We start from the raw sequence: 72,089 nt of genomic DNA on the forward strand, positions 1-72,089 counted from the left end.
GAGAAGTAAACAGAGATGAAGGGGGAATCTGGGAAAATGTGGAAAGTGCCTGGAGAGCCTTGGGATGTCCCAGCACTGGCTTTAGTTGCAGTCTCAAAGACAAACAGTCCCAGTTGTCCTCCTCCCATCTCCTCATCTGGTCTGTCTCTCTCCAGCATCCTGGCCTCCTGTACCAATCTAACTCCCCAGGCTCCTCATCCATTCGCAATCTCCAGCCCCAGGTCCTGCTTTCAATCTCTTTGCCCAGCCAGTCCCAGTTCTCCAGAATCCCAGCTCTTCATCAGATCCATCTGCCATTCCCCCTCACCTTCTTTCTGCTCATGGTATATGGAGGTACGAATGACATAGGGAAGGATAGGAGAGAGGTCTTGGAGGCCAAAGTTAGGTTGCTGGGGAAGAGATTGAAGTCCAGGACCTCCATGATAGCTTTCTCTGAAATGCTATCAGTTCCACACGCAGGGCCAGCTAGACAGGCAGAACTGCAGGTTCTCAATGCATGGGTGAGACAATGATGTAGGGAGGAGAAGTTTAGATTTATTAGGAACTGAGGAATCTTTTGGGAAAGGGGGAGCCTAAACAGGAAGGATGGGCTCCGCCTAAACCAAAGTGGAACCACATTGCTGGCACTTAAAATTAAAAACGTTGTAGAGTAGTTTTTAAACTAAGGGCTGGGGGAAAGCTGACATATGTGGAGGAGCATGTGGTTAGAACAGAGACATCTCTTAGGGGAGGATCTATTAATGGAGATTCTTTGTGTTCTAGTAAGGAGGAGAGGATGGACGATAAAATACTGCTAGGATTGGATGAGAAACAATCAAATGAAAAAGAGTCCCATTCATTTACATCACAAAATGGCAGACAGCTGAAAAGTAACAATTTTAAGTGCTTATATACAAATGGTAGAAGTCTAAATAATAAGACTGCTGAACTAGGGTGCCTCATCTTAAATGAGGATATTGATACAGTAGACATCACAGAAACTTGGTGGAATGAGGATAATCAATGGGACACAGTAATACCAGGCTACAAAATATATCGGAAGGACAGAACAGGCCGTGCTGGTGGGGGAGTGGCACTATATGTGAAAGAAAAAATAGAATCAAATGAAGTAAAAAGCTTAAATGAACCAAACTATACCATACAATCTCTATGGATAGTTATTCTATGCTTGAACAATAAGAATATAGCGGTGGGGATATACTACAGACCACCTAACCGGGATGGTGATAGTGACCGTGAAATGCTCAGGGAGATTAGAAAGGCTACAAAAATAAAAAACTCAATAATAATGGGGCATTTCAACTATACTGACGGGATACATGTCACCTCAGGACTGGATGCAGAGAGAGTTTCTTGACACCTTAAATGACTGCTTCTTGGAGCAGCTGGTCTTGGAACCCACAAAAAGAGAGGCAATTCTTGATTTAGTCCTAAGTGGAGCACAGGATCTGGTCCAAGAGGTGAATATAGCTGAACCGCTTGGTAATAGTGACCATAATATAATTAGATTTAACATCCTCGTTGCAGGGAAAACACCACAGCAGCCCAACAGAATAGCACTTAATTTTGGAAAGAGGAACTTCACAAAAATGAGGAAGTTAGTTGAACAGAAATTAAAAGGTACAGTGCCAAAAGTGAAATCCCTGCAAGCTGCATGGAAACTTTTTAAAACCCCATAATAGAGGCTCAACTTAAATGTATACCCCAAATTAAAAAACATAGTAAGAGAACCAAAAACATGCCACCGTGGCTAAACAACAAAGTAAAAGAAGCAGCGAGAGGCAAAAAGGCACCCTTTAAAAAGTGGAAGTTAAATCCTAGGGAGGAAAATAGAAAGGAGCATAAACTCTGGCAAATGAAGTGTAACACTATAATGAGGAAGGCCAAGAAAGAATTTGAAGAACAGCTAGCCAAAGACTCAAAAAGTAACAGCAATTTTTTTTTAAAGTACATCAGAAGCAGGAAGTCTGCTAAACCACTAATGGGGCCATGGACAATCGAGATGCAAAAGGAGCACTCAAGGACCATAAGGCCATTGCAGAGAAATGAAATTAATTCTTTGTATCGGTCTTCATGGCTAAGGATGTGCGGGAGATTCCCAAACCTGAGCCATTCTTTTTAGGTGACATATCTGAGGAACTCTCCCAGATTGAGATGTCATTAGAGGAGGTTTTGGAACAAATTGATAAATTATACTGTAATAAGTCACCAGGACCAGATGTTATTCACCCAAGAGTTCTGAAGGAACTCAAATGTGAAATTACAGAACTGCTAACTGTGGGAGATTAAATCAGCTTCTGTACCAGATGACTGGAGGATAGCTAATGTGATGCCAATTTTTAAAAAAGCTCCAGAGGTGATCCTGGCAATTACAGGTTGGGAAGCCAAACTTCAGTACCAGGCAAACTGGTTGAAACTATAGTAAAGAACAGAATTATCAGATACATAGATGAACATGATTTGTTGGGGAAGAGTCAACATGTTTTTTGTAAAGGGAAATCATGCCTCACCAATTTACTTGTATTCTCTGAGAGGGTCAACAAGCATGTGGACCATGATCCAGTGGATATAGCGTACTTAGATTTTCAGAAAGTCTTTGACAAGGACCCTCACCAAAGGCTCTTAAGCAAAGTTAGCTGTTATGGGATAAGAGGGAAGGTCCTTTCATGGATCGGTAATTGGTAAAAAGATAGGAAACAAAGGATAGGAATAAATGGTCAGTTTTCAGAATGGAGAGAGGTAAATAGCGGTGTCCCCCGGGGGTCTGTTCTGGGACCAGTCCTATTCAACATATTCATAAATGATCTGGAAAAAAAGGGTAAACAGTGAGGTGGCAAAATTCGCAGATAATACAAAACTACTCAAGAAAGTTAAGTCCAAAGCAGACTGTGAAGAGCAAGAAAACGATCTCACAAAACTGGGTGACTGGGCTACAAAAATGGCAGATGAAATTCAGTGTTGATAAATGCAAAGTAATGCACTTTAGAAAACATAATCCCAACTGTACATATAAAATAATGGGGTCTGAATTAGCTGTTACCACTCAAGAGAGAGATCTTGGAGTCATTGTGGATAGTTCTCTGAAAACATCCACTCAATGTTCAGCGGCAGTCAAAAAAGAGAACAGAATGTTGGGAACCATTAAGAAGTGGCAAGATAATAAGACAGAAAATAACATATTGCCTCTATATAAATCTATGTTACACTCACATCTTGAATACTGCGTGCAGATGTGGTTACCCCATCTCAAAAAATATATATTGGAATTGGAAAAGGCACAGAAAAGGGCAATAAAAATAATTAAGGGTATGCAAGAGCTTCCATATGAGGAGCAATTAATAAGACTGGGACTTTTCAGCTGTGAAAATAGACAACTAAGGGGGGCTATGATAGAGGTCTATAAAATCATGACTGGTGTGGAGCAAGAAAATAAGGAAGTGTAATTTACTCTCTCATATAACACGAGAACTAGGGGTCACCACCTGAAATTAAAAGGCAGCAGGTTTAAAACAAACAAAAGGAAGTATTTCTTCACACCATGCACAGTCAACCTGTGGAACTCTTTGCCAGAGGATGTTATGAAGGTCAAGACGATAACAGGGTTCAAAAAAGGACTAGATAAATTCATGGAGGATAGATCTACCGATGGCTATTAGCCAGGATTGGCAGGGATGGTGTCCCTAGTCTCTGTTTGCCAGAAGCTGGAAATGGGCAGCGGAGGATGGATCACTTGATGATTACCTGCTCTGTTCATTCCCTCTGAAGCACTTGGCACTGGCCATTGTCCAGAGATAGGCTACTGGGCTAGATCAACCTTTGGTCTGACCCACTATTGTCGTTCTTATGTTCTTCCACCCACCCCACTGGTTCTCACTCCTCTCTGCTCTCTGGCTGCAAGTCTCCTTGCTCACTCAGGTCTACTCTCCGCCCTCCCCTCAACTCCAAATGCCAGTTTCTTTCACCTCCTGCCAGCTTCCAGCATCCCTTAGGCTTTTTCTCCCTACCTACTCACCCCTGTCCCCTAGTCTCTGCATTTGAATCTAGTACTTCCTCGTCCGGGCCCAGTGGGATGGGGGAGGTGGGTAATTGAGAGCACAGGAGAGACAGGCTCTCTGCTCTCAGTTCAGGTATCTGGACCCAGCACAGACCGCAGCAGCTGAGAGCTGCAATTGTAGAGAAAGTCCTGCTCAGCCCCAGGCTGGAGCATGCCAGTGCAGACACAATTGCCAGGGAGAATGGAGCTGCTAACCTCAAAGAAGTCTCTACTGGGTCTGTGTGAACTCTGACTTTTCAAAGACTTCTCATTTGGTCAATTTAGGCAGATTGTCGGAGACAGCAAAAGCCGCATCCCTGGCACAAAGGCCACCTCCTTGGGAAATTTCAAGTCCCTGCTCCAAAGCCTGGGGGCACGAGAGCTTTTCAAAGGAAATGTCGTCAGAAGTGTTTAGCATTGGTAAGCACTGTCTACATAGACTAAGGCCAGAAGGGACCACTGTGGTCATCTCGTCCCCGCCTATAACAGACCCATAACATCTGGCCTAGCCTCATTCTCACTAACAGCTGAATGACTTTGACTGAATGTTTCAGGAAATATTCAGCCTCAAGGCAGACACCCAGCATGGGAAATTTCAGCCCAGCCAGTTACAGTTTGACAATGTTATAAGCAACTGAAAACAAAGGCGTATCGTGGGAAGCACTGGGCAACCTTCATAACAGGCAGTGCTGGCAGCGACCCCTGTAATGTGAGGCACTCACAGCTGGGCTGGAGCGATGGGATGTCAGTCAGAGCCTGCAAAGGTCAGGATGTCAGAAATCCTCCTGATTTGAATTCACACGCCAGAAATCTTCTTTGCAGCGCTCTACAGCTCCTCCCCAACTTCAAAAACAACTTTTGACACCTAGCTCCAGGGTCTGACCCCTCCAGGTGCTTGGCTCAAAGGGCTGAGCAAGCCAATCCCCATGGGGTGCAATGGAAGTCGGGGCGCTGAACACCTGCCATGACTCGGCCTTTGGTATGTCATACAGCCAGTCGGTGGAAACCCTACCACACTCTGCCAGTTCAGCCTGGCCACAAGCAGGGGTGACCCCTGTTAACTGCTAGTAGATTGGCCACTGCTTACACCTGGGTTGAAGTTGGTCTTTTATGTTAGCTCTGTTTTCTTTGTACCATCTTGTGCCATCAGATTTTTTGCTGCCTGCCCAAGGTAAATAAGATGCAAGAGCAGAATCATGTCCAGAGTCCAAAAAACAGCAATTAATCCAGAAACAATAAATTAATTATAAAATGCTGTTAATACCTGGAGTGACCCCACCAGGAAGCCAAATAGCCTGAAGACAAACCACGGAGCAGGTACTTTAGGAATGATTCTTTAGAGTTGGTATTCTAAAGGCTGGTGCCGGTGTCAGGAAGGGCAGGGCGGGTCACTTCTCTCCACAACCTGCCTAAACACCCACTGTAACCCCTTTGGGGTTTAGAGAGCATGGCCCCTTTAAATCTTTTCCCAGGGGATGGGGAGTTGATTGTTCTATGAGGAGAAAGTCCTGTTGGGAGGGCAGGGGAGCGGGGTGGGGGGAAGAGCAGGACAGAGTATTTAAGCCCTCCTGCTGGTGTCGCAACTTTTTGTTAAAAACGGGCAAATATTCACGTATTTTCTGTCTCCCCCGAGTCGGTTCTGGTGGGTCTCGCTGCTGGCTGGATCCCTGCTTGCCAGCCGCCTGCCCACCAGCATTGAGTGGGGGGACCCAGTGGCTGACAGTGGGGGTGGGTGTGCAAAGCTGGTGGCAGGGTGTTCCCCCTCTCGCTGTCCTCTCCCTGCTTTGCCCCTTCACCTTGAGCCCAGCCCCGCTGCTCCTCCATATCTGCACCAGCGCGGAGTGTCCCGCTCCCAGCACTGTACGGAGAACCAGCCCCTGGTCGGAGTGCTCAGCTCACCAACAGCCGGGCCAGCAAACTACTTCTTTCCCCCACTGCCTCTGGCTGGGCTGGCCCCACAGGAAAGCTCAAGACCCTCGGCTTGGGGTGTTGGCCAGGAGGAGCCAAGCCCTGCATGTGCCAAAGCCCCAGGCAGCCGTGGCACAGGGAAGCCTTTCTGCCCCTCAGCTAAGCTCTGGAGCGGCGGCAGGAGGTGTGGGGGGAAGCGATTTCCAGCCTGTTTGCATCCCGACCCTGCAGACTCCACAGCAGTCCCCCGGACAGAGGCCTAGCACCCTCTGCACTCACCCCCACCGCGGAGCACAGGGTTTGGTCCGTCCCCTAGGCACCCTCCCCTGCTGAGCCACCTCACTGGCCACGTTCACTCAAGCCCCTGCAGTCAGGTTCCCTGGGCACAATGCATCCGTAGGGCTTAACCCCTTCCTGCTTGCGCTGTAGCCAGGGGTCAGGAGGCAGCTGGGTTATATCGGTGGCCACCAGCACCCTGGAGGTGTTAGCTGCCTTTCGACACCGTGTGGGCAGGAAGGAGCAAGGTGCTTCCAGCCACAGTCAGGGGGAGAGGGGGAAGAGATGAGCTCTGCAAAGACATGGGCCAGGTCATCCCTCCCCACCCCCCCCCACCTCCGCTGTGGCTGGAAGCAGCTCCCATCCCTTCCCTCCTGCACAGTGCGAAAGGCTGTTGCTGGCCACATTTTGGTGTGAACCCTGGCAGAAATCTGGGGTGGGGGGGCATGTGAACTTGATTGCCACCCCCCCACACACACACACAGGTTGCCTTTGGAAGATGTGGTACCAGGTACAAGGAGAGGCAGGTCCGGCCCAGGGGCCCAGCCAGGCATGGAGGGCGGAGAGCGCCAGGCAGGGAGGGTCGAGCCTGTTGGTCACCCTGTCACCCCCCTGCATCAGGGAGATGAACGGGAGTGTGTGTGTGTCACCTCTCTCCATGTGAGCCCTAAAGCCTAAAAGATAAGAAGGGAAATAAAAGGAATCCAACTACTCAGTGTTTCTTTTTAACAGGGGCTCAGTCAACTTGATGTTAATTTTAACATTTGTACTGTATCGTTCTGATTGATTGCAGCTGAACTTGCTTGAATACGAGTAATTTTACCAGGTGTCCCGTATTCAGCATAGGGAAATATGGTCACCCTGAATAAGAGGGAGGCTGTTAGCTTGTTAGGTGGGGAGGCTGTCACTCTGTGTGGCTTTGCAGAGAGTGACAGAAGAGGGCACCAGAGAGGTTCGTTGAGGAAACTTTACTGGCACTGAACACAACCTGGAGCACCCAAGACTCACCACTGGACTGGAACTTTGCTCAAGACTCCTGAACTCTGTGTGTAGACACATTACTCGGTGTCAGCCCTTTCAGACTGTGCTACCACTGGGCCTGTGGGGCCTGGTGTTGAATGTAATCCTGTTTTTGACCGTTTCTCCTAGCTTTCCCCCTGTTGTTTTTCTCCTTTCATCCCTCTCTAAATAAATATTTCTCTTTCCTGTATTCATTGTACTCTTCTGGTTCACACTGGGGACAGGTGTCTCTGGGGGGGAAGGGGCTTTCCCTGATGCATTCCTGCACGTGCCTTTTCTTGGCCAGAGCTACCTGCAGAGCAGACTCTATGTTGGCCACGAGGGCGCTAAAGTTACACAACAAAAAAACAGGAGAAAAATTTCTCTCTAAAGATAAAAAAATAACAAAGAAGGAAGAACCCAGAACCACTGGAACTACAACCAAAAGGCTAGAAATCCCCTTGAAAAGGAACTAACGATGAGTTTATATAAAGCAGGAGGGGCAGGGTAATTGGTGGTTGAAGGCAGGAGGGCACTGTCTGTCCCTTATTTCTCTGATGCTCCCACCTGAGAACTGTTCTTAAACATTTACAAATATTCCTTTTCTCTCTCTTGGTGCTTCTGAGTGCACGCCAGAAGCACTTCAACTGAGAAATGGGATTCTGGCTGAAACACCTTTTAGGTGGCGGCCATTAGATCAATAAATCAGACATTGTTCTTCAATGGAGGGAAGGGATCTTCTTATGGAGCATGAGAGACTATTACTGGTATTGAAAAGGCTGCACATATATGCATCTGCATATAGTGCAGCTATATATGGGCACTATATGCAGCTGCATATAGCCATATATATGGCTGCATATAGTGCCCTATATCTGGCCACTACACTACATTTAGCTATATGCAGGACTGAGCTCTTATAATGACAAGCACGGGGTGACTGGCCCCTTTAAAAGGAAGCTGTGCCCAGTGCCACTGTGACTGAACCTGCTGCCCAACTGGGCTTAAAGAAAGGCACCTGAGGAAGTGGTGGCAGAGAGTTAGAGGCTCCTACAGATGAGTTTGATACGCCAGGGGAACAAAACTTCAGCCAGGTACGGCTGGAAATGGCCTCCTAAAAAGAACAAGGGGCCAGGAAGAAGAGAAACTTTGGCTTTCTTCCTTGATGGCCGCTAGCCTGTGTAGGTTTTTATACCATGCTAATCACCACAGTGTCTGAGCACCTTCCAGTAGTGCATTAAGGACCGTAACCACACGTGTGTCGAGTTGGGGTAGTGCCTTGTTTAAAAATAGAAAATACTTGTAGCTATCCATTGATATGAGAAAAGGTTGCTTTCTTCAGTGTTGATTGGACGATTGCGGGTTTGAAGAAGGAAGGGCAGACTCGGCTCTCAGACCCAGCAGGGTTGAACACTCAGCATATAGGGACAGTTGATATAAGCAGTGCTTGTAGCACAGCCAGCAATCCAGAATCTTGCTAAAGTTCTAAGTTCTGCATATTGATCACCCACACAGAGAGAAGCAACACGAAAATCATTCCGGTTGCAAAGTCAAGCACTCAAAAGTTGGGAAATGCCAGACACAAGGCGGCCACTGCAGCAGGTGACTTTAACAGTCCATTCATGCAAGTCATGCCCCCAGGTTTCAATAATACCAACTCTATCAAATGTAGTTATCAATGAGAACGTTTAGTTCCTCCTGCTTCTTACCCAGTCTCCTAGCAATGGTGCATAAACAATTCAGTTTCTTCTCTTCACATTTCTTTACCACCTCTAGTCAATATCTTCCCAATACCCTGAGTTAGAACCCCATTTGACAGCTTAGTACCCTCCCTTTGTACTGTTAGAGGAATGTCCTCCTAGCTGCGTCACTCGTCTCCAAACCGTGAGATTATCCCCCACTTCTGAGATGCAGCCTGCCCCATTGGTACAGCCCCTCTCTCACTGGAAGGTGCCACCACAGCCCTGAGGCTGCAGTACAATCCTGGAGCAGCTTAGCTCCACTCCCCGGCTTGTGGTGGAGGAACCCATTCCCTGAGAGTTTCTGTGAGCCAAGCCCTGCGGGGATGGGGGAGGGGAGGTTGGCTCATCACAGGCTCAATACACTCTGAAAGGGGCATAAGAGAGCAATGCTGATGAAGGATATTTGGCCATCACCCCTGTCATAAATATAAAGGGAAGGGTAAACCCCTTTAAAATCCCTCCTGGCCAGAGGAAAAATCCTCTCACCTGTAAAGGGTTAAGAAGCTAAAGGTAACCTCGCTGGCACCTGACCAAAATGACCAATGAGGAGACAAGATACTTTCAAAAGCTGGGAGGAGGGAGAGAAACAAAGGTATGTGTCTGTCGGTATGCTGCTTTTGCCGGGGATAGAACAGGAATGGAGTCTTAGAACTCTTAGTAAGTAATCTAGCTAGGTATGTGTTAGATTATGATTTCTTTAAATGGCTGAGAAAAGAACTGGGCTGAATAGAATGACTATTCCTGTCTGTGTGTCTTTTTTGTAACTTTAGGTTTTGCCTAGGGGGATTCTCTATGTTTTGAATCTAATTACCCTGTAAGGTATCTACCATCCTGATTTTACAGAGGTGATTCCTTTACTTCTATTTACTTCTATTTCTATTAAAAGTCTTCTTGTAAGAAAACTGAATGCTTTTTCATTGTTCTCAGATCCAAGGGTTTGGGTCTGTGGTCACTTATGCAAATTGGTGAGGATTTTTACCAAACATTTCCCAGGAAGCGGGGTGCAAGGGTTGGGAGGATTTGGGGAGGAAAGACGTGACTAAACTATGTTTCCCAGTAAACCCAGTTAGAGTTTGGTGGTGGCAGTGGATATTCCAAGGGCAAAGGATAAAATTAATTTGTACCTTGGGGAAGTTTTAACTTAAGCTGGTAAAAGTAAGCTTAGGAGGTTTTCATGCAGGTCCCCACATCTGTACCCTAGAGTTCAGAGTGGAGGAGGAACCTTGACAACCTCACAACAGTGCTAACAGCATTCTGAGGTTGAGTGTCATGCATGCTGTGTACAGTACACCATAGCATTTCACTGAGAGTAAGGATGGGTTATCTGTAGCCAGGGAGAAATTCACAGGCTCAGACGCTTCCCTCCATTGGCAGTGTAGGGGGAGAAAGACAACGACTCTGCATCTGCAGTAGCACGGGATTTCTGGCTTTGCAGCATGCTCTGTAACGGGACTCTCCACTCACCGCTCGTCAGGCACCTCGCCCTGGCCGTTCCGGTGAATCATGTTCTGGTGAATTTACCTCCCACCTGCCAGCCATCCAAACTGAAGCTGCTGAGATGATCTTCCTCTTCTGGTGCTGTCTTTCCCACTTTCCCAAGTCTGGCTCTGGCTGCCCTTTTTCCATGTCCAGTTTGGACTTCTCCTTCTTACCTCCAAACCTCCCTATGCAAACATCTCCCTGTGTAAAAATATCTCCACCTCAGTCATCTGCTCCTCCCCTCCCACTCCCACCTTACAGACCCTTCTTCCTGCAGCATCCTGCTGCTACTGGGAAGGACCCAGCAACCTCCGCTCAGGCTCCCCTTTCTATTCATTCCATCAGACTCACCCGGTATCTCTCCTACACTCCTAGAGTGACCCCTTTAGCCTGAGTGAGAGGGGCTTGTGCTGATGGACCCTGGTTCAATCCACACCAATGCCTGTGGTGTCTGTATGTGGCCAGGGTTTTACTTACCTATCATTGTAGGTTGTTCAGCCCATTCCCAGCCATCTGTGGTACATCTTTTGCTTCTTGCCATCTCTGTGATGTCGGTCCTTCATTTGTACAAGGACACGGCATATCAAGGCCAATCCAGCAGCTCCCATACGGTCTTCACCTCCATGATAGACAGCGCATCCCAGCCTGACCACAGAAAGACAGGGTGATGTTCTTCAGGGGAACCTGCTGGAGCTCCAGTCTCCCCTGATGCACCTCACCCCCACACACTTAGGGTTTTCAGAAGATACTGCTAATCTCAGCTAAACAAAGCAGCTAAAATGAGGTCAGTGTGGGTGGATTTACTGAATAGACTGGTTCTAAGAGAAGAGGAGATTCCTTCTCTGCTCTCATGAGATTCCCATAGGAAAAGTATCTGATGACCGGGTGGGAAAATACAAGCCCTCAGCCCCTGGAAAGGCAGGAAATCAGGACTCTGGGACTTAAGGCTTGTCTCTGTCCTGCCGGAGCGAAGAGTTGGAGACCATAAAGGGCCCTGGTGTAATTGTATGAAAGACAATGACCTCTACCTGTGAAGTTGGCTGAAGCTTCTTGCAAGCAATAGAGTCCAGGATCCTTACACCTCCTTTGGCAATGCTTTTCCTAGGAATAAAATCAACACAGTACAATGAGAACAATGTCTAAGTTCCAGGGCTGGGATCCAGGGATAAGGGCTGCTCTCAGCCAGGCTGCGTACCAGGAACTGGATCTTTGTCCCAAGAGCTGCAGTCACCCAGATGAGTGAGTAGTTCCTACCTCTGTGAGGGGGGTGTGGTTTTCCGGCTAAGCATCACTGAGAGCCAGCTCCTCTCAGTTTGACAGGATGAGGTCATTGCTCCCCAAGCAGGGCCAGCTGCAGGCTGCGTTGATGTAGGAGGCATGGACAGATCCCAAAGCCTGGAAGACAGAGAAGGGAGGAAGCCCCTGCTCATTTACCGTTCAGGGAAGGGAGGGGAGAATGAAGGGCAGAAAGTGAAGCTGCCCTGTGGGGAGGGCACTAGAGTAGAACCCAGTCCCGTTCCCAGATCCACCCCATGTTTGTAGGTGTGACCTTAGAGAGGTCCATCACCTTCATTCCCTGTCTGTAAAATAGAGATAATAGTTTCTTCCACAAACACACAGGAGGTAAGGGGAGGACAGTCCCATAATCTGCATGGGGCTCAGGCAGTCTGTGCACAGATTGTGCCAGAGTGAGGGGAGAAACCCAGAGTTTGCTCCCTACAAGCAGAAGAGGAGATGGGATCAGAAGACCAAGGAAGGGGGATAGGGTAGGAACTGCTGCCACAGATGGGGCTTATGGATTTGGTCAGTGCCAGACCCTTGGTACCTCCTTTCAGTAAATGGTTTCCCGACTGAGAAGACTGGCCCCTCCTGTCATCGGCAGTCCACATACTATTTGAAGACCTTCCTAGTGTCCTCGAATGCCCCCTTAGTTCTTCTTGAATGTGATAGATTCATTGAACCAGATTGCTAGCCAGGAATTTCGGAGAGGCCATTGCTGTGTACGATGAAATCAGGGGGAAATCTATAGTTAGCCAAAAAAAAAAAAAGGTGTCTTTGGCAAATTTGGAGCTGATCTGTCCTTTCAGCTGAAGGTACACAGTCACAGGGGGATGAAGCGTGCCATCTTGGTTAGTTGTTGTATGATAGTCAGTTCCACCACGTGGCCATTTGATTCAGGGAGTTCTACAATGAAATCCCTGGCAATGGCTGCCCATGGCCGGGGCAGGGTCTCCAGAGGCATGAGGCGCCAAGAATTTTGGTGTGTGGTGCCTTGGTAAGAGCTCAGAAGTCACTAGTCAACATGTCTGAATTTCAGCCCACATTCGGCACCACCACCAAACGAAGCAGGAGGTTAGGCAGGAGATTTTGAAGCACCCAAAGTGCCCTGTTGGGAGGTGTCCTGTTTCAGATGTAGTACCTTCAACGGGGGACATCCTGGCAGAACATACAGGCAGTCCTCAGTAAATGTTATTGGAGCCCACATGGAATGTTGTTTCTCATTCCCTGGGCAGCACGTCATCCTAGGAGGCTGATTTAATAAGCATGATTAGAGCTTGAGGTATGGCAACATTAAGCACGTTGCGGGGCTTGAGGAGGAAGGGCTGTTCCTGACTAGCTTTCTCCCTTCTTAGAATCATAGAATATCAGGGTTGGAAGGGACCCCAGAAGGTCATCTAGTCCAACCCCCTGCTCAAAGCAGGACCAATTCCCAGTTAAATCATCCCAGCCAGGGCTTTGTCAAGCCTGACCTTAAAAACCTCTAAGGAAGGAGATTCTACCACCTCCCTAGGTAACGCATTCCAGTGTTTCACCACCCTCCTAGTGAAAAAGTTTTTCCTAATATCCAATCTAAACCTCCCCCACTGCAACTTGAGACTATTACTCCTCGTTCTGTCATCTGCTACCATTGAGAACAGTCTAGAGCCATCCTCTTTGGAACCCCCTTTCAGGTAGTTGAAAGCAGCTATCAAATCCCCCCTCATTCTTCTCTTCTGCAGGCTAAACAATCCCAGCTCCCTCAGCCTCTCCTCATAACTCATGTGTTCCAGTCCCCTAATCATTTTTGTTGCCCTTCGCTGGACTCTCTCCAATTTATCCACATCCTTCTTGAAGTGTGGGGCCCAAAACTGGACACAGTACTCCAGATGAGGCCTCACCAATGTCGAATAGAGGGGAATGATCACGTCCCTCGATCTGCTCGCTATGCCCCTACTTATACATCCCAAAATGCCATTGGCCTTCTTGGCAACAAGGGCACACTGCTGACTCATATCCAGCTTCTCGTCCACTGTCACCCCTAGGTCCTTTTCCGCAGAACTGCTGCCTAGCCATTCGGTCCCTAGTCTGTAGCTGTGCATTGGGTTCTTCCGTCCTAAGGGCAGGACCCTGCACTTATCCTTATTGAACCTCATCAGATTTCTTTTGGCCCAATCCTCCAATTTGTCTAGGTCTTTCTGTATCCTATCCCTCCCCTCCAGCGTATCTACCACTCCTCCCAGTTTAGTATCATCCGCAAATTTGCTGAGAGTGCAATCCACACCATCCTCCAGATCATTTATGAAGATATTGAACAAAACCGGCCCCAGGACCGACCCTTGGGGTACTCCACTTGATACCGGCTGCCAACTAGACATGGAGCCATTGATCACTACCCGTTGAGCCTGACAATCTAGCCAACTTTCTACCCACCTTATAGTGCATTCATCCAGCCCATACTTCCTTAACTTGCTGACAAGAATACTGTGGGAGACCGTGTCAAAAGCTTTGCTAAAGTCAAGAAACAATACATCCACTGCTTTCCCTTCATCCACAGAACCAGTAATCTCATCATAAAAGGCGATTAGATTAGTCAGGCATGACCTTCCCTTGGTGAATCCATGCTGGCTGTTCCTGATCACTTTCCTCTCATGAAAGTGCTTCAGGATTGATTCTTTGAGGACCTGCTCCATGATTTTTCCAGGGACTGAAGTGAGGCTGACTGGTCTGTAGTTCCCAGGATCCTCCTTCTTCCCTTTTTTAAAGATTGGAACTACATTATCCTTTTTCCAGTCATCCGGGACTTCCCCGGTTCGCCACGAGTTTTCAAAGATAATGGCCAATGGCTCTGCAATCACAGCCGCCAATTCCTTCAGCACTCTCGGATGCAACTCGTCCGGCCCCATGGACTTGTGCACGTCCAGCTTTTCTAAATAGTCCCTAACCACCTCTATCTCCACAGAGGGTTGGCCATCTCTTCCCCATTTTGTGATGCCCAGCGCAGCAGTCTGGGAGCTGACCTTGTTAGTGAAAACAGAGGCAAAAAAAGCATTGAGTACGTAAGCTTTTTCCACATCCTCTGTCACTAGGTTGCCTCCCTCATTCAGTAAGGGGCCCACACATTCCTTGGCTTTCTTCTTGTTGCCAACATACCTGAAGAAACCCTTCTTGTTACTCTTGACATCTCTGGCTAGCTGCAGCTCCAGGTGCGATTTGGCCCTCCTGATAACATTCCTACATGCCCGAGCAATATTTTTATACTCTTCCCTGGTCATATGTCCAACCTTCCACTTCTTGTAAGCTTCTTTTTTATGTTTAAGATCCGCTAGGATTTCACCATTAAGCCAAGCTGGTCGCCTGCCATATTTACTATTCTTTCGACTCATTGGGATGGTTTGTCCCTGTAACCTCAACAGGGATTCCTTGAAATACAGCCAGCTCTCCTGGACTCCTTTCCCCTTCAAGTTAGTCCCCCAGGGGATCCTGGCCATCCGTTCCCTGAGGGAGTCGAAGTCTGCTTTCCTGAAGTCCTGAAGTTCTTGGTTATATTCTCCATTTGGGGATAAGATCATTCTTAGTTCCAGTTGGGCAGTTAAGTAATCTTGAAATTGAAGCAGGAAAAGAATATGGTCTAGCTGAATTGTCCCGGATTCAGTGCTTTGGCTTTGCGCAGATACTGGAGGCTTTTGTGTACAACCTTGTGCTGGGTATCGAGGCCCCTTCAGCTACTCACACCAATCTTCAAATAAGGATTTAATCAGAACCTACTAATTATCAAGGGACTCCTATAGTTTTTGTCTGTGGGGTGAGCCTCCAGGAGCGGTATGCACAGGGGTGCAGCAGGTGCTGGGAGCCATGCCCCAGAGAGCATGGCCCCGATTGATATATTAGATGTGTCAACTTCTATGATGAATGCTCCAGTTGGATTGGGGTGCGCCAGAACAGGTGCAGCGGTGAAATCAATTTTGAGCTGTTTGAGGGCTTGTTGGGCCTTGGGTGACCAAACAAATTGGACAGTCTTGTGGAGGAGAGCTATCATGGGAGTTATTTCTTCTGAGAACCCTGGGCCGAAGCAGCAGTAAAATTGGTGAAGCCTAGGAAGCACTGCTCTTTTTGAGTACTTCAAGCTTCCTCCCAGTTGTGGATGGCTTTCACCTTATTTGCATCAATCTTAATGCCTTCTGGGGAGAGGATGTACCCCAAAAACTCCATGGAGAGTTGGCTAGAGGTACACTTTTCCAGTTTTGTATAGAGACAATGCTGCCGCAACCTCTCTGGGGTCTGTTGTGGGGCACATGCTGCTCTGGGTTCTCCAAAAAGAGAAGTATGTCATCTAAATAGATGACAATGTATTGATCCAGAATGTCCCCAAATACATCACTGAAGAAGTGTTGCAAGGTCAATCCAAATGGCATCACCAGACAATTAAAGTGTCTATAAAATGTATTGAAATCTCTCTTCCATTTGTCCACCGCCCAAATGAGTGTTAGAGTGTAAGTCCTTGGAAGTCTACTCTGATGAATGCCCGTACAGGTTTCATGTGATCCAAAAATTCTGGGATTAATGATAGGGGATACTTTCACTTTGTTCAGGGGCTGGTATTCTACAGAGAGGCATAGAGTCCCTCCTTTCTTCTTTCCAAAGAGGGCCAGGGCCTCTGTGGGAAATGCTTAATAGAAAATAAACCCTTTGGATCCGTTTTCATGATTTTACGCAGGGAGAGCCACTCGTTCTGGTTCGGACATTGCATAAATACAGCCAAAGGCAACTTTCGGGCAAGGTTTAGGTCAATAGGGCAGTCATAGTCTTGGTGCAGAGGTAATGTGTCCTCCTTTCTTTCAAAGATGTCCACATAATCCTGGTATTTATCAGGAATGTCAGGTGTCAGAGCCAAGAATGGTGGAGTAGGTCCAGGGGCAGAGGCTGGTTAAGGAAACCCCTACATTTTCAGTCACCTCCATTGAGCCATTCCGGCAGGGGCAGCACAGGGCCAGGCTCAGGTAGCAAGGCCTTGAGTCACACCTGGTATCCCCATTTACGTACAGGCCACTTACTTCTGGAAAGCCTCCTTTTCTGCAAACAGTCGCACCACCTGATGTCACATGTTGCATCTGATAATTAGGTCTAGTGGTTGGAGCTGAGGTCACAGCTAGACATAGGATTGCACCTAGGCTAAGAGTGGTGCTAGAATCAAGAACCAGGAAGACGCCGGAGATGATGATGTGATCAGAGTCTGTAGACAAACCAGAATCAGAACTGGAGCCAGAGTCCAAGTGCAGGCCAAGGGTCGAAGCCGGGTGATCAGAGTCCAAAGTTAAGCCAAGTCGATATCAAGCCAGAGTCCAGATTCAGGCGGAAGGTTGAAGCCGGGTAGTCAGAGTCCGAGGGCTTGGGGAGGATCAAGAGGAGGAGGCAAGGCTGGAGCGGGTCAGTTGTGGGGCTGGAGCAAGGCTAGAATATGACAAGGATAATGCTGAGCCAGAGTTGGTAGCCAACGTCGAGAGCCAAGGGTCACGCCGAAGTCAGCAGCATGAGACCGGAGTCGAGGGTCAAGACAGTCAATAGCCGGGAACTGGAGGGTAGGGCAGGGCGGTGCATGCAGGCAGAAACCAGGAATAACATGGGGACTGTCTCAGCAGCAGGGCAAGCTCTGCCTTGTTGTCCAGATGACTTGAGGGTACTCCCAGGCACTGCCCACCCGGAGCCCTAGACACCTGGGTTCAAGTCCCACGCATCCTCATCTAGGGACTCTCTTCCGAGGAATAAAAGAAGGACAGCAGGATGACAAAGATGTCTCTGTCCTTGGGCTGGGATCCAGGCCAAGGGGAGCTCCCACCAAGGCTAGGTGTCATGGCCTCCTCACCATCCCTTGCTCCTGTTCATTTCACACTCAGACACGCCCGAGCAGGAGGGAAGAATAAAGGGCAGAAAGTGAAGCTGCCCCTGGGGGGAAGGCACTAGCCTGGGACCCAGTCCAGTTCCCAGAGCTACACCCAGGATTGTGAGACCAGGCACCACAGCCCTTCCTCTGTGTTTTTGTCCCCACCTGTCAGATGGGGAGGATCCTTCACTTCCCAGGGTGCTTGGGGGGAGTTTCATTCCTGGCTGGGAAGAGTTCAGATACAATGTGGGTGGACTGGGCCCCCGGTGCAGGGTTCATCGGACATTCACTAGCTCAAAGGTGACACGGGCCAGGGGAACCTCTGAGCAGTGAGCACAGGGGAGGGGTTCCACATCAGGCCACCACTCCCAGACTGCAGTGGTTATTGAAGATAAACCATGGTTCTACCGATGTTCTCATTTGTAGTTGTCCTGGGCTGGGCCAGCCCCATGGTGCTGAAAGCCTGATGCTTCATAAAGGCCTCTGGGCATGGGGCAGGAGGGTCGGGGAGGGCGTGTGGTGAGAGGGAGGTGGCGTTCTAGGTTTGGCTACCTGAGGGCAGATTCCTCCTGTGGCCCCTTGGTATGGAGGAGGGACTGAGGGGCCCTGCCACAGCAGCCCCGGGTCAGGAATTGTTTCAGATGTGACACTAGGCCATTCCCCCTGCTCTAATGCAGAGCTTTCAGAGCTCCACTGGGGGACATGGGCCTAACATGCAGGCCCTTCTGCATCAGGCTGGGCAGGGAGAAGGGGCGATGGCAGAGAGGCCAAGGCCAAGAAAAAGAGGGTGGGGAGAACCTCATGCCCCAGACAAAGGGGATTTGGCAGCAGAGGGAAGGCCCCCCATCCAGAAGGGAGAGGGTTTCACTCAGTGCTGTCACCTCTATCTCCACTCCCACTAGCCCCTCTCCCCCATGTATAGTGAGACAGAGCAGTACCTGCAGCAGGGAGTGTGAGCTGCTGGGCATGTGAGGTGGGGGCCCTTTAAGGGTGTCCCATGGGGCAAAGCGCATGCAGTGCCTTGGGCACCTGGCACAAACACAGGATGGAAAATAGGTGGGCCATCACTTTGTCTGTAATATCCTCCTCCTGCAAGGGAACAAGGATTAGTCAGAGATTCAGACACTCCCGGCAACAAAGGGTAATAACGGCACCTGGAGACAGCTAAATTTCCACCCAGCTCCTCGCCACATCTGAGGGATGGATTCTCCCACCCAACCCCCGAGATGAAGTCTTGTCTCCTCTCTAGTGACCTCCAATCCCACTCCCCCAATTGCAGAATGAACTCCTTCCCCGTTCCTCTCAGTCCCCGCATTAGAGCTGTTCTACCTCCAAACCCATCTGGGGAACGAGCTCAGCTCCCCAGTATCCTCTCAACCAGCCCCTACCCCTGCAGCTATGGGTTTGGAAGGCTTCTGGCAGCAGGGAAGTTGGGTGAGAGGAAGTTGACATCTTTCCCCAAGTGACCCCTGGTCCTTACGGTGAAGCCGTGGACGGTAGCTCTGGTGAATGGGCCACATGGGTGGCTTCTGATGACTGAATCCTCCAGGTCTCCCAGAGGAGGTCCAGCCTGGCCAGCAGCAGGGCAAACTTTCCCCGGCCCATGTGCTCCAGCCCAGCCTGGTTAGGAAGGTCATGCCTGACTAATCTAATCGCCTTCTATGATGAGATTACTGGTTCTGTGGATGAAGGGAAAGCAGTGGATGTATTGTATCTTGACTTTAGCAAAGCTTTTGACACGGTCTCCCACAGTATTCTTGTCAGCAAGTTAAGGAAGTATGGGCTGGATGAATGCACTATAAGGTGGGTAGAAAGTTGGCTAGATTGTCAGGCTCAACGGGTAGTGATCAATGGCTCCATGTCTAGTTGGCAGCCGGTGTCGAGTGGAGTGCCCCAGGGGTCGGTTCTGGGGCCGGTTTTGTTCAATATCTTCATAAATGATCTGGAGGATGGTGTGGATTGCACTCTCAGCAAATTTGCGGATGGTACTAAACTGGGAGGAGTGGTTGATATGCTGGAGGGCAGGGATAGGATACAGAGGGACCTAGACAAATTGGAGGATTGGGCCAAAAGAAATCTGATGAGGTTCAATAAGGATAAGTGCAGGGTCCTGCCCTTAGGACGGAAGAACCCAATGCACAGCTACAGACTAGGGACCGAATGGCTAGGCAGCAGTTCTGCGGAAAAGGACCGAGGGGTGACAGTGGACGAGAAGCTGGATATGAGCCAGCAGTGTGCCCTGGTTGCCAAGAAGGCCAATGGCATTTTGGGATGTATAAGTAGGGGCATAGCGAGCTGATCGAGGGACGTAATCGTCCCCCTCTATTCGACATTGGTGAGGCCTCATCTGGAGTACAGTGTCCAGTTTTGGGCCCCACACTACAAGAAGGATGTGGATAAATTGGAGAGAGTCCAGCGAAGGGCAACAAAAATGATTAGGGGTCTGGAACGCATAAGTTATGAGGAGAAGCTGAGGGAACTGGGATTGTTAAGTCTGCAGAAGACAAGAATGAGGGGGGATTTGATAGCTGCTTTCAACTACCTGAGAGGTAGTTCCAGAGAGGATGGTTCTAGACTATTCTCAGTGGTGGAAGAGGACAGGAAAAGGAGTAATGGTCTCAAGTTTCAGTGGGGGAGGTTTAGGTTGGATATTAGGAAAAACTTTTTCACTAGGAGGGTGGTGAAACACTGGAATCCGTTGCTTAGGGAGGTGGTGGAATCTCCTTCCTTAGAAGTTTTTAAGGTCAGGCTTGACAAAGCCCTGGCTGGGATGATTTAATTGGGTATGGGTCCTGCTTTTGAGCAGGGGGTTGGACTAGATGACCTCCTGAGGTCCCTTCCAACCCTGATATTCTATGATTCTATGATTCATGGCACTTTCAATCCTGGGATCCAAGGCTGCCAGTGATGGGGCAGCTCTGGATGGTGGTTCAGATGACGTAGACACTAGACCACTAGGAACTGGCCTGAGACCCTGAGGGGAAGAAAGGCTCGTAGAGGTCATAAGGGGCACTAGCACGAGCAATGGCAGCTTGTCCTGTTGATGTGCTGCCTGTTATGAAATAGCCTTGCTGGAGAGCTGAGTCTGAACTGCTTTGATCTGCTGAGGGGACAAGCTGGTGCCTAACAATGGCACCTGCCGTGACTCATTCGTCTCCTTCCTCCCAGGTCAGCAAATGCGGATGGGATGGCAGTGACCTTCTGTGGACTGGATGCTGATGTCATCTGGTGGGTCAGTGATATACAGACCCAGCTGTGCCACAAGGTAGCCCACTTTGGGGAAGTCAGATGAGCTCTGATGGAAGGAGGAGGAGAGGGGAATCCATCAACATTCTACCTTCAGCTCTCCATCTGCCCTGGGCCAGGAGTCTCTCTCCTCCCACTCCATCTGTAGGAGGGGCTGGGGGAGAGGAGCTACAGCTAGAGATCTCATTCTCTCTGCCCCCAGGGGAGCTTGGAATAAAGGGACCAGGGAAAGGGCCCTCTATGAGGATTCACTCCTCAGCTGCTCCAGAATGACAAGGGCCCTGAGGCCAAGCATGAATCTGCCAGCCAGTGGGCTCTGGAGCACAGTCCCTTACAGACCCAGGGGGAAAAACTTAGCCAGGAGATGAGGGACGTGACTCAAGCATGGTTGAATCTCAGTTCTGACTCTGGCTCCACACAGGAGCCATCAAAATCTCGAACCCCTGCAGCTGCAAATCCCACAGCCTGTCAGAGCCAGCCCTGCCTCTGCAGGATGCCGGGGTCAAAGGTCACCTACCTCAAATCCAGGGAGGCAAGTAGTGAATTGCAGCAGGGCAGTGCTACTCCGTATGGCCCTGGCTCTCTCTTGCTTCTCTCTGGAGTGCATCCAGAAATAGACATGCTGTGGGAGAAGGAGGCAGGTGAGGGTCAGGAGGCAGGTGCACATGCTCTACAAATGAGCTTGTCGTCCTCCCCATGGGGCTGAGACATTGTGCTCTGGGTGGAAGAGCTGACTGGCTGATCGCAGAACTTTAAAAGGGACTTCTTGCAACCAGGACGCTGCCCAGGTCCTGCTGGGCACAGGCTGTCATTGTCTCTCTAGATGGGGAAAATGTTAGGCCTGGGGCTGGTCCATCCTCTCTGTACCTGATCCATGAACAGCACATCAGGATCAAGGCACATGCCCTGGCCCCTCCCCAGATTCAAAGGCCTTGGTGGGATGGAGGGAGTGGCCGTGAGCACAATCCCTTTGGGAACTGCAGCGTCCATATCAGAAGAGCTGATTCCCTGAGGATCCTCCTGTACTCAGGGTCTTCCTAGAAAGGAGCCAGTGACTTTTCTTAGAGGCCCATGTCCTGGATCTCACAGGACTTTCAGTCTCTCAGTCCCCAGCCAGGTCTGGTGCCCACTGTTAGTGCTTAACCGAACTATGCAGAGCTCTGGCTTACAGTCCCAGATCTTTCCCTTTATCCCCCGAAAGGCACAAGAGTCCCAACATTGCACTGCACAGACAGCTCTGGCAAAGTCTGGCCTCCTGGGTCCCAGCTGGGAGGACACAATGGAAATGTGACTCTTCCAGTCTCTCCTTTGCAGCCCTCCCACGGGGCTAAAGGGAAATTCCCCCCAGACCCTGCCATTGTGCTCACCTCCAAGAGGTGCTCCAGCTTGTCCATGGTGGGGGTTTCTGTCAGCAGGCTGCTCAGCATGACATCCATGCTGTCTGTATAGGCCTTGGGCAGAGCCTGCAAGAGGAGGGAGCACCCGTCCGTTATGGGATCTGGGGCTACGCTGGTCAGGGGATGATTAGAAGGGTTCTCTGAGGAACCCTGGCAAGACCCCAAAGACACATCCTGGCCTCTCCCATTCAAATCACCCCAGGGACACTAAGCAAGAGTTCATGGCCGGATGCCAGCTGGCTCTTCAATCCTTGCCCTTAGCAGTTCTCTGCAGAGGGCCAGGGACCTAGCAGGGTATGGAACAGCCAAACTGCAATGGATGGGAGCGAGGCGCCCGGACAGAGTCCAGGCAGCAAAGCACAGAATGAGGAAGGAGGGAGAGGATCTGCCAAGGGCGGGTAACACTATCCCCTCTGGAGGGAAGGGGCGCTCTCTGCCATTTTGTTAACCCCCGGGCCTGTTCCCAGCTCTGCTCACCCCTCCCCTATTTTCAGCAGCTCCACCAAACTAAGGGAGCAGGGACCACAGGACTGCTCCTACAACAGAGAAGTAGGATGGTGACCTACCCGGAAGTGAGCGGTGTCCTTCCCTGGGCGCATGGTAAAAACACTGAACAGGACAGCTCGCAGGAGGGCTGAGTCCAGCTCCAGGTCCAGTTTGCTGGCAGGAAAGAGGAGCCTCGATTCAACTTTGCAGCACCAGAGTGGCATCACCATGGACATGAAACATGAGGGAAATAGGCACCGGCCAGCAAAAACGGAAATGGAGGTGCCAAGGAGACTAGTGACCAGGCTGAAGTCACAGAGCCAGACACTGGCAGGGCTGAAACAGGGCCCGTTCCCCTGATCTCACCCTGGACCCTGCTGCCCCTATTATATGTCCCCCGCCCCGATGATCTTCTCCCTAAGGCCACTGTAACGTTACTGGAGTGAAATGAACCACCCAGCCTGGAAAGAGTGAACGTTCCCGCCTCCTTGGCCGGAGGATGTGAACAGCCACAACTGGAGGGGGAGTGGGAGGATCTGTGACTCCTGGGTTAGGGCAGCTGGACAGGAGGGTCCTGGTACCTGAGGTGGCAAACTGCAGCCATAGAGCTCGAGAGGATGGAGCTTCGCTCAGACTCCAGGGGTACGTCTTCAATCAGCTCTTGGGAGACCCAAAGAAGACAAAAGCAGCCAATCCAGCTGGGCCCCCACATTCCTTCCACCTTTCAAACTTACTCCCTCCCTCTCCAGCTGGGACCACCCAGTTCTTTCCTCCCCTCAGCCGCCCCTCCGGCCCTACAATTCCCCACTGCCAGCTCTGTGTCTGTGACAGAATTTCCCCTTCCCCTGCTCCCCAATCCTCAGCCCCAAGAATCCCTGTCCTCTGCTGCCCCCTCCAGCCCCACCATCTCCCAGAACTGGCCCAGGGGAGGCCTCTCTTGTCTCATGTCTAGCTCCCTCCCCATGGGGTCTCATTCACCGCAATGCTCTCCACAAGGGACGCTTTGAAGCAGTGCGGCTGCAGGGTGTCCTGCCCCTGCTTTTGTGCAGGGAAGCACAGAGTGGGGATAGCGTGCAGGAAGCGGAGCTGCTTGGCCCTCTCCTGCACAGATGAGGAGTGGCATTGGGGGAGAGAGAGAGCCTGTTAGGTAGGGACCTCCCCACTCCACTCAAACCGGCTCCAGGGCCCAGGTCCTCCTTTGGGTTGGACAGGAAAAGCCCAGAATCACAGTGTCCTCCTGCAAGGCAGGGCTTTTAACTGGGACAATGGCTGTGGGGAGAGGAGACCCTGGCCTGCGTGGGACAAACACCCTCTCTTCGGGGTCACAGATAATGGGGGTTATGGCTTCTCTGGGACAGGGCCCCCCCGGAAGGGCTGGCAGGGGCAGGATAGACTCGATTGTACCTCATCTCTGCCCTGGCGATGCTGCTGGATGACCCTGATGGCAGCTTCCTCTGGGGACACGTCCTCCTCTTCCTCCTCAACCTCCAGCCGGACACTGGGGCTCCCTGCACCAGGCAGAGGAGGACAGAGGGTGACTCCTGCTGCTGCCGAGGGGAAGGACGGGGTGCAGTGGAGAGAGAAAGCTTAATGTGCCCCCCTCCTCTGTAAGGAACCTGTTAGCCGACGGCCAAGGATGTTTGGTGAGGTGCCAGCTATGCCCGTTTATACCATCCGTGACTTTAACCGCTAGGACGCACTGTCCCTTCGCGGCGGGCAGCCCGGGCTAGGCTGACGGATGCCCCAAGGTCCTAACCACCCGTGACTTTAACTGCTAGAGCTCAGGGCTCCTTCGCAGCGGGCAGTCAATACTGACTGACAGGTGCCCCAATGGCAGCACTAAGAGCCTCTCCACACCCGTGACTTTAACTGCTAGAGCTCAGAGCTCCTTCGCAGCGGGCAGCCAGGATTGACTGACAGGTGTCCCAAGAGTTTGCCCCGTGGAGGCGGCACAACTCAACGCTAGGCTCTTAGTACTCTCACCTAATGGCCAGGCTTTAGAGCCAAAACGGCTGAGGTTCTTTAATTGTGTCGGCTGCTTTACAGTAAACCAGAGAAAACAAGTCAGGCTTATGCACAAATGGTTACCAAAATTTATTAAGCTAGATTCTAATCATGTGGTTACAAAATTGCTAGTGCCTACTTATTTAAATGTAGAGATGTTACACACACAAACAAGTTACAAAACTGAAGCCACAATCCCAAAGAAAGAAAACAAAGTATAGAGCTCTATTTCAAAATATGTGTACACTAAAGATAGGAGATCAGGTGTGGGTGCTTCTTACCCTCCTTGCATCTCTCGATTCCAGCGGTGCCAAGCCAGGATCGGTCACTCAATTCCGCGGAAAGACGAATAAGGGACAAGGCTTAGGGACCCTCTTAGCTGCAGAAGCCTTGGGAGGCTGTCACTTATCTGACCAGCAGATAGATAGTGAAAAGCACTCAAAAATCATGGTGCTGTAGGTCCCCTACTTATACCTCTGTACTCCTTTATTCTCTTTCTCCTTTCTTATGCCAAATTGAGGCTGGTCTGTCTGGGTGACGCCAGCTTTCGCAAGAGTAGTTTACACTTGCAAGGGAGAGAAACAATAACTTTCGACTACTGGACATTTCTTTTATCAGGGTAAATAATTTTCCCACCTAGGATGTTGGTGTGTGTGCATCACGCTATTTAGTAGGGGCTAAGAGCCATGTCTGTCACAGGGCCTCTGCCTGCTGTGAGCTTAATCCTTGTATCTGTTCCCAGAGGCACATTGTAGCAGCACACCTGTGCTTTCACAGCTTCAAAGGCTGTGCTGGAATATATGTTAAGTGCCCTGTTCCGGCTTCCTCCTGTGTTTCCAGCAATGCTGGTCTGAGGGGGGGGGGGGCTGGCTGTCTGGCTACAGAACCCCAGGGCAGAAAGGGCCTCACCCTGCCCCTCCCAGAGATGCCCTCAGCCCCATCAGCTTCAGGGCCCCATGGCAGTCAGGCCACCCCCGCAAAATCATCAGGGGTCCGGGAGGCTGGAGTGCCCCCGACTCCGCCAAGAATGCCCTGCACCGGGCATGGCTGTGCCACTCCCACTAGTCTCAGCAGGGCTCACATGCCTGAGACCTGACGCCTTTCTGAACCAATGGGCACACAGTGTTACTAGCCCCCCGGCCCCAGGAATTCTCCCTTTCCCTTGGGTCTCCCCTCACCAGTACTGTGGGAGCCTCCAGCCTCAAGGCTCTCACACTCCTCGGAGGTGCTGCTGGCCCCTTGGGAGTAGGTGGAGCTGCTGGTGCTAGAGCAGGGGTTGCCCCATCTCCTGTCCTAGGCAGGGTGGGGACTCTTTAGTGGCCAGGCAGGGGCATGGCTCCTGCTGGGCCCTGGCGCTGGGCTCCTGGCTCCTCTGCTTCCTGGACAGGAAGCCCCAGAGCTGCCTTGCCCGTCTCCCACCCTGTCCTGGCTCCCTCCTGCAGAGCTGCACCCTGGGCCACCTCCATTTTGACCCCGAAGGTGCCTCAGGGCCTGCTCTGGGAGCTGGTGTCTTCCTCCTCCAGAACGCCAGGCACGTCCACCACTTGGCCTGGCCACAAGCTGCTTCCCCGCCAGCGGGGACAGAGGGGCCGCTCTCCTCTTGGGGAAGCCGGTAGCTGCTTCCCACTGGATCTGGAGCCTTCTTCCCAGCATCTGCTTCAGCCTCTTCATCCTGGAACCGAGTGGGGAGCAGCCGTGAGTCAGGGATCAAAGCAGCAACTCACTAAAGGGCCTGTCTGCTCCACCCCCACCTCTCCTCCACTGGGGCAACTCCCCCTCACTGCCCGCCCCACCACGGGGCACAGGGACTGCAATCTACACACACTGGCAGCAGCTCACAGCACAGGCTGCTCCCAAAGCTCCCCCTCCCTACTGAAGCACTGTGACACAGGGGAAGTCTCATCCTTTCAGAGCAGTGGGGTTTTCAGACTGTTTCGACAAGCAGCTCCCTCCTCCCGCCCAGGCCACATGCCCTCCCTGGCTAGAGAAAGACCAGAACCCGGGAAGGGTCTGAGTTTGCCCTGGGAACTCGTCCCCAGTTAAACTTCACAAAGTTCCAATCATATGAGGCATGAGTCCCCCTCAGTTCCCACAGAGTTCAGTGGGAAAGTGGGTGTTCAGCAGCTGGCAGGGTCTGACCCTCCAGAGACTCCTACAAGGGAAGGGCTGGGAGCTCTATTGCTGGGCTATTTCCACCATGCTGGAGATGGCTCTGGAGAACACCCTGAAAGAAACACGCTGCCCAGGCCCAGAGCAAACGGCTGCAGGGGGCTGTGTTAGCAAATCTAGACTCACTGGGAGGAGATCCCCCCTCCTCCTCCCACCATTTCTGCCTCTCCCCAAGCAGAACAGGGAAGCCTCTGAGGAAATGCTACCTGCCACTCACTAGATCTAGATGGCGCAGTGCTGGGTGGCAGATGCTCAGACTTGGTCTGTTCCTGGCCCTCTTCCTCGCTCTCCCGCACCAAGGTGGGCTGAAAAGGGAGCTGCACAATGCCCTGCCAGCAGGGAGACCAACAGTGGCTGTGAAAACAAAATCATGTTTTATTGCCAAGGAATGGTTAAACTCAGGCTAGCAGCCAGGGTCCAGAACTCTGACATACTGCGGGCAGGACGCCTCCCATCTCAAGGTCTCCGAGCACCTCACACACATTCCTGAAGCCTGACAAGCCAAGGGCTGTAGGGGAGGGACTCCAACCCCACTGATAGAAAACTGTGGCCTGGGCAGGGCAAGCCACTGCCTCAGGGTCACACTGGGAGTCAGTGACAGAGCCAGGGATGGAGCCCAGGAGCCGTGTGTCAGGCCCCTACACTAACCACTAGAGGAACGTTCTTTTCCAGAGCTGGCAATTGCAAGCAGGACCCTGTTCCCAGTCTCGCTGGCTCTGAGAGGGAGTGTGACTGGCTGGAGAGACTGAGGCAGGGGATTGGGGGTCAGGACTCCTGGCTTTCAGTGGCCATTTTCCTATTGACTTATGGGACCTCGGGCAAGCCATTCCCCCTCTCTGTGTTTCAGTCCCCAGCAGTAAAATGAGGATCTAATACTTACTCACTTCTTGTAAAGTGCTGAGATTTACCCAGGAAAAGTCGTTCTGTAAGTGCTATGCAGCACTGGACCCTCATCGGTCAGATCCAAATTCCTAGAGTTTAGATCTGGGCTTTCAGTTCAACCCCGTACAGAATGAGGAGCCCAGCCCTAGACCTTGGATTGAGGATCAGCCCTTCTTGGGGTGGGAATTGAGCTAGGAGGCTTTTCCGTCCCTCGCCAGGTGGATTAACAAAAGAGGGTTTTTAAAATATGAACCGGGTTTTTCAAATTAAACTCACCATGGGTTTTTTCATTAAAAATAAGCCTGCTTCAAATTCAATTTGAATTTGGCAATCTATGTTAAGGCCTAAATTTGTTATCATCTCTTAAAATAATTTCAAGAGACTAGAAAGAAATCCATCTTAAGTAGTACATGTTTCCTGCCAAGTTTTAAGGAGAGTCAAACGACTGAAGCACCCGGAAGCAGAGTTCGTGGAAGTGCTAGAACAGCTTTAGACAGCAGTAGCCCTTCCTGTGAAAGTGCAGAAGGAATAGTTTCTTCCTTTCAGTTTATTCATCTAGTTCAGTTCAATGACTAGTTAATGGAATTTAAAAAGAACACTGGGAGTTGGCAAAGAAGGCAAACTTGTTTGCTTCCTTCAATCTAGGAATAAACACTAGGTGTGAGGGGATGAGATCTACCCATTGAAAAATCTGGAAGAACATGGTGACCAGAATGTATCAATTCAGTTCACTAACTACAGCTAATATTTCCTTTCTTTAAGAAATCGGGTAGTTTTAAATGCAAAACATTTTTGATGAATGTTTTTTTCTTATGCTTCTCTTTCTGGCTCGGCCACAGCATTGCTGTGTAAACACCTCTTGCTCTTTACCTCAGTTTCACCACCTCTGTTTGGGATAGAGACACTTCTCTAACTCCTAGCAGTAGTGCGATTTGAGTAGGTCATGAGAGTTAGACACCTACAGGGGGTTCTTGGTTTTGAAACAACCATTCATTTTAATCATCTTGATTGTAGGAGAACTACTCCATTCACGAGAATCATAAACTGCTCATATTCCATTAAAGAATGGAAGGCAGCAAAATTCATCATATCACCAATTTGTTATGAATTATTTACTCATTCTTAAAAGAGAGTTGAACGCTTTTTTTGTTATGTAGGCCCAGTTCCCACTGCTGAACCAGTACCAATTACACTGGATAATGCTGTAAAACCTATATTTTATTGTCAAATCATGTAAGCCATTCCTCTTCTCCTCTTCTTGTTTTATAAGTTTCAGATCAACAAAATCCCCCCCTTGACAGTCACTGCCCGTGTGGCGCTGCAGGCAGAGGAGCCTGAGGAGGCTACATTGTGACATCAGGGGTAACTCAGCCACTCATCACTCATTTCACTCCAATAACCCTGAGCATAAACCCTAAACCTGCTACCTGTCTTGGTCATCTCTCCCATTGAAACCTGCGGAATCATTTGCTGACTCCTTTTAACAAATGGGGTTGAATTATGAAAATCACCTGCACAGAATTAGCATTGACTGGCTCAGTTAAATCTGATGTCACAGTGCACCTCTACCTGCAGCACCAATTAAATGGGCACAGTGCAGAAACCAAGCTTTGCTGGTGGTTTCTTTTTCTAGTTGTCACCAGAATCAACAAGGTTCTTCCTACTGATGCCTGCCTAGAAATTCCCTGAAATTTTGGAATCAATTGGACATAGTCTTCAAAAATTATCACATTACAGACAGACAAAGAAATGCCATTGAATTCAGCATTAGGCCTCACTGCACTCAGCCAACAATGACTTTAACTCCCTTTTAACTCAGTAACTCAGCTCACCCAATCTGCTTGGAGACTCTCAGGGACTGGAGGCTGAGCATTCTCAACAGGTGGCCAAAAGACAGCACTAATCAGGACAGGAAATCACTCTGGTGGAGATCTCCATCAGCGCACTATTCCAGCCCCACGTCTTTGTGAGGGCCTCTTACAATGACAGCTGGAGAACAGCCCCACCTGCCTCAGGAAGAAGACCAGCAGAGAGAAATGGGTCCCAGGGTCGCATTTGCCCTTTTGGCCAAAGTGTCTCAGTGGGATCTCATGGTCAGTTGATTATCCACCATGACCCCAAGTCTTTTTCAGGGTTACTATTTCCCATGATAGAGTCCCTCCGGGACAGAGTCCCCCTCTTGTACATATAACCTATATTTTTTGTTCCTAAAGGGAAACTTTACATTTGGACATACTAAAATGTACGTTATTTGCTTGTGCTCAGGTAACTAAGCAATCGAGATAGCTCCATATGAGTGACATGTCCTCTTCATTATTTACCACTCCCCCGATCTTTCTGTCATTGGCAGATTTTACAGTGATGATTGTATATTTGCTTCCAAGTCCCTGATCAAAATTTTAGGTAGCGTACATCCAAGAACCAAACCCTGCAGGACCCTACTAGAAAGACACCCGCTCGATAATGATTCCTTATTTAAAAGGACATTTTGAGACCTATTAGGTAGCCCGTTACTAAGGGGCAGAGTCCGAGTTGGGACATTTTTCTGTCAACTTTACTTGTGTTTTCCAAGCCTAGAGCTCGGCTGGTAACGTATGGATCAGGCTGAACAGTTTCCAACCTTCACTGAGAATCTTACCTTCTACACAGGGGATGTCTGCTTTCTGCAATATCAACACAGAAAGGAGAACATGGCCAAAGAAGCTCCTCTTTCACACTTAGGTGCGTGTCCACAAATCCTCTCTTGGTCCTCAAGGAGAGACCGCAAGGAGGAGTCTTGCTGCAGCAGGCTACAGGGGTCTCCGAAGTTTGCCCTGCCCTGAACCCCTGTACTGCATGTCTGATATTAAGGGAGCTCTGTGAGGTCACAGCCTCCTCCCTGCCTTTGTCCAGTTGGCTGAGTTCCTGCCAAAGGCCCTTGTGAAGTCACTGCCACACCTACCTCTCCCTTGCAGGGCTGATGTCTGCCCCTGGACAGCCTGGTAGGATGTTTGAGCTGCTCCCCAGATCACCCCACTTGCTCACTATTGATTTTGGGGAGCAAATAGGCTTCCCAGTAAAACAGCAGAGTCTGTTCCTCACCCCACACTGAGTTTTTCATAGATTGTGAGGCCATTAGGTGTCCTAATGAGGCCTCTATTTCACACGCCATGAAATTCCACACTCTTACCCCCTATTAAAACCAATACTGTGTTTTACTAAAACACACATTCCAGAAAGACATCCATTTGTGATGTGAGGCCATCAAGAAAAACAGAGTCCACCGCTTCCCTTGATAATTTGTTCCACTGGTTAATCTCCCTCACTCCTAGATTAGGACTGGGCATTTGCTGTATTCAAATGTGTTGTTTGAATGGGCTGACTTATCTTCATCATTATTTACCGCGACAGCAATCTTTGTGCCACCTGCAGATGTTACCAGCTGTGATGTGATATTGACTTCCAGATGGTTGGTGTAAATGCTGAAGATAGTTAGTGGCTGAGAGCCTGTTCACCCCCCAGGGCACCACACACCCACTCCCTCCTGTAGTACAGGAAAAGGGCATCCAGCCCTCCTTTCATATGGTTTCAAAAACACGCTTGGCAGCAGTTTCAACTATGGGGTTATGAACCACAAATGGGGGTCCCCTATTAACAAACACACTTCACATCTAGAGTGTCAACAGGCTGCAGTTCTATGCATCTGAGTTTCCCATTTTCTAAACTGGTATGAGAAACCCACCTTGATTATCTCCATTTAAAATTTGGGAGACTCTATGGCACAGGGAAGTGAAGTGACTTGCTTGTGGTCACACAGTGATTCAATGGAAAAGCCTGGACGAGAACAATGTATTTGTTCTGGTTCACAGACTGGGCCCTGATCTCTTGTATTCCTTGCCTCTTTGTTCTAAATTCAAGTCCCAGACTGAGTCCCCCTGGTGGACACTCATTGGACTGCCTCAATCAGACCCAACCTCTGGATCCAACTTACAACCAAGCCATGTGGGTCAGGCAATGTCCAGCCACTGCTTCAAGCTGTGGGGCTCCTAAGGCCCTGTCCCAGATACACACTTCTTCTCTGGCTCCCTTCCTGGTGATGTGGGACTTTGCAGTCCAGATGTTCTCGGCCCCAAGGGAAAGGTTTCACAGCCTGTTTTTTAAAGTGATGTGCTCTCTAAGATGAGAAAGCCAATCCTATGCCTGGAGCCCCAGGACACAGACCAAAACCCAATGGCTCTCAGAAGTGTTGAGAATTCAGAGAGGGGATTGAGGTCAGGTATTTATTTTTTTCACAGATGTGTGACTCTCTTGTGCTGTCTAAGAGTAAAGTGTGTGTGTGTTTAAGAAGTTACTTTGCAGAGCCTGGGATTCCTCCCTTTAACTGCTATGTGGTCCCCAAGGGGCTAAACCGGAAAGGGAAGTGAGCAGAGGTGAAGGGGGAATCTGGAAAAATGTGGAAAGTGGATGGAGAGGTGTGGGACATCTCAGCACTGGTTCAGGGCCCATCTCCTAGACAGACAGTCCCAGTTGTCCCCCTCCCATCTCCTCATCTGATCTGTCTCTCCCCCCAGTCCTGGCCTCCTGTGCCAATCTCACTCCCTAGGCTCCACATCCAATCACAATACTGATGAATCTCCTGCCCCAGCTCCTGCTTTCAATCTCTTTGCCCAGCCAGTCCCAGTTCTCCTGAACCCCAGCTCTTCATCAGATCCATCTCCCATTCCCCCTCACTTCCTTCCACCCACCCCACTGGTTCTCACTCCCCGTCTCCTCTCTGGCTGCAAGTCTCCTTGCTCACTCAGACATATTCTCTGCCCTCCCCTCACCTCCAAATGCCAGTTTCTTTCACCTCCTGCCAGCTTCCAGCATCCCTTAGGCTCTTTCTCCCAATCTACTCACCCCTGTCCCCTAGTCTCTGCATTTGAATCTAGCGCTTCCTCCTCTGGGCCCAGCAGGGAGGGGGGCATTGAGAGCACAGGAGAGACAGGCTCTCTGCTCTCAGTTCAGGTACCTGGACTGAGCACAGACCGCAGCAGCTGAGAGCTGCAATTACAGGGAAAGTCCTGCTCAGCCCCAGGCTGGAGCATGGCAGTGCAGACACAATTGTCAGGGCGAATGGAGCTGCTAACATCAAAGAAGTCTCTATTTTGACTTCTTTGAGGTTAGCAGCTCCATTCTCCCTGACTTTTCAAAGACTTCTCGTTTGGTCAATTTAGGTAGATTTTCAGAGACAGCAAAAGCCGCATCCCTGGCACAAAGGCCACCTCCTTGGGAAATTTCAAGTCCCTGCTCCAAAACCTGGGGGCGCTAGAGCTTTTAAAAGACAACGGCACCTGAAATGTTTAGCACTGGCTAAGCACTGTCTTCATAAACTCATAGACTTTAAGGCCAGAAAGGACCATCGTGATCTTCCAGTCACCCTCCTGTAACAGACCCATAAGATGTGGCCAAGCCTCGTTCTCAACAACAACTGAATTATTTTGACTGAATATTTTGAATTATTTTGACTGACTTCCCTACTTCAAAAACAACTTTTGACAGCTAGCTCGGGGGTCTGACCCCACCAGGAGCTTTCTTTGATCCAGTCATGAAGGAGCATCTACGTACAATAACTGATCATGAAACACAGGTTCGTTACTTAGGAAAAAATACGCAGGATGAACTGATTCAAATCCTAGCAAATGCCGTTAAAAAGAAAATTACAGAAGCTGCCCATTCTGCAAAATACTTTTCAATAATACTGGACTGTACTCCAGATGTGAGTCATGTTGAACAAATGACGATGATCATTCGTTTTGTGGATATGGAAAAGTCTGCAGATGAAGATAATATTGAAGTGCTCATAAAGGAACATTTCTTGGCGTTCGTATCACTGAAGGAGATGACTGGCGCATTTATGACAAACTATTCTACAAGAGTTTGAAACAATGTCATTACCTATTGAAAATTTACGTGGTCAAGGCAATGATAATAGGAGTAATATGAAGGATAAAGACAATGGTGTGCAAAGGAGAATGATGGAAATCAATCCTAGGGCATTTTTCGTTCTTTGCAGCGCGCATTCTCTGAATTTGTTTGTCAATGATGCTGCTAGATGCTGTTTGGAGGCAAGCAGTTTCTTTGACCTGGTGCAACGTGTTTATGTGTTTTTCTCAGGCTCAACACGCCGTTGGGAGATTCTGACTCGCCATGTGAATTCTCTAACTGTGAAACCACTTAGTCAGACAAGATGGGAGAGTTGCACTGATGCTTTGAAGCCTCTTCACTATGAACTTGGAAACGTTTATGATGCCCTAATTGAAATTTCTGATGATACTACCTTTGCTGGATCATCTGGCAATATGGCACGTTCAGATGCAGAAGCTCTTGCAAATGGCCTTTCCAAAGTCAAATTTGTGACTTCACTCATTTTGTGGTATAATATCCTTTTCGAGATTAACCTCACTCGTAAGCAGCTTCAGGAAAAGAACTTGAACATACATTCTGCTATTCAAAAACTGCAGCAAACTCAAAATATTCTGGAGGAATTCAGAAGTGATGAAGGGCTCGAAAGAACACTGGTAGATTCTCTCAAGCTTGCTGAAGAAATAGACTTTCCGACAGACTTTGAACCAGAGCCAGTTCGCGTTCGGCAAAAGAAACAGCAGTTTTCATATGAATGACAAGACACACCTATTCAGAACCCAAAACAAAGGTTCAAAGTGCATTTCTCTTTGCAGTCCTTGATACTGCTATTCACTCGGTTGGTGAAAGATGTCAACAGATGCAGCAGCTAGAGTCAATATTTGGCTTTCTAGATGATATCCACAGCTTGCAAAAGAAAACAGCAAAACAGGTAAGAGAATTTGGTATAAAACTGGAGTCGGCATTGACTCCTGAAAATTCTAAAGACATTGATGCTACAGATTTGTGTAGTGAGCCTGAGACTTTTTCAAGACGACTTTAGGAACATTCCACTACTGAAGTTTGTTTGTGAAAACAAACTCTCAGACAGTTTTCCAAACATTTTTATAGCTCTACGCATTCTTTCAACTTTGCCAGTTTCCGTAGCTAGTGGGAAACGTAGCTTGTCAAAGTTAAAATTGATAAAAACATATCTGTGTTCAACAATGGTGCAAGAGAGACTTGTTGGACTTGCCACATTGTCAATAGAGCATGAACTAGCTGGAAAACTCGATCTAAGAGAACGAGTGACTGAATTTTCAAAACTTAAAGCAAAAAAAGTCATGTTTTAAGAGCACAGAGTGTTTTTTATTCAGAGTGTTTTGTAAATACAAGTTGAAGTTCATTGAAGAGTTTTCTTATTTCTTTCTATATTGGATGTGGTGGTAATGGCAGTTAAAGCAGAATAGTGTAATGGATGATTTTGGATTTGTAATAATAAAAATTATAATTAACATTTTAAATGCATTTTTATTTGAAATCGACTGAAATATCACCTCACTGTTGTGTACAGATCGATTCTGAAAAGTCGTGTCTCTATTTTATTTGATCTCAGAAACATTGGTTGGACAGACGGATGGATGCACAAACCGAATAATTAAGCCTCTGTTTTAAAAAAAAACGCTTAAAAAACATTAAAAGGAAAAAAGGGGCAAAATGTTTCCCAGTTTACCAAAAACTTCAGCCTAGACTTTCCCTTGCGGTTTGGGCCTGGGGCACTGTCATAAATATAAAGGGAAGGGTAAACCCCTTTAAAATCCCTCCTGGCCAGAGGAAAAATCCTCTCACCTGTAAAGGGTTAAGAAGTTAAAGGTAACCTCGCTGGCACCTGACCAAAATGACCAACGAGGAGACAAGATACTTTCAAAAGCTGGGAGGAGGGAGAAAAACAAAGGGTCTGTGTCTGTCTGTGTGATGCTTTTGTCGGAGACAGAACAGGAATGGAGTCTTAGAATTTAGTAAGTAATCTAGCTAGGTATGTGTTAGGTTATGATTTCTTTAAGTGGCTGAGAAAATAGCTGTGCTGAATAGAATGAATATTCCTATCTGTGTATCTTTTTTGTAACTTAAGGTTTTGCCTAGAGGGATTCTCTATGTTTGAATCTAATTACCCTGAAAGGTATCTACCATCCTGATTTTACAGAGGTGATTTCTTTACTTCTATTAAAAGTCTTCTTGTAAGAAAACTGAAAGCTTTTTTCATTGTTCTAAGATCCAAGGGTTTGGGTCTGTGGTCACCTACGCAAATTGGTGAGGATTTTTACCAAACCTGTCCCAGGAAGTGGGGTGCAAGGGTGGGGAGGATTTTGGGGGGAAAGAGGTGTCCAAACTACGTTTCCCAGTAAACCCAGTTAGAGTTTGGTTTTGGGCTTTCAGTTCAATCCTGTACAGAGTGAGGAGCCCAACTCTAGACCTTGGATTGAGGATCAGCCCTTCTTGGTGGGAATTGAGCTAGGAGGCTTTTCCGTCCCTCGCCAGGTGGATTAACAATGGAGGGTTTTTAAAATATGAACCGGGTTTTTCAAATTAAACTCACCATGGGTTTTTTCATTAAAAATAAGCCTGCTTCAAATTCAATTTGAATTTGACAATCTATGTTAAGGCCTAAATTTGTTATAATCTCTTAAAATAATTTCAAGAGACTAGAAAGAAATCCATCTTAAGTAGTACATGTTTCCTGCCAAGTTTTAAGGAGAGTCAAACGACTGAAGCACCCGGAAGCAGAGTTCGTGGAAGTGCTAGAACAGCTTTAGACAGCAGTAGCCCTTCCTGTGAAAGTGCAGAAGGAATAGTTTCTTCCTTTCAGTTTATTCATCTAGTTCAGTTCAATGACTAGTTAATGGAATTTAAAAAGAACACTGGGAGTTGGCAAAGAAGGCAAACTTGTTTGCTTCCTTCAATCGAGGAATAAACACTAGGTGTGAGGGGATGAGATCTACCCATTGAAAAATCTGGAAGAACATGGTGACCAGAATGTATCAATTCAGTTCACTAACTACAGCTAATATTTCCTTTCTTTAAGAAATCGGGTAGTTACTGTGGAAACTGCATACTGTGGAAACTGCAGTAGACATTATATACACACAGAGACCATTAAACAATACCCCCTCCCACCCCACTGTCCTCTGGTAATAGCTTATCTAAAGTGATCATCAAGTTGGGCCATTTCCAGCACAAATCCAGGTTTTCTCACCCTCCGCCCCCCCCCCCCCCCCCACAAACTCACTCTCCTGCTGGTAATAGCCCATCCAAAGTGACCACTCTCCTGAAGGTCGAAACAGCAGACTGGACTTCTACATACAGTGCTTCCGCCGACATGCACGGGCTGAAATTGTGGAAAAGCAGCATCACTTGCCCCATAACCTGAGCCGTGCGGAACACAATGCCATCCACAGCCTCAGAAACAACTCTGACATCATAATCAAAAAGGCTGACAAAGGAGGTGCTGTTGTCATGATGAATAGATCGGAATATGAACAAGAGGCTGCTCGGCAGCTCTCCAACACCAATTTCTACAAGCCATTACCCTATGATCCCACTGAGAGTTACCAAAAGCAACTACAGCATTTGCTCAAGAAACTTCCTGAAAAAGCACAAGATCAAATCCGCACAGACACACCCCTGGAACCCCGACCTGGGATATTCTATCTACTACCCAAGATCCATAAACCTGGAAATCCTGGGCGCCCCATCATCTCAGGCATTGGCACCCTGACAGCAGGATTGTCTGGCTATGTAGACTCCCTCCTCAGGCCCTACGTTACCAGCACTCCCAGCTACCTTCGAGACACCACTGACTTCCTGAGGAAACTTCAATCCATTGGCAATCTTCCTGATAACACCATCCTGGCCACTATGGATGTAGAAGCCCTCTACACCAACATTCCACACAAAGATGGACTACAAGCCGTCAAGAACACTATCCCCGATAATGTCACGGCTAACCTGGTGGCTGAACTTTGTGACTTTGTCCTTACCCATAACTCTTTTACATTTGGGGACAATGTATACCTTCAGATCAGCGGCACTGCTATGGGTACCCGCATGGCCCCACAGTATGCCAACATTTTTATGGCTGATTTAGAACAACGCTTCCTCAGCTCTCGTCCCCTAAAGCCCCTACTCTACTTGCGCTATATTGATGACATCTTCATCATCTGGACCCATGGAAAAGAAGCCCTTGAGGAATTCCACCATGATTTCAACAATTTCCATCCCACCATCAACCTCAGCCTGGTCCAGTCCACACAAGAGATCCACTTTCTGGACACTACAGTGCTAATAAACAATGGTCACATAAACACCACCCTATACCGGAAACCTACTGACCGCTATTCCTACCTACATGCCTCCAGCTTTCCCCCTGACCACACCACACGATCCATCGTCTACAGCCAAGCTCTGCGATACAACCACATTTGCTCCAACCCCTCAGACAGAGACAAACACCTACAAGATCTCTATCAAGCTTTCTTACAACTACAATACCCACCTGCGGAAGTGAAGAAACAGATTGATAGAGCCAGAAGAGTTCCCAGAAGTCACCTACTACAGGACAGGCCTAAGAAAGAAAATAACAGAATGCCACTAGCCGTCACCTTCAGCCCCCAACTGAAACCCCTCCAACGCATTATTAAGGATCTACAACCTATCCTGAAGGATGACCCAACACTCTCACAAATCTTGGGAGACAGGCCAGTCCTTGCCTACAGACAGCCCCGCAACCTGAAGCAAATACTCACCAACAACCACATACCACACAACAGAACCACTAGCCCAGGAACCTATCCTTGCAACAAAGCCCGTTGCCAACTGTGCCCACATATCTATTCAGGGGACACCATCACAGGGCCTAATCACATCAGCCACACTATCAGAGGCTCGTTCACCTGCACATCCACCAATGTGATATATGCCATCATGTGCCAGCAATGCCCCTCTGCCATTTACGTTGGTCAAACTGGACAATCTCTACGTAAAAGAATAAATGGACACAAATCAGATGTCAAGAATTATAACATTCATAAACCAGTCGGAGAACACTTCAATCTCTCTGGTCACGCAATCACCGACATGAAGGTCACTATCTTACAACAAAAAACAGTTTGGATGAGCTATTGCCAGCAGGAGAGTGAGTTAATATGTGTGTGTGTGTGTTCCCGGGGGGCGGGGAGGGGTGAGAAAGCCTGGATCTGTGCTGGAAATGACCCACCTTGATTACCATGCACATTGCAGGGAGAGTGGTCACTTTGGATGAGCTATTACCAGCAGGAGAGTGAGTTTGTGTGTGTATGGGGGTGGGGGGGTGAGAAAACCTGGATTTACGCTGGAAATGGCCCACCTTGATTATCATGCACATTGTAGGGAGAGTGGTCACTTTGGATAAGCTATTACCAGCAGGAGATTGAGTTTGTGTGTGTGGTTTTTGGAGGCAGGTGAGGGGGTGAGAGAACCTGGATTTGTGCAGGAAATGGCCCACCTTGATTATCATACACATTGTGAAGAGAGTGGTCACTTTGGATGGGCTATTACCAGCTGGAGATTAAGTTTGTGGGGGGGGGGGGGCAGAGGGTGAGAAAACCTGGATTTGTGCTGGAAATGGCCCAACTTGATGATCACTTTAGATAAGCTATTACCAGCAGGACAGTGGGGTGGGAGGGGGTATTGTTTCATGGTCTCTGTGTGTATATAACGTCTACTGCAGTTTCCACGGTATGCATCCGATGAAGTGAGCTGTAGCTCACGAAAGCTCATGCTCAAATAAATTGGTTAGTCTCTAAGGTGCCACAAGTACTCCTTTTCTTTTTTTAAAAAATGTTGATTTGCAACTAAATATAGTCTTTACACTAAATTTGGTGCTTTTTCTTTTGCTAACCATGATGGTAAAGTATATCTATGTACATTTATGTAAGCAGTTATGTGGCTTCATTTACATTTCTTGTGTCTAATTTTTACATTTTAATTATGTTGGAAAATGGCAAACAATGCATTTATTTCCAAGACTATGATGGATTTTTTACTCATGATTTGTCCACGCACTATTTCGATGAAAATTCAAATGCACTTAAAAATGCACAAAAACAGCATTTTCAATTGGTTTATTAATTGAACAAAACTACCTTAAATGTGCTGGATACATAAGAACAAAAAAATTTACCGAAACATATTTTTCATTTAAAACTAACTGATTTAAGGAAGTATCTGCAGTTAGTGAAATGAACTGATTGTATCTGGTCATCGTGTCTCTCAGATTTTAGAACTAATAGGTCTGACCCCCTCATGTCTAGTATTTATTTATAGACTGGAAGAGGAAAACAAGCTTTCCTTCTTTTTCCACTCCCAGTCAGTTTCTGAAATTTGAATGAAATTGTTATTGAACTGAACTAGCTTAATCAACTTAAATTAAAAAAATATTCTTTCTGTGCCTGCAGAAGACGCTACTGCTGTCAAAAGCTGGTTTACCATTTCAATAAACTCTGGTTCCAGCCAAAGACTGTCATGAGTTCAGTGGTTTGATTACCATTAAAACTTGGCAGCAACCATGGACTTGTCAATATTTATTACTTAATTTAAATGACTTTACTAAGCTATTGCAAGTTTAGGCATTAACATGGGTTGTCATAATTTCAAATTTAATCTCCAATAGATTTGCTTTTCAAAAAATAAACCTGTTTTTAATTTAAATAAAAATAATCCAATTTAACTTTTAAAAAATCCCTTTTTGGGTTTCTTGGTTTTGAAACAAGCATTGATTTTTATTCACCTTGATTTTAGGAGAACTACTACATTCGTGAGAATCATAAACTGCTCATATGCCATTGAAGGAGAGAAGGCAGCAAAAGTCATCATATCAATAATTTGTTATGAATTATTGACTCAGTCTTAAAAGAGACTAACTAGAGGGTTGGACACTTGTTTGTTTATGTAGGGCCAGTTTCTACCTCTGAACCAGTAGCAATTGCACTGGATAATGCTGTAAAACCTACATTTTATTGTCAAATCGTCTAAGCCATTCCTCTTCTGCTCTTCTTGGTTTATAAGTTTCAGATCAACAAAATCTTCCCCTTGACAGTCAGTCACTGCCCATGTGGCTCTGCAGGCAGAGTAGCCTGAGCAGTAACATTGTGACATCCAAGGTAATTCAGCCACCCATCACTCACTCACTCCAATAACCCTGACCTTAAATCCTAACCCTACGGCCTCTGCCTTGGTCATCTCTCCTATTGAAACCTGCAGGATCATTTGCTGATTCCTTTTAACCAATGGGGTTTAATGATGCAAATCATCTGCACAGGATTAGCATTGACTGGCTAAGTTAACTCTGATGTCACAATGTGCCTCTACCTGCAGCACCAACTAAATGGGCACAGTGTGGAAATCAAGCTTTCCTGGTGGTAGTGGTTTCCAGTTGTCACTAAAATCAACAAAAAGAAAATCAAGTGACTTCAAGTGAGCTCTAGCTCATGAAAGCTTATGCTCAGATAAATTGGTTAGTCTCTAAGGTGTCACAAGTCCTCCTTTTCTTTTTTCGGATACAGACTAACACGGCTGCTACTCTGAAATAAAATCAACAAGGTTCTTTCCACCAATGCCTAGAAATTCCCTGAAATTTTGGAATCAATAGGACGTAGTCTTCAAAAATTACCGCATTACAGACTGACAAAGAAATGCCATTGAATTGTGCTTTAGACCTCACTGCTCTCAGCCAACAATGACTTGAATCTCCTCCCTTTTAACTCAGTAATAATCCCCAGCTCACCCAATCAGCATGGAGACTCTCAGGGACTGGAGGCTGAGCATTCTCAACAGATGGCCAGAAGACAGCACTAGTCATGACAGGAGATCACTCTGGTGGAGATCTCTGTCAGTGCACTAGTCCACCCCACCTCTTTGTGAGGGCCTCCTACAATGACAGCTGGAGAACAGCCCCACCTGCCTCAGGAAGAAGAGCAGCAGAGAGAAATGGAACAAGAGAAGAGAAAAGAAAAGACATGAGGAAGGGCGGAAAAGAGAAGAAAAAAATGGACAAATTCCAAACGCCTCAGTGAGTCATAGATTTCAAGGTCAGAAAGATCCACTCTGACCATTTAGTCTGTATAACATGGGCCATAGAACTTCCCTTAAAATAATTCCTGTTTGAATTAGAGCGCATATTGTAGAAAAACAGCTAATCTTGATTTTAAAAATGCTAGTTGTGGAGGATCCATCACAATCCTGGATTAATTACTTCAAACGCTGATTGTTAAAAATGTTTGCCTTATTTCCAGTCTGAATTTGTCTAGCTTCAACGCGCAGCCGTTGGATCTTGTTATACCTATTTCTGCTCAAATGAAGAGCCCATTAGCAAATAGTTGTTCCCTTATGCTCATCTTTTAACCCTCTCTTTGTTAAGCTAAACAGATATAGCTCCTTGAACCTATCTTTATAAGGCATGTTTTCTAATCCTTTAATCTTTCTTGTGGCTCTTCTCTGAACCCTCTCAAATTAATCAGCATCTGTCTCAAATTGTGGACACCAGACCTGGACACAATATTCCAGTAGTGGTCACACCAGTGCCCAGTACAGAGATACAGAACCTCTCTACTTCTACCGGAGATTCCGCTATGGATGGGTCCCAGGGTCGCATTTGCCCTTTTGGCCAAAGTGTCTCAGTGGAAGCTCATCGTCAGCTGATCATCCACCATGAGCCCAAGTCTTTTTCAGGGTTACTATTTCCCATGATAGAGTGCCCCCAGGACAGAGTCCCCCTCTTGTACATATAGCCTATATTTTTTCTTCCTAAAGGGTAACTTTACATTTGGACATATTAAAATATATGTTATTTGCTTGTGCTCCGGTAACTCAGCAAGCAAGATGGCTTCATATGAGTGACATGTCCTCTTCATTGTTTACCACTCCCCCGATCTTTCTGTCATTGGCAGATTTTACAGTGATGATTGTATATTTGCTTCCAAGTCACTGATCAAAATTTTAGGTAGCGTACATCCAAGAACCAATCCCTGCAAGACCCTACTAGAAAGAAACCCGCTCAATAATGATTCCTTATTTAAAAGGACATTTTGAGACCTATTAGGTAGCCCGTTACTAAGGGGCGGAGTCCGAGTTGGGACATTTTTCTGACAACTTTACTTGTGTTTTCCGAACCTAGAACTCGTCTGGCAACGTATGGATCAGGCTGAATTGGTTCCAACCCTCACTGAGAATCTTACCTTCTACACAGGGGATATCTGCTTTCTGCAAAATCAACACCGAAAGGAGAAGCACTTCCAAAGAAGCTCCTCCTTAGCACTCAGGTGCGTGAACAGAAATCCTCTCTTAGTCCTCTAGGAGAGACTGCGATAAGGAGGCTTGCTGCAGCAAGGCTACAGGGGTCTCCCAGGTTCCCCCTGCCCTGCATCCCTTTCCTGCCTGGCTGATGTCAAGGGAGCTCTGTGAGGTCACAGCCTCCTCACCACCTCTGCCCAATAGGCTGAGTTCCTGCCAAAGCCCTTGTGAAGTCACTGCCACACTCACCTCTCCCTTGCAGGGCTGATGTCTGCCCCTGGACAGCCCAGTAGGATGTTTGAGCTGCTCCCCAGATCATCCCACATGCTCATTATTGATTCTGGGGAGCAAATAGGCTACCCAGAGTCTGTTCCTCACCCCACACTGAGTTTTTCAAAGGTTCATAGATTTTCTTTTAGGCCATTAGATCTCCTAATGAGGCCTCTATTTCACAAACCATGAAATTTCACACCCTACCCCCATATTAAGCCCAATAGCTTGTGTTTCACTGAAACACACCTTCCAAAAAGGCAGCCAAGTGTGATGTGAGGCCATCAGGAAACAGAGAATCCACCTCTTCCCTAGGCAATTTCTTCCACTCGTTAGTCTCCCTCACTCCTAGATTAGGACTGGGCATTTGCTGTATTCAGATGTGTTGTTTGAATGGGCTGACTTGTCCTCATCATTATTTACCACGACACCAATCTTTGTGCCACCTGCAGATGTTACCGGCTGTGATGTGATATTGACTTCCAGATCGTTGGTGTAAATGCTGAAGACAGTTAGTGGCTGAGAGTCTGTTCACCCCCTACCGTCCCCCAGGCACCACACACCCACTCCGCCCTGTAGTACAGGAAAAGGGCATCCAGCCCTACTCTCATATGCTTTCAGAAACACGCTTAGCAGCAGTTTCAACCATGGGGTTATGAACCACGCATGGGGGTCCCCTGTTAACAAACACACTTCACATCTAGCGTGTCAACAGGCTGCAGTTCTATGCATCTGAGTTTCCCACCTTCTAAACTGGTATGATAAACCCACCTTGATGATCTTCATTTAAAATTGGGGAGACTGTATGGCACAGGGAAATGAATTGACTTGCTTGTGGTCACACAGTGATTGAATGCAAAAGCCTGGATGAGAACAATGTATTTGTTCTGGTTCCCAGACCAGGCCCTGGTCCCTTGTGTTCCTTGCCTCTCTGGTGTAAAATTCAGGAAGCATCTTACTGGATGCTTTTCCTTCTTCTCCATTTCGCTTAGTTCCACATACCCAGCGAGGAAGGATTTTTTGTTACCCAGCTGGCTCTAACATATGTGGTTATTGTCACAGACTGAGTCCCCCTGGTGGACACTTATCAGACTGCACCAATCGGACCCAACCTCTGGATCCAGCTCAGTGGATCTTTTCGGGGGGTGGGGGTTGGGGAGGGTTTGCTGATTGTTCCATCGGGAGGAAGTCCTGTTGGGAGGGCAGGGGAGCAGAGAGATGGGGGAGAAAGCGATAGGGTGTGCGTCTGGAGGTCCAGACAGAAGGGCTGCAGCAAGCAGGCCCTCACAGATTGAAGTAGCGGAGAACCTGCCTGAAGCCTGGGAGGGACAGAGCTGGGGATCAGGGATACCCCAGGACAGGAGCCAGGAGGAGCACTGCACTAGGGTGGATTCGCATGAGAAGGACAAATCGGAGCTGGATCAAGTATCAGTGCTGCCCAGGGCTGTATGGGGCCGTGAGTACTGGGGCTTGTGACTTTGCATTGGGAATCAGGAGGGAGGCTGTTAGCGAGTTAAGTGGGGAGGTTGTCACATGTCGCTCTGTGTGGCTTTGCAGAGAGCAGCAGAAGACGACACTGGAGGGGTTTTTTGGGGAAACTTTACTGGCACCAAAGACGACCAGGAGCACCCAAGACTCCCCACTGGACAGGAACTTTGCCCAGGACTCCTGAACTCTGTGTGCAGACACATTGCTCGGTTTCAGCCCTTTCAGAGTGTGGTACCACTGGGCCTGTAGGGCCTTGTGTTGAATGTAACCCTGTTTTACTGCTTCCCCTATCTTTGCCCCTGTTGTTTTTCTCCTCTGTAAATATCTGTTTCCCTTTCCTGTAGGCATTGTACTCTTCCAATGTGTGTGTGTGCTCACTCTATTGGAAGAGAAGGTTAAAGGACTAGGGAGGCAAGTATCAACCCTGCGCTGCATCAGAGAACATGAAGGTTTTCTGGATAGAAGTCTGTTTGGTGCTTGAAGCACCATATGCTGAAGAATCAAAGAGTGCAGTGCAGAACGGGGGAGAATATTGGCAGCATGTGACCTCCAGAAGAAGAAAGAGGAGAACCTATGTACCCCCAATGCAGATAGAGGTGCAAAACCATTTTCAGGCTCTCTGCACAGCAAATGCAAAAGAGCAAACGCAATATGGGTTGCATAAAGAGAGGCATACCATGCAAGTCATAGGAGATGATGGTACTGCTCTACTCAGCGCTGGTTAGGGCTCAGCTGGAGTACTGTGTCCAATTTTGGTCACTGCTGTATGAAAAGGATGTAGAGAAACTGGAAAGGATCCAGAGGCGAGTGACAAAAATGATCAAAGGTGTGGAATGTATGTCATATGAGCAAAGGCTGGATGAATTGGTATGTTTAGATTGGAAAAGAGGGAAATGATAGCAATCTTCAAATACTTGAAAGGCTTTCATAAGGAAGATAGAGAAAAATTGTTCTCTTGCCACAGAGGGCAGGACAAGAGGCAACGGGTTCAAACTATAGCATAGTGGATTTAGATTAAATCTCCAGAAATACTTCATAACCAAGATTTTATCAATGATGATTGTATATTTGCTTCCAAATCACTGATCAAAATGTTAAATAGCATTAGCGCCAAGAACCACTCCCTGTAGGATCCTACTAGAAAGATACTTGCCTGAGAACGATTCCTCCTTTACAATTACATTTTGAGACCTTTTAGGTGGCCCGTTACAAAGGGGAAGAATCCTAGGCGGGACATTTTTCTGCCCATTTACCTTTTGTTTTCCGAGCCTAGAGCTCGGCTGGCAATGCATGGAGAAGATTGAAGAAATTCCAACTCTCACTGAGAATCTTACCTTCTACACAGGAGATGTCTGCTTTCTCCAAAATCAACACAGGAAGGTGAAAACTCCCAAAGAAGCTCCTTCTTAGCACTCAGGTGCGTGAACGCAAATCCTCTCTTGGTCCTCAAGGAGAGACCGTGAGAAGGAGGATTGCTTCAGCAAGGCTACAGGGGTCTCCGAGGTTCCCCCTGACCTGCACCCCTGTACTGCATGTCTGATGTCAAGGGAGCTCTGTGAGGTCACAGCCTCCTCACCAACTCTGCCCAATAGGCTGAATTCCTGCCAAAGGCCCTTGTGAAGTCACTCCCACACTCACCTCCCCTTTGCAGGGCTGATGTCTGCTCCTGGACAGCCAGGTTGGATGTTTGAGCTGCTCCCCCGATCACCCCACTTGCTCACTCTTGATTCTGGGGAACAAGCAGGCTTTCCATTAAAACAGCAGAGTCTGTTCCTCATCCCGCACTGAGTTTTTCATAAATTTGTAGGCCATTAGATCTCCTAATCCAGCCTCTATTTCACAAGTCATGAAATTTCAGACACTTACCCCATATTAAGCTCAATTCCTTGTGTTTCACTGAAACCCAGCTTCCAGAAAGACAACCAGTTGTGATGTGAGGCCATCAGGAAACAGAGACTCCACCTCTTCCCTTGGTTATTTGTTCCATTGGTTTGTCTCTGTCACTGTCAAAAATTCTTGCCTCACTTCTAATTTGAATTTCTCTGGCTTCAGCTGACAGCCGTTGCTTCTTGTTGTGCCTTTCTTGACTAGATTGAAGAGCATTTTGGTACTCATTATTTTCTATAGCTAGGCCCCTACCAATTATAAAGGACAGTGAAATTAGCCCTGCCCTGTGAAATCCCATCTTCCCGTGCCGGCTTGGAGCATCCCGCTAGTCCGCTGGGCTGGGGACAGGACAAGATTTTCCCCTGCACAATTGCTCTCGGTGGGGCTATCAGACTCACCTGTAGACGCAGCGCATCAGTGAGGTTGGTACACCCTCAGATCTGTGCTGCAGCAGCCCCGGAGTTGGGCTCAGGGCTTTGGCCCTGGCAGCTTCTGCCCAGGCTTGGGGATTCTGCCCCCACCCCCACCTGCTCCTGTTCCGGCCAGGGCTCTGGGTGCCCAGGCTCAGGGCTTCTGGCCCCTGAGGCTGCAGCCAGGATTTGGGGCACCCAGACTCATGTCTTGAGCTCCCGAAAACTCCAGCCAGGTGCCTGGGCTTGGGGCTTCTGCCTCTCCCCTACACACACACACTCCTGCCAGGGATCTGGGCACCTGGGCTCAGGGCTTCTGCCCGGCAGCTGCAGTGGCCGCTTGAGGCTTCAGCCCCCGCGGCTGGAGCCAGAACTTGAGGCACTCAGGCTCAGGGCTGCTGCTCCGTAGCTGCAGCGGGGACTGGGGTGCCAGGCTTGAGGCTTCCACCCTCCAATTCTCTCCTGCCAGGGCTCTGGCTGCCCAGGCTCGGGGCTTACTCCCCCTGTGGCTCCTGCTGGGGCTCAGGTGCCTATTTTTCTGGGGCCCCCAAAATTGGCCGGGGCCCCTGCATTAATCTGGCAGGGAACCAGTTGCTAGGAGCCCCAGCTGAGGTGCTCCCACCAGCTGGGACCCACCTCCACATCCGGGAGCCTCCTCTCGCTTCAGGAAGGTTAGTGGCTGCTGCCTTCAGAGTCCAGCACTGAAGGCAGCACAGAAGTGAGGGGGGAAATGCTGCGACACCTCCCCCAAACAACTTTTGACCTCCCCGCATTATCCCATTTTGGGTCAGGACTCCCATGGTTTCAGCACTGTGAAATTTCAGATGTAAACATCTGAAATGGTGAAATTGACTAATTTAAAACCCCTCTGCCCGTGAAATTGACCAAAATGGTCCTTGAATTTGGTAGGGCCCTAGTTATTATGGATGCCCTAGCAGCTTTGCACTCCCAGTTCACCTGAAAGACCATTGACAATTCATGCTACATGAGAAATTTCCTAGAATAAACTACCAGGTTGGGAAAAAATGAAGGAAATCAACCAAAGCCTAAGCTAGGATGGAGAGCATTCATCCAAGCAGTGTTTCAACCCCTCCACTCCCACCTGTCTGCCTGCCGTGAAATGGGGGGATACAGAGGGGCATGGATTTCTGTTTGTGAACTTTCTAAAGACTAGGAGTACTTGTGGCACCTTAGAGACGAACACATTTATTTAGTCTCTAAGGTACCACAAGTCATCCTTTTCTTTTTGCAAATACAGACCAACACGGCTGCTACTCTGAAACCTTTTTAAAGACTGTAGGCTTTAGCACCAACCATACAGCCCAGACTCTGAATTCTTGAAAAAACATCCATTTTGGATTGTGCACAGCAGAGGCTGCTTGAAGGGGAGGGGAAGGTGGAGGAGGGAGGGTGAGGGAACAGGCTGGGCAAATGGCATGGCGTCTGCACTATATCACAGACACACACACACAACGATGCATGGAATATTATCCAGGACAGTAAATTATTTGGCCATAATTTACAAAGTCCTGAGTTTTGAAAGTACAATTTATCCAGGAAAAAAATCGGGGTGGGGGGTAGGAGAGTTGCAGTTACCAGCCTGGACTTCCAGTCTCTGGCCAGGCGCATCCCCCTCTTTAGGGTTTTCACCGGTGTCTTCTCCAAACTGCTCCTTCTGATATAATTCGATGACCACGTCCTAGCCTTCAGGGTCATTTGCAGGATCTTCATTGTTCCCAGCTGCAGCACCCCCCCTTGTTATCCTGTCTGATAATGAGCCCGCTATGGTTCAGCAAAATGGCATGTGTCATAATAGGCCCTCTGCTGAGAGCCCTCGATGTAGGGATAATACTCCCTTTTTCTTTTTTTTAATAAGTTCTTTCCCTTGTTTCCTATGAGTTGCCCTGTGTAACCATTGGTTGTCCTATGATATCTATTCTGCCTCGTAACAGAGCGAGAGAGAAACCCCACCCTTTTTGGTGCCACGTGCCACCCAGGAAGTGGGCTGTGTGCAGAAATTCAGTTGGCCGTCAATGGACTGGCAGTTGGCTGACAGTTTGTTGCTCGCGGCTCAGGGACAGCTTAGGCGGAGCAATCAAGGTGCTGCTGTCTATTCCACCACTTCAGAGGCGGAGGAGGTCCTTGAATTGTCCTTACCCTCGCACACTGCCCATTATAGCGGCGCATACCACACTCACTCTGCCCAGCGGGGGTAATTTGCTCGAACTCTTGAAGATGAGCGGCAGAGGAGGAGAGAGACGTATCTTGTGAAGGGATCTTACCTTTCCCCCCCACTCTTCTCTTTCTCTCCTCTTTTATTCCTGCCACTATCATTTGCTTGTTAGGGACTTGGCAACTGCCAAACTTATTATCTTTGTTATTAAGGTGTTATTAAGGCCTCTGCAAGTGCCGCAAATGTGGCCACGCCAGTGCGCTTGCAGCTAGCAGTGTGGACAGACTGCAGCGCTTTCCCTACTGCGCTTTATGAAGGTGGGTTTAACTCACAGCGCTCTACATCTGCAAGTGTAGCCATGCCCTAAGAGTAAAGTGTGTATGTTTAAGAAGTTATTTAGCAAATCCTGTGGTTCCTCCCTTTAACTGCTCTGTGGTCCCTGAGGGGCTAAACTGGAAAGAGAAGTAAACAGAGATGAAGAGGGAATCTGGGAAAATGTGGAAAATGCCTGGAGAGCCTTGGGATGTCCCAGCACTGGCTTTAGGTGCAGTCTCAAAGACAGACAGTCCCAGTTGTCCCCCTCCCATCTCCTCATCTGGTCTGTCTCTCTCCAGCATCCTGGCCTCCTGTACCAATCTAACTCTCCAGGCTCCTCATCCATTCGCAATCTCCAGCCCCAGCTCCTGCTTTCAATCTCTTTGCCCAGCCAGGCCCTGTTCTCCAGAATCCCAGCTCTTCATCAGATCCATCTGCCATTCCCCCTCACCTTCTTTCTGCTCATGGTATATGGAGGTACGAATGACATAGGGAAGGATAGGAGAGAGGTCTTGGAGGCCAAATTTAGGTTGCTGGGGAAGAGATTGAAGTCCAGGACCTCCATGATAGCTTTCTCTGAAATGCTATCAGTTCCACACGCAGGGCCAGCTAGACAGGCAGAACTGCAGGTTCTCAATGCATGGGTGAGACAATGATGTAGGGAGGAGAAGTTTCCATTTATTAGGAACTGAGGAATCTTCTGGGAAAGGGGGAGCCTAAACAGAAAGGATGGGCTCCACCTAAACCAAAGTGGAACCACATTGCTGGCACTTAAAATTAAAAACGTCGTAGAGTAGTTTTTAAACTAAGAGCTGGGGAAAGCTGACATATGTGGAGGAGCATGTGGTTAGAACAGAGACATCTCTTAGGGGAGGATCTATTAATGGAGATTCTTTGTGTTCTAGTAAGGAGGAGAGGATGGACGATAAAATACTGCTAGGATTGGATGAGAAACAATCAAATGAAAAAGAGTCCCATTCATTTACATCACAAAATGGCAGACAGCTGAAAAGTAACAATTTTAAGTGCTTATATACAAATGGTAGAAGTCTAAATAATAAGACTGCTGAACAAGAGTGCCTCATATTAAATGAGGATATTGATACAGTAGACATCACAGAAACTTGGTGGAATGAGGATAATCAATGGGACACAGTAATACCAGGCTACAAAATATATCGGAAGGACAGAATAGGCCGTGCTGGTGGGGGAGTGGCACTATATGTGAAAGAAAAAATAGAATCAAATGAAGTAAAAAGCTTAAATGAACCAAACTTTACCATACAATCTCTATGGATAGTTATTCTATGCTTGAACAATAAGAATATAGCGGTGGGGATATACTACAGACCACCTAACCGGGATGGTGATAGTGACCGTGAAATGCTCAGGGAGATTAGAAAGGCTACAAAAATAAAAAACTCAATAATAATGGGGCATTTCAACTATACTGACGGGATACATGTCACCTCAGGACTGGATGCAGAGAGAGTTTCTTGACACCTTAAATGACTGCTTCTTGGAGCAGCTGGTCTTGGAACCCACAAAAAGAGAGGCAATTCTTGATTTAGTCCTAAGTGGAGCACAGGATCTGGTCCAAGAGGTGAATATAGCTGAACCGCTTGGTAATAGTGACCATAATATAATTAGATTTAACATCCTCGTTGCAGGGAAAACACCACAGCAGCCCAACAGAATAGCACTTAATTTTGGAAAGAGGAACTTCACAAAAATGAGGAAGTTAGTTGAACAGAAATTAAAAGGTACAGTGCCAAAAGTGAAATCCCTGCAAGCTGCATGGAAACTTTTTAAAACCCCATAATAGAGGCTCAACTTAAATGTATACCCCAAATTAAAAAACATAAAACTCTGGCAAATGAAGTGTAACACTATTTTGAGGAAGGCCAAGAAAGAATTTGAAGAACAGCTAGCCAAAGACTCAAAAAGTAACAGCAATTTTTTTTTAAAGTACATCAGAAGCAGGAAGTCTGCTAAACCACTAATGGGGCCATGGACAATCGAGATGCAAAAGGAGCACTCAAGGACCATAAGGCCATTGCAGAGAAATGAAATTAATTCTTTGTATCGGTCTTCATGGCTAAGGATGTGCGGGAGATTCCCAAACCTGAGCCATTCTTTTTAGGTGACATATCTGAGGAACTCTCCCAGATTGAGATGTCATTAGAGGAGGTTTTGGAACAAATTGATAAATTATACTGTAATAAGTCACCAGGACCAGATGTTATTCACCCAAGAGTTCTGAAGGAACTCAAATGTGAAATTTCAGAACTGCTAACTGTGGGAGATTAAATCAGCTTCTGTACCAGATGACTGGAGGATAGCTAATGTGATGCCAATTTTTAAAAAAGCTCCAGAGGTGATCCTGGCAATTACAGGTTGGGAAACCAAACTTCAGTACCAGGCAAACTGGTTGAAACTATAGTAAAGAACAGAATTATCAGATACATAGATGAACATGATTTGTTGGGGAAGAGTCAACATGTTTTTTGTAAAGGGAAATCATGCCTCACCAATGTACTAGTATTCTCTGAGAGGGTCAACAAGCATGTGGACAAGGGTGATTCAGTGGATATAGCGTACTTAGATTTTCAGAAAGTCTTTGACAAGGACCCTCACCAAAGGCTCTTAAGCAAAGTTAGCTGTTATGGGATAAGAGGGAAGGTCCTTTCATGGATCGGTAATTGGTAAAAAGATAGGAAACAAAGGATAGGAATAAATGGTCAGTTTTCAGAATGGAGAGAGGTAAATAGTGGTGTCCCCCAGGGGTCTGTTCTGGGACCAGTCCTATTCAACATATTCGTAAATGATCTGGAAAAAAAGGGTAAACAGTGAGGTGGCAAAATTCGCAGATAATACAAAACTACTCAAGAAAGTTAAGTCCAAAGCAGACTGTGAAGAGCAACAAAACGATCTCACAAAACTGGGTGACTGGGCTACAAAAATGGCAGATGAAATTCAGTGTTGATAAATGCAAAGTAATGCACTTTAGAAAACATAATCCCAACTGTACATATAAAATAATGGGGTCTGAATTAGCTGTTACCACTCAAGAGAGAGATCTTGATGTCATTGTAGATAGTTCTCTGAAAACATCCACTCAATGTTCAGCGGCAGTCAAAAAAGAGAACAGAATGTTGGGAACCATTAAGAAGTGGCTAGATAATAAGACAGAAAATAACATATTGCCTCTATATAAATCTATGTTACACTCACATCTTGAATACTGTGTGCAGATGTGGTTACCCCATCTCAAAAAATATATATTGGAATTGGAAAAGGCACAGAAAAGGGCAATAAAAATAATTAAGGGTATGCAAGAGCTTCCATATGAGGAGCAATTAATAAGACTGGGACTTTTCAGCTGTGAAAATAGACAACTAAGGGGGGCTATGATAGAGGTCTATAAAATCATGACTGGTGTTGAGTAAGTAAATAAGGAAGTGTAATTTACTCTCTCTCATAACACGAGAACTAGGGGTCACCGCCTGAAATTAAAAGGCAGCAGGTTTAAAACAAACAAAAGGAAGTAGTTCTTCACACTATGCACAGTCAACCTGTGGAACTCTTTGCCAGAGGATGTTATGAAGGTCAAGACTATAACAGGGTTCAAAAAAGGACTAGATAAATTCATGGAAGATAGGTCTACCAATGGCTATTAGCCAGGATTGGCAGGGATGGTGTCCCTAGTCTCTGTTTGCCAGAAGCTGGAAATGGGCAGCAGAGGATGGATCACTTGATGATTACCTGCTCTGTTCATTCCCTCTGAAGCACTTGGCACTGGCCATTGTCCAAAGATAGGCTACTGGGCTAGATCAACCTTTGGTCTGACCCACTATGGTCGTTCTTATGTTCTTCCACCCACCCCACTGGTTCTCACTCCTCTCTGCTCTCTGGCTGCAAGTCTCCTTGCTCACTCAGGTCTACTCTCCACCCTCCCCTCAACTCCAAATGCCAGTTTCTTTCACCTCCTGCCAGCTTCCAGCATCCCTTAGGCTTTTTCACCCTACCTACTCACCCCTGTCCCCTATAGTCTCTGCATTTGAATGTGGTACTTCCTTGTCCGGGCCCATGGGATGGGGGAGGTGAGTAATTGAGAGCACAGGAGAGACAGGCTCTCTGCTCTCAGTTCAGGTATCTGGACCCAGCACAGACCGAAGCAGCTGAGAGCTGCAATTGTAGGGAAAGTCCTGCTCAGCCCCAGGCTGGAGCATGCCAGTGCAGACACAATTGCCAGGGGGAATGGAGCTGCTAACCTCAAAGAAGCCTCTATTGGGTCTGTGTGAACTCTGACTTTTCAAAGACTTCTCATTTGGTCAATTTAGGTAGATTGTCGGAGACAGCAAAAGCCGCACCCCTGGCACAAAGGCCACCTCCTTGGGAAATTTCAAGTCCCTGCTCCAAAGCCTGGGGGCAGCACTAGAGCTTTTCAAAGAAAATGTCATCAGAAGTGTTTAGCATTGGTAAGCACTGTCTACATAGACTAAGGCCAGAAGGGATCACTGCGCTCATCTCGTCCCCGCCTATAACAGACCCATAACATCTGGCCTAGCCTCATTCTCACGAAAGCTGAATGACTTTGACTGAATGTTTCAGGAAATATTCAGCCTCAAGTCAGACACCCAGCATGGGAAATTTCAGCCCAGCCAGTTACAGTTTCACAATGTTATAAGCAACTGAAAACAAAGGCGTATCGTGGGAAGCACTGGGCAACCTTAATAACAGGCAGTGCTGGCAGCGCCCCCTATAATGTGAGGCACTCACAGCTGGGCTGGAGCGATGGGATGTCAGTCAGGGCCAGCAAAGGTCAGGATGTCAGAAATCGTCCTGATTTGAATTCACACGCCAGAAATCTTCTTTGCAGCGCTCCACAGCTCCTCCCCGACTTCAAAAACAATTTTTGACAACTAGCTCCAGGGTCTGACCCCTCCAGGTGCTTGGCTCAAAGGGCTGAGCAAGCCAATCCCCATGGGGTGCAATGGAAGTCGGGGCGCTGAACACCTGCCATGACTCGGCCTTTGGTATGTCATACAGCCAGTCGGTGGAAACCCTACCACACTCTGCCAGTTCAGCCTGGCCACAAGCAGGGGTGACCCCTGTTACCTGCTAGTGGATTGGCTACTGCTTACACCTGGGTTGAAGTTGGTCTTTTATGTTAGCTCTGTTTTCTTTGTACCAGCTTGTGCCATCAGATTTTTTGCTGCCTGCCCAAGGTAAATAAGATGCGAGAGCAGAATCATGTCCAGAGTCCAAAAAACAGCAATTAATCCAGAAACAATAAATTAATTATAAAATGCTGTTAATACCTGGAGTGACCCCACCAGGAAGCCAAATAGCCTGAAGACAAACCACGGAGCAGGTACTTTAGGAATGATTCTTTAGAGTTGGAATTCTAAAGGCTGGTGCCGGTGTCAGGAAGGGCAGGGCGGGTCACTTCTCTCCACAAGCGCCTAAACACCCACTGTAACCCCTTTGGGGTTTAGAGAGCATGGCCCCTTTAAATCTTTTCCCAGGGGACGGGGAGTTGATTGTTCTATGAGGAGAAAGTCCTGTTGGGAGGGCAGGGGAGCGGGGAGTGGGGAAGAGCACGACAGGGTATTTAAGCCCTCCTGCTGGTGTCCCAACTTTTTGTTAAAAACGGGCAAATTGTCACGTATTTTCTGTCTCCCCCCAGTCGGAACTGGTGGGTCTCGCTGCTGGCTGGATCCCTGCTTGCCAGCTGCCTGCCCACCAGCATTGTGTGACAATGGGGGTGGGTGTGCAAAGCTGGTGGCAGGGTGTTCCCCCTCTCGCTGTCCTCTCCCTGCTTTGCCCCTTCACCTTGAGCCCAGCCCCGCTGCTCCTCCATATCTGCACCAGCGGGGAGTGTCCCGCTCCCAGCACTGTGCGGAGAACCAGCCCCTGGTCGGAGTGCTCAGCTCACCAACAGCCGGGCCAGCAGGCTACTTCTTTCCCCCACTGCCTCTGGCTGGGCTGGCCCCGCAGGAAAGCTCAAGACCCTCGGCTTGGGGTGTTGGCCAGGAGGAGCCAAGCCCTGCATGTGCCAAAGCCCCAGGCAGCCGTGGCACAGGGAAGCCTTTCTGCCCCTCAGCTATGCTCTGGAGCGGCGGCAGGGGGTGTGGGGGGAAGCGATTTCCAGCCTGTTTGCATCCCGACCCTGCAGACTCCACAGCAGTTCCCCGGACAGAGGCCTAGCACCCTCTGCACCCACCCCCACCGCGGAGCACAGGGTTTGGTCCGTCCCCTAGGCACCCTCCCCTGCTGAGCCACCTCACTGGCCAGGTTCACTCAAGCCCCTGCAGTCAGGTTCCCTGGGCACAATGCATCCGTTGGGCTTAACCCCTTCCTGCTTGCGCTGTAGCCAGGGGTCAGGAGGCAGCTGGGTTATATCGGTGGCCACCAGCACCCTGGAGGTGTTAGCTGCCTTTCGACACTGTGTGGGTAGGAAGGAGCAAGGTACTTCCAGCCACGGGCAGGGGGAGAGGAGGAAGAGATGAGCTCTGCAAAGACGTGGGCCAGGTCATCCCTCCCCAATAAATCAGACATTGTTCTTCAATGGAGGGAAGGGATCTTCTTATTGAGCATGAGAGACTATTAAGGGTATTGAAAAGGCTGCACATTTGCTTCATTTACTTCAAGGAGCAACATGCCCTATATCTGGCCACTACCCTACATTTAGCTATATGCAGGACTAAGCTCTTATAATGACAAGCACGGGGGTGACTGGCCCCTTTAAAAAGAAGCTGTGCCCAGTGCCACTGTGACTGAACCTGCTGCCCAACTGGGCTTAAAGAAAGGCACCTGAGGAAGTGGTGGCAGAGAGTTAGAGGCTCCTACAGATGAGTTTGATACCCCAGGGGAACAAAACTTCAGCCAGGTAGGGCTGGAAATGGCCTCCTAAAAAGAACAAGGGGCCAGGAAGAAGAGAAACTTTGGCTTTCTTCCTTGATGGCCGCTAGCCTGTGTAGGTTTTTATACCATGCTAATCACCACAGTGTCTGAGCACCTTCCAGTAGTGCATTAAGGACCGTAACCACACGTGTGTCGAGTTGGGGTAGTGCCTTGTTTAAAAATAGAAAATACTTGTAGCTATCCATTGATATGAGAAAAGGTTGCTTTCTTCAGTGTTGATTGGACGATTGCGGATTTGAAGAAGGAAGGGCAGACTCGGCTCTCAGACCCAGCAGGGTTGAACACTCAGCATATAGGGACAGTTGATATAAGCAGTGCTTGTAGCACAGCCAACAATCCAGAATCTTGCTAAAGTTCTAAGTTCTGCATATTGATCACCCACACAGAGAGAAGCAACACAAAAATCATTCCGGTTGCAAAGTCAAGCACTCAAAAGTTGGGAAATGCCAGACACAAGGCGGCCACTGCAGCAGGTGACTTTAACAGTCCATTCATGCAAGTCATGCCCCCAGGTTTCAATAATACCAACTCTATCAAATGTAGTTATCAATGAGAACGTTTAGTTCCTCCTGCTTCTTACCCAGTCTCCTAGCAATGGTGCATAAACAATTCAGTTTCTTCTCTTCACATTTCTTTACCACCTCTAGTCAATATCTTCCCAACACCCTGAGTTAGAACCCCATTTGACAGCTTAGTACCCTCCCTTTGTACTGTTAGAGGAATGTCCTTCTAGCTGCGTCACTAGTCTCCAAACCGTGAGATTATCCCCCACTTCGGAGATGCAGCCTGCCCCATTGGTACAGCCCCTCTCTCACTGGAACATGCCACTATAGCCCTGAGGCTGCAGTACAACCCTGGAGCAGCTTAGCTCCACTCCCCGGCTTGTGGTGGAGGAACCCATTCCCTGAGAGTTTCTGTGAGCCAAGCCCTGCGGGGATGGGGGAGGGAAGGTTGGCTCATCACAGGCTCAATACACTCTGAAAGGGGCCTAAGAGAGCAATGCTCATCAATGATATTTGGCCATCACCCCACAACAGTGCTAACAGCATTCCGAGGTTGAGTGTCATGCATGCTGTGTACAGTACACCATAGCATTTCACTGAGAGCAAGGATGGGTTATCTGTAGCCAGGGAGAAATTCACAGGGTCAGACGCTTCCCTCCATTGGCAGTGTAGGGGGAGAAAGACAACGACTCTGCATCTGCAGTAGCACGGGATTGCTGGCTTTGCAGCATGCTCTGTAACGGGACTCTCCACTCACCGCTCGTCAGGCACCTCGCCCTGGCCATTCCGGTGAATCATGTTCTGGTGAATTTACTTCCCACCTGCCAGCCATCCAAACTGCAGTTGCTGAGATGATCTTCCTCTCCTGGTGCTGTCTTCCCCACTTTCCCAAGTCTGGCTCTGGCTGCCCTTTTTCCATGTCCAGTTTGGACTTCTCCTTCTTACCTCCAAACCTCCCTATGCAAACATCTCCCTGTGTAAAAATTTCTCCACCTCAGTCATCTGCTCCTCCCTTCCCACTCCCACCTTACAGACACTTCTTCCTGCAGCATCCTGCTGCTACTGGAAAGGACCCAGCAACCTCCGCTCAGGCTCCCCTTTCTATTCATTCCATCAGACTCACCCGGTATCTCTCCTACACTCCTAGAGTGACCCCTTTAGCTTGAGTGAGAGGGGCTTGTGCTGATGGACCCTGGTTCAATCCACACCAATGCCTGTGGTGTCTGTATGTGGCCAGGGTTTTACTTACCTATCACTGTAGGTTGTTCAGCCCATTCCCAGCCATCTGTGGTACATCTTTTGCTTCTTGCCATCTCTGTGATGTCGGTCCTTCATCTGTACAAGGACACAGCATATCAAGGCCAATCCAGCAGCTCCCATCCGGTCTTCACCTCCATGATAGACAGCGCATCCCAGCCTGACCACAGAAAGACAGGGTGGTGTTCTTCAGGGGAACCTGCTGGAGCTCCAGTCTCCCCTGATCCACCTCACCCCACACACTAAGGGTTTTCAGAAGATACTGCTAATCTCAGCTAAACAAAGCAGCTAAAATGAGGTCAGTGTGGGTGGATTTACTGAATAGACTGGTTCTAAGGGAAGAGGAGATTCCTTCTCTGCTCTCATGAGATTCCCATAGGAAAAGTATCTGATGACAGGGTGGGGACAATACAAGCCCTCAGCCCCTGGAAAGGCAGGAAATCAGGACTCTGGGACTTAAGGCTTGTCTCTGTCCTGCTGGGGGGAGCAGAGCTGGAGACCAGAAAGGGCACTGGTGTAATTGTATGAAAGACAGTGACCTCTACCTGCAAAGGTGGCTGAAGCTTCTTGCAAGCAATAGAGTCCAGGATCCTTACGCCTCCTTTGGCGATGCTTTTCCTAGGAATAAAATCAACACAGTACAATGAGAACAACGTCTGAGTCCCAGGGCTGGGATCCAGGGATAAGGGCTGCTCTCAGCCAGGCTGCGTACCAGGAACTGGATCTTTGTCCCAAGAGCTGCAATCACCCAGATGAGTGAGTAGTTCCTACCTCTGTGAGGGGGGTGTGGTTTTCCGGCTAAGCATCACTGAGAGCCAGCTCCTCTCAGTTTGACAGGATGAGGTCATTGCTCCCCAAGCTGGGGCAGCTGCAGGCTGCATTGATGTAGGAGGCATGGACAGATCCCAAAGCCTGGAAGACAGAGAAGGGAGGAAGCCCCTGCTCATTTACCGTTCAGGGAAGGGAGAGGAGAATGAAGGGGGGAAGTGAAGCTGCCCTGTGGGGAGGGCACTAGAGTAGAACCCAATCCCATTCCCAGATCCACCCCATGTTTGTAGGTGTGACCTTTGAGAGGTCCATCACCTTCATTCCCTGTCTGTAAAATAGAGATAATAGTTTCTTCCATAAACACACAGGAGGTAAGGGGATGACAGTCCCATTATCTGCATGGGGCTCAGGCAGTCTGTGCACAGATTGTGCCAGAGTGAGGGAAGAGACCCAGATTTTGCTCCCTACAAGCAGGAGAGGAGATGGGATCAGAAGACCAAGGAAGGGGGATGGGGTTGGAACTGCTGCCACAAACGGGGCTTATGGATTTGGTCAGTGCCAGACCCTTGGTACCTCCTTTCAGTAAATGGTTTCCCTACTGAGAAGACTGGCCCCTCCTGTTATCGGCAGTCCACATACTATTTGAAGACCTTCCTAGTGTCCTCGAATGCCCCCTTAGTTCTTCTTGAATGTGATAGATTCGTTGAACCAGATTGCTAGCCAGGAATTTCGGAGAGGCCATTGCTGTGTACGATGAAATCAGGGGGAAATCTATAGTTAGCAAAAAAAAAAAAAAAAGGTGTCATTGGTAAATTTGGAGCTGATCTGTCCTTTCAGCTGAAGGTACACAGTCACAGGAGGATGAAGCGTGCCATCTTGGTTAGTAGTTCTATGATAATCAGTTCCACCACGTGGCCATTTGATTCAGGGAGTTCTACAATGAAATCCCTGGCAATGGCTGCCCCTGGCCGGGGCAAGGTCTCCAGAGGCATGAGGCGCCAAGAATTTTGGTGTGTGGTGCCTTGGTAAGAGCTCAGAAGTCACTAGTCAACATGTCTGAATTTCAGCCCACATCCGGCACCACCAAATGGAGCAGGAGGTTACATCCCCTCTTCTGGGGAGAGGATGTACCCCAAAAACTCCATGGAGAGCTGGCTAGAGGTACACTTTTCCAATTTTGTATAGAGACAATGCTGCCGCAACCTCTCTGGGGTCTGTTGTGGGGCACATGCTGCTCTGGGTTCTCCAAAAAGAGAAGTATGTCATCTCAATAGATGACAATGTATTGATCCAGAATGTCCCCAAATACATCACTGATGAAGTGTTGCAAGGTCAATCCAAATGGCATTACCAGACAATTAAAGTGTCTATAAAATGTATTGAAATCTCTCTTCCATTTCTCCACCGCCCAAATGAGTGTTCTGTTTCGGACATTGCATAAATACAGCCAAAGGCAACTTTCGGGCAAGGTTTAGGTCAATAGGGCAGTCATAGTCTTGGTGAAGAGGTAATGTGTCCTCCTTTCTTTCAAAGATGTCCACATAATCCTGGTATTTATCAGGAATGTCGGGTGTCAGAGCCAAGAATGGTGGAGTAGGTCCAGGGGCAGAGGCTGGTTAAGGAAACCCCTACATTTTCAGTCACCTCCATTGAGCCATTCCGGCAGGGGCAGCACAGGGCCAGGCTCAGGTAGCAAGGCCTTGAGTCACACCTGGAATCCCCATTTACGTACAGGCCACTTACTTCTGGAAAGCCTCCTTTTCTGCAAACAGTCGCACCACCTGATATCACATGTTGCATTTGATAATTAGGTCTAGTGGTTGGAGCTGAGATCACAGCTAGACATAGGATTGCACCTAGGCTAAGAGTGGTGCTAGAATCAAGATCCAGGAAGACGCCGGAGATGATGATGTTATCAGAGTCTGTAGACAAACCAGAATCAGAACTGGAGCCAGAGTCCAAGTGCAGGCCAAGGGTCGAAGCCGGGTGATCAGAGTCCAAAGATAAGCCAAGTCGATATCAAGCCAGAGTCCAGATTCAGGCGGAAGGTTGAAGCCGGGTAGTCAGAGTCCGAGGGTTTGGGGAGGATCAAGAGGAGGAGGCAAGCCTGGAGCGGGTCAGTTGTGGGGCTGGAGCAAGGCTAGAATACGACAAGGATAATGCTGAGCCAGAGTCGGTAGCCAACGTCGAGAGCCAAGAGTCATGCCGAAGTCAGCAGCAAGAGACTGGCGCCGAGGGTCAAGACAGTCAATAGCCGGGAACTGGAGGGTAGGGCAGGGCGGTGCATGCAGGCAGAAACCAGGAATAACATGGGGACTGTCTCAGCAGCAGGGCAAGCTCTGCCTTGTTGTCCAGATGACTTGAGGGTACTCCCAGGCACTGCCCACCCGGAGCCCTAGACACCTGGGTTCAAGTCCCACGCATCCTCATCTGGGGACTCTCTTCCGAGGAATAAAAGAAGGACAGCAGGATGACAAAGATGTCTCTGTCCTTGGGCTGGGATCCAGGCCAACGGGAGCTCCCACCAAGGCTAGGTGTCACAGCCTCCTCACCATCCCTTGCTCCTGTTCGTTTCACACTCAGAGATGCCCGAGCAGGAGGGAAGAATAAAGGGCAGAAAGTGAAGCTGCCCCTGGGGGGAAGGCACTAGCCTGGGACCCAGTCCAGTTCCCAGAGCTACACCCAGGATTGTGAGACCAGGCACCACAGCCCTTCCTCTGTGTCTTTGTCCCCGCCTGTCAGATGGGGAGGATCCTTCACTTCCCAGGGTGCTTGGGGGGAGTTTCATTCCTGGCTGGGAAGAGTTCAGATACAATGTGGGTGGACCGGGCCCCCGGTGCAGGGTTCATCGGACATTCACTAGCTCAAAGGTGACACGGGCCAGGGGAACCTCTGAGCAGTGAGCACAGGGGAGGGGTTCCACATCAGGCCACCACTCCCAGACTGCAGTGGTTACTGATGATAAACCATGGTTCTACCAATGTTCTCATTTGTAGTTGTCCTGGGCTGGGCCAGCCCCATGGTGCTGAAAGCCTGATGCTTCATAAAGGCCTCTGGGCATGGGGCAGGAGGGTCGGGGAGGGCGTGTGGTGAGAGGGAGGTGGCGTTCTAGGTTTGGCTCCCTGAGGGCAGATTCCTCCTGTGGCCCCTTGGCTTGGAGGAGGGACTGAGGGGCCCCGCCACAGCAGCCCCGGGTCAGGAATTGTTTCAGATGTGACACTAGGCCATTCCCCCTGCTCTAATGCAGAGCTTTCAGAGCTCCACTGGGGGACATGGGCCTAACATGCAGGCCCTTCTGCATCAGGCTGGGCAGGGAGAAGGGGCGATGGCAGAGAGGCCAAGGCCAAGAAAAAGATGGTGGGGAGAACCTCATGCCCCAGACAAAGGGGATTTGGCAGCAGAGGGAAGGCCCCCTACCCCCCACCCAGAAGGGAGAGGGTTTCACTCAGTGCTGTCACCTCTATCTCCACTCCCACTAGCCCCCCTCCCCCATGTATAGTGAGACAGAGCAGTACCTGCAGCAGGGAGTGTGAGCTGCTGGGCATGTGAGGTGGGGGCCCTTTAAGGGTGTCCCATGGGGCAAAGCGCATGCAGTGCCTTGGGCACCTGGCACAAACACAGGATGGAAAGTAGGTGGGCCATCACTTTGTCTGTAATATCCTCCTCCTGCAAGGGAACAAGGATTAGTCAGAGATTCAGACACTCCCGGCAACAAAGGGTAATAACGGCACCTGGAGCCAGCTAAATTTCCACCCAGCTCCTCGCCACATCTGAGGGATGGATTCTCCCACCCAACCCCCAAGATGAAGTCTTGTCTCCTCTCTAGTGACCTCCAATCCCACTCCCCCAATTGCAGAATGAACTCCTTCCCCGTTCCTCTCAGTCCCCGCATTAGAGCTGTTCTACCTCCAAACCCATCTGGGGAACGAGCTCAGCTCCCCAGCATCCTCTCAACCAGCCCCTACCCCTGCAGCTATGGGTTTGGAAGGCTTCTGGCAGCAGGGAAGTTGGGTGAGAGGAAGTTGACATCTTTCCCCAAGTGACCCCTGGTCCTTACGGTGAAGCCGTGGACGGTAGCTCTGGTGAATGGGCCACATGGGTGGCTTCTGATGACTGAATCCTCCAGTTCTCCCAGAGGAGGTCCAGCCTGGCCAGCAGCAGGGCAAACTTTCCCCGGCCCATGTGCTCCAGCCCAGCCTGGTTAGGAAGGTCATGCCTGACTAATCTAATCGCCTTCTATGATGAGATTACTGGTTCTGTGGATGAAGGGAAAGCAGTGGATGTATTGTATCTTGACTTTAGCAAAGCTTTTGACACGGTCTCCCACAGTATTCTTGTCAGCAAGTTAAGGAAGTATGGGCTGGATGAATGCACTATAAGGTGGGTAGAAAGTTGGCTAGATTGTCAGGCTCAACGGGTAGTGATCAATGGCTCCATGTCTAGTTGGCAGCCGGTGTCGAGTGGAGTGCCCCAGGGGTCGGTTCTGGGGCCGGTTTTGTTCAATATCTTCATAAATGATCTGGAGGATGGTGTGGATTGCACTCTCAGCAAATTTGTGGATGGTACTAAACTGGGAGGAGTGGTTGATATGCTGGAGGGCAGGGATAGGATACAGAGGGACCTAGACAAATTGGAGGATTGGGCCAAAAGAAATCTGATGAGGTTCAATAAGGATAAGTGCAGGGTCCTGCCCTTAGGACGGAAGAACCCAATGCACAGCTACAGACTAGGGACCGAATGGCTAGGCAGCAGTTCTGCGGAAAAGGACCGAGGGGTGACAGTGGACGAGAAGCTGGATATGAGCCAGCAGTGTGCCCTGGTTGCCAAGAAGGCCAATGGCATTTTGGGATGTATAAGTAGGGGCATAGCGAGCTGATCGAGGGACGTAATCGTCCCCCTCTATTCGACATTGGTGAGGCCTCATCTGGAGTACAGTGTCCAGTTTTGGGCCCCACACTACAAGAAGGATGTGGATAAATTGGAGAGAGTCCAGCGAAGGGCAACAAAAATTATTAGGGGTCTGGAACGCATAAGTTATGAGGAGAGGCTGAGGGAACTGGGATTGTTTAGTCTGCAGAAGACAAGAATGAGGGGGGATTTGATAGCTGCTTTCAACTACCTGAGAGGTAGTTCCAGAGAGGATGGTTCTAGACTATTCTCAGTGGTGGAAGAGGACAGGAAAAGGGGTAATGGTCTCAAGTTTCAGTGGGGGAGGTTTAGGTTGGATATTAGGAAAAACTTTTTCACTAGGAGGGTGGTGAAACACTGGAATGCGTTGCTTAGGGAGGTGGTGGAATCTCCTTCCTTAGAAGTTTTTAAGGTCAGGCTTGACAAAGCCCTGGCTGGGATGATTTAATTGGGTATGGGTCCTGCTTTTGAGCAGGGGGTTGGACTAGATGACCTCCTGAGGTCCCTTCCAACCCTGATATTCTATGATTCTATGATTCATGGCACTTTCAATCCCTGGGCTCCAAGGCTGCCAGTGATGGGGCAGCTCTGGATGGTGGTTCAGATGACGTAGACACTAGACCACTAGGAACTGGCCTGAGACCCTGAGGGGAAGAAAGGCTCATAGAGGTCATAAGGGGCACTAGCACGAGCAATGGCAGCTTGTCCTGTTGATGTGATGCCTGTTATGAAATAGCCTTGCTGGAGAGCTGAGTCTGAACTGCTTTGATCTGCTGAGGGGACAAGCTGGCGCCTAACAATGGCACCTGCCGTGACTCATTCATCTCCTTCCTCCCAGGTCAGCAAATGGGGATGGGATGGCAGTGACCTTCTGTGGACTGGAGGTGAAAGGCCCTGGGTCCCTTCCAAAAGCTAGATTAATCCTCCTCTGGTTACCTCGTTCCCTATCAGCTGGCCGCCTTCCCCCATGATGGAGAAAGCTAGGACCAGCCCAGCCTGGCTGACATGTAGCCGCGGGTCGTGGATGGCCAGCAGAGCCACCTGCAGGAAGGATCTTCTCTGCCCTTCTGAGAAGATCCCTCCGAAGACCTAAAACCAACAGCACGAGCGCCATTGGCAATTGCCCAGAACCAGGCTCCAAATCCAGCTCGTGGCTCATGTAGAGAGTCGGAGTCCTGCTGCAGCCAAGCCAGCTAATTCCCCACGAGGACCTTTGGGGTCCCATGGCCCAGGGAACCCCCTTCAGTGAGAGGTTGCAGGCACTGAGGCCTCTCATTGCTCTTTCTGGAGCAGGATTCAACGCAGGTGCCATGACATGCTGGGAATGCGCCCATGTGCATGAGCCTGGCGCGCTCTGGAACGTAGCTCACAAAGACCACACAGGACCCTCTACTGCGTCCAGCAGCGATATCTCCTGGAGCTCACATGCGAGAGGTATGGGCCTTTCAGAACTGCCTCCGTTCCCCACTCCCCACCCCACTGACATTTCCATGAGCCTTACGTATGGTGAAGTAATTCAGGCCAGGGTAGGAGCTCAGTGTCTCTGACCCAAGCCCCAGGGCAGGCGCAGATACTGCTTCCTGACTCATGATGGTGCTCAGCAAACTCCACACCCTTCTTGTTCTTCCACAGGGTGCAGGGAATCCAACAAGGTTCTGGTCACGCAATAGCTGGGTGTATCCTTCCCAACTCACTGACCCAGTGGCTCCCATCTCGGATACTCAGGTGTCAGCCAGGGAGTCACTGAGCGAAGCCGGATCCCTCGAGATACCATCCGCCATTAACTCAAGGTCCTAAAGGTTTCCTGTTTTGCCACTTATCAATGGATCCATGTAACACACACAAACCATGGCCGTTAGCAAAGCTCCAACCCAGGATCCTCAGCCTCTTGCAGCTGAACACTGTCAGCTGGAAATAAGGAGTAGGCTCTGGCCCTGTATCCAGGACACAGCCACTGCAGGGAGACACAGCTCCGCATTTGAGTTGCTGCAATGCACCAGCTGAGAGTCCTTACCTCCCCCACCTTGGCCATATTCCTGTAACCAAGGCGCTTGGTGATCTCGAGCCCCTCCCGGCACCACAGCTCCTTGGCATCTCTGATGTTCAGCCCTTGGAGAGAAAGACACGCAGGTTTGTGAGGTTTGCCATTCTGGTTTCAGTGTCTGTCTCCTTCTGTTCCCACTGCTGGGTACACACTGGCTGGGGCTTCGCAGCATCCATGCCCCATGAAATCACAGGGTCACCACCAGGTGGTTTAGAACCTGGAGGGGGATTTGTCCCATTCATCACAGAAATCAGGTGACCCTTACAGTCATTGTGGTGACTCAGGGGTAACTCAGCCACTCATCACTCATTTCACTCCAATAACCCTGAGCATAAACCCTAAACCTGCTACCTGTCTTGGTCATCTCTCCCATTGAAACCTGCGGAATCATTTGCTGACTCCTTTTAACCAATGGGTTTGAATTATGAAAATCACCTGCACAGAATTAGCATTGACTGGCTCAGTTAAATCTAATGTCACAATGCACCTCTACCGGCAGCACCAATAAAATGGGCACAGTGCAGAAACCAAGCTTTGCTGGTGGTTTCTTTTTCTAGTTGTCACCAGAATCAACAAGGTTCTTCCCACTGATGCCTGCCTAGAAATTCCCTGAAATTTTGGAATCAATTGGACATAGTCTTCAAAAATTATTACATTACAGACAGACAAAGGAATGCCATCGAATTGAGCATTAGGCCTCACTGCACTCAGCCAACAATGACTTTAACTCCCTTTTAACTCAGTAATAACCCCCAGCTCACCCAATCAGCATGAAGACTCTCAGGGACTGGTGGCTGAGCATTCTCAACAGGTGGCCAAAAGACAGCCCTAGTTACGACAGGAGATCACTCTGGTGGAGATCTCGTCAGTGCACTATTCCAGCCCCACATCTTTGTGAGGGCCTCCGACAATGACAGCTGGAGAACAGCCCCACCTGCCTCAGGAAGAAGAGCAGCAGAGAGAAATGGAACAAGAGAAGAGAAAAGAAAAGACAAGACAAGAGGAAGGGAGGAAAAGAGAAACAAAAATGGACAAATTCCAAACTCCTCAGTGAGTCAAAGATTCCAAGCTCAGAAAAATCAACTCTGACCATCTAGTCTATATAGAACTTCCCTTAAAGTAATTCCTGTTTGAATTAGAGCGCATATTTTGGAAAAAGAGCGAATCTTGATTTTAAAAATGCTAGTTGTGGAGGATCCATCACAACCCTGGGTGAATTACTTCAAATCCTGACTGTTAAAAATGTTCGCCTTATTTCCAGTCTGAATTTCTCTAGCTTCAACTCGCAGCCATTGCATCTTGTTATACCTTTGTCTGCTCAAGTGAAGAGCCCATTAGCAAATAGTTGTTCTCTTATGCTCATCTTTTAACTTCTCTTTGTTAAGCTAAATAGATTGAGCTCCTTGAACCTATCTTTATAAGGCATGTTTTCTAATCCTTTAATCTTTCTTGTGGTTCTTCTCTGAACTCTCTCAAATTAATCAGCATCTGTCTCAAATTGTGGACACCAGAACTGGACACAATATTCCAGTAGTGGTCGCACCAGTGCCCAGTACAGAAATACAGAACCTCTCTACTTCTACCGGAGATTCCGCTATGGATGGGTCCCAGGGTCGCATTTGCCCTTTTGGCCAAAGTGTCTCGGTGGGAGCTCATGGTCAATTGATCATCCACCATGACCCCAAGTCTTTTTCAGGGTCACTACTTCCCATGATAGAGTTCCCCCGGGACAGAGTCCCCCTCTTGTACATATAGCCTATATTTTTTGTTCCTAAAGGGAAACTTTACATTTGGACATACTAAAATGTACGTTATTTGCTTGTGCTCAGGTAACTAAGCAATCAAGATGGCTCCAAATGAGTGACATGTCCTCTTCATTATTTACCACTCCCCCGATCTTTCTGTCATTAGCAGATTTTACAGTGATGATCGTATATTTGCTTCCAAGTCACTGATCAAAATTTTAGGTAGCGTACATCCAAGAACCAAACCCTGCAGGACCCTACGAGAAAGACACACGCTCGATAATGATTCCTTATTAAAATTATATTTTGAGACCTATTAGGTAGCCCGTTACTAAGGGGCGGAGTCCGAGTTGGGACATTTTTCTGACAACTTTACTTGTGTTTTTCAAGCCTAGAGCTCGGCTGGTAACGTATGGATCAGGCTGAACAGTTTCCAACCTTCACTGAGAATCTTACCTTCTACACAGGGGATGTCTGCTTTCTGCAATATCAACACAGAAAGGAGAACATGGCCAAAGAAGCTCCTCCTTCACACTTAGGTGCGTGACCACAAATCCTCTCTTGGTCCTCAAGGAGAGACCGCAAGGAGGAGTCTTGCTGCAGCAGGCTACAGGGGTCTCCGAAGTTTCCCCTGCCCTGAACCCCTGTACTGCCTGGCTGATGTCAAGGGAGCTCCATGAGGTCACAGCCTCCTCACTGCCTTTGCCCAATCGCCTGAGTTCCTGCCAAAGGCCCTTGTGAAGTCACTGTCACACCCACCTCTCCCTTGCAGGGCTGATGTCTGCCCCGGACAGCCTGGTAGGATGTTTGAGCTGCTCCCCAGATCACCCCACTTGCTCACTATTGATTTTGGGGAGCAAATAGGCTTCCCAGTAAAACAGCAGAGTCTGTTCCTCACCCCACACTGAGTTTTTCATAGATTGTGAGGCCATTAGGTGTCCTAATGAGGCCTCTATTTCACACGCCATGAAATTCCACACTCTTACCCCCCTATCAAAACCAATACTGTGTTTTACTAAAACACACATTCCAGAAAGACATCCATTTGTGATGTGAGGCCGTCAAGAAAAACAGAGTCCACCGCTTCCCTTGATAATTTGTTCCACTGGTTAATCTCCCTCACTCCTAGATTAGGACTGGGCATTTGCTGTATTCAAATGTGTTGTTTGAATGGGCTGACTTATCTTCATCATTATTTACCGCGACACCAATCTTTGTGCCACCTGCAGATGTTACCAGCTCTGATGTGATATTGACTTCCAGACGGTTGGTGTAAATGCTGAAGACAGTTAGTGGCTCAGAGCCTGTTCACCCCCCAGGCACCACACACCCACTCCCTCCTGTAGTACAGGAAAAGGGCATCCAGCCCTACTCTCATATGGTTTCAAAAACACGCTTGGCAGCAGTTTCATCCATGGGGTTATGAACCACGCATGGGGGTCCCCTGTTAACAAACACACTTCACATCTAGAGTGTCAACAGACTGCAGTTCTATGCATCTGAGATTCCCACCTTCTAAACTGGTATGAGAAACCCACCGGCACTTTCTCTATTTAAAATTTGGGAGACTCTATGGCACAGGGAAGTGAAGTGACTTGCTTGTGGTCACACAGTGATTCAATGGAAAAGCCTGGACGAGAACAATGTATTTGTTCTGGTTCACAGACTGGGCCCTGATCTCGTGTATTCCTTGCCTCTTTGTTCTAAATTCAAGTCACAGACTGAGTCCCCCTGATGGACACTCATTAGCCTGCCTCAATCAGACCCAATCTCTGGATCCAACTTACAACCAAGCCATGTGGGTCAGGCAATGTCCAGCCACTGCTTCAAGCTGTGGGGCTCCTAAGGCCCTGTCCCAGATACACACTTCTTCTCTGGCTCCCTTCCTGGTGATGTGGGACTTTGCAGTCCAGATGTTCTCGGCCCCAAGGGAAAGGTTTCACAGGCTGTTTTTTAAAGTGATGTGCTCTCTAAGATGAGAAAGTCAATCCTATGCCAGGAGCCCCAGGACACAGACCAAAACCCAATGGCTCTCAGAAGTGTTGAGAATTCAGAGAGGGGACTGAGGTCAGGAATTTATTTTTTGCACAGATTTGTGACTCTCTTGTGCTGTCTAAGAGTAAAGTGTGTGTGTGTTTAAGAACAGGTTTCAGAGGAACAGCCGTGTTAGTCTGTATTCGCAAAAAGAAAAGGAGTACTTGTGGCACCTTAGAGACTAACCAATTTATTTGAGCATGAGCTTTCGTGAGCTACAGCTCACTTCATCAGATGTTTACCGTGGAAACTGCAGCAGACTTTATATACACACAGAGAATATGAAACAATACCTCCTCCCACCCCACTGTCCTGCTGGTAATAGCTTATCGAAAGTGATCAACAGATGGGCCATTTCCAGCACAAATCCAGGTTTTCTCACCCTCCACCCCCCACACAAATTCACTCTCCTGCTGGTGCTAGCCCATCCAAAGTGACAACTCTTTGCATAATCAAGTCGGGCTATTTCCTGCATAGATCAAGGTTTTCTCACATCCCCCCACCCCCATACACACACAAACTCACTCTCCTGCTGGTAATAGCTCATCTAAACTGACCACTCTCCAAGTTTAAATCCAAGTTAAACCAGAACATCTGGGGGGGGGGGTAGGAAAAAACAAGAAGAAACAGGCTACCTTGCATAATGACTTAGCCACTCCCAGTCTCTATTTAAGCCTAAATTAATAGTATCCAATTTGCAAATGAACTCCAATTCAGCAGTTTCTCGCTGGAGTCTGGATTTGAAGTTTTTTTGTTTTAAGATAGCGACCTTCATGTCTGTGATTGCGTGACCAGAGAGATTGAAGTGTTCTCCAACTGGTTTATGAATGTTATAATTCTTGACATCTGATTTGTGTCCATTTATTCTTTTACGTAGAGACTGTCCAGTTTGACCAATGTACATGGCAGAGGGGCATTGCTGGCACATGATGGCATATATCACATTGGTGGATGTGCAGGTGAACGAGCCTCTGATAGTGTGGCTGATGTTATTAGGCCCTGTGATGGTGTCCCCTGAATAGATATGTGGGCACAATTGGCAACGGGCTTTGTTGCAAGGATAAGTTCCTGGGTTAGTGGTTCTGTTGTGTGGTATGTGGTTGTTGGTGAGTATTTGCTTCAGGTTGCGGGGCTGTCTGTAGGCAAGGACTGGCCTGTCTCCCAAGACTTGTGAGAGTGTTGGGTCATCCTTTAGGATAGGTTGTAGATCCTTAATAATGCGTTGGAGGGGTTTTAGTTGGGGGCTGAAGGTGACCGCTAGTGGCGTTCTGTTATTTTCTTTGTTAGGCCTGTCCTGTAGTAGGTAACTTCTGGGAACTCTTCTGGCTCTATCAATCTGTTTCTTCACTTCCGCAGGTGGGTATTGTAGTTGTAAGAAAGCTTGACAGAGATCTTGTAGGTGTTTGTCTCTGTCTGAGGGGTTGGAGCAAATGCGGTTGTATCGCAGAGCTTGGCTGTAGACGATGGATCGTGTGGTGTGGTCAGGGGGAAAGCTGGAGGCATGCAGGTAGGAATAGCGGTCAGTAGGTTTCCGGTATAGGGTGGTGTTTATGTGGCCATTGTTTATTAGCACTGTAGTGTCCAGGAAGTGGATCTCTTGTGTGGACTGGACCAGGCTGAGGTTGGTGGTGGGATGGAAATTGTTGAAATCGTGGTGGAATTCCTCAAGGGCTTCTTTTCCATGGGTCCAGATGATGAAGATGTCATCAATATAGCGCAAGTAGAGTAGGGGCTTTAGGGGACGAGAGCTGAGGAAGCGTTGTTCTAAATCAGCCATAAAAATGTTGGCATACTGTGGGGCCATGCGGGTACCCATAGCAGTGCCGCTGATCTGAAGGTATACATTGTCCCCAAATGTGAAATAGTTATGGGTAAGGACAAAGTCACAAAGTTCAGCCACCAGGTTAGCCGTGACATTATCGGGGTTAGTGTTCTTGACGGCTTGTAGTCCATCTTTGTGTGGAATGTTGGTGTAGAGGGCTTCTACATCCATAGTAGCCAGGATGGTGTTATCAGGAAGATCACCGATGGATTGAAGTTTCCTCAGGAAGTCAGTGGTGTCTCGAAGGTAGCTGGGAGTGCTGGTAGCGTAGGGCCTGAGGAGGGAGTCTACATAGCCAGACAATCCTGCTGTCAGGGTGCCAATGCCTGAGATGATGGGGCGCCCAGGATTTCCAGGTTTATGGATCTTGGGTAGTAGATAGAATATCCCAGGTCGGGGTTCCAGGGGTGTGTCTGTGCGGATTTGATCTTGTGCTTTTTCAGGAAGTTTCTTGAGCAAATGCTGTAGTTGCTTTTGGTAACTCTCAGTGGGATCATAGGGTAATGGCTTGTAGAAACTCGTGTTGGAGAGCTGCCGAGCAGCCTGTTGATCACTTTAGATAAGCTATTACCAGCAGGACAGTGGGGTGG

The 72,089-nt window shown here is 48.5% G+C and overlaps 1 long non-coding RNA gene across 1 annotated transcript; it reads right to left on the bottom strand.

Moving 5' to 3' along the window:
* Positions 1-24,774: 24,774 nt before the first annotated feature.
* LOC142070829 (uncharacterized) lies at positions 24,775-58,431 on the bottom strand. The gene is made up of 3 exons (XR_012666751.1): positions 58,171-58,431; positions 27,095-27,231; positions 24,775-26,380 (listed from the first exon to the last, which is right to left on the bottom strand). It is a non-coding gene; the product is annotated as an uncharacterized LOC142070829 (long non-coding RNA).
* Between the last annotated feature and the right edge of the window lie 13,658 nt (positions 58,432-72,089).

Source organism: Caretta caretta, chromosome 2, assembly GCF_965140235.1.
Source record: "Caretta caretta isolate rCarCar2 chromosome 2, rCarCar1.hap1, whole genome shotgun sequence".
Classification (NCBI taxonomy): domain Eukaryota; kingdom Metazoa; phylum Chordata; order Testudines; family Cheloniidae; genus Caretta; species Caretta caretta.